Genomic DNA, 72,089 nt, shown 5'->3' on the forward strand with positions numbered 1-72,089 from the left:
CATTTTCATTGACCATTATACATTGTTTTTATTATGCTATATTTTTCACTTATCATCATTTTGTGTAGTGAAAAAAAAAAGGTAACTTTGTCTCCATCTCCATTGTGTGCTCTATTGATATTGTGTGTACGCGCTTACAAGAGCTTAAGCTTTCTCCTTCTCTATCTCTTTACAACTAACACTTGAACAAAATGGTATAAAAACAGGTGCCTTTATAGGCTTTTGAATGACATCACAACTTACGCTAGTTCAAACAGCAATAGGTGAGTTCTTAGTTAGATGAGCTATTTCTTTAACTAGACTTGACCTCAAAAGGTCGTGCAAGTAAAAATACCATATACCACAAGGTCTTTTAATGAACCCAAGGGATGGGATCGAGAGTGGGCAAGAATTTTAAGGGGATCCAACAACAATTTAGCAACTAGTACACACTTTATCACAATGTGGCTAAAACTAGGTTTGAGAGAGTAATTTTCTATTCTCTAGAGATTCTAGAAAGTGAAATGAAATAGCACAATTGGCACCTAACTTGTGTGCATCATAGCATGGCATATGGCAACTATGTTGACAACAATGAGTTGTCAAACTGGCAACCTTGTTCAACCCAAGACAAAGCAAGAACATATCTGAGAAATAGAGAATCAACAAAACACAATACGAGATAAGTAAACCCTAATAGAGGAGAAACAACTGTAGGCAATTCACCCATACTTCTTAAGTTTTAAATTTTTCCATCTAGCAAAAACAAGCAATAAGTGCACAAGCATGCCATTCTCTACAGCACAATGTCTATCAATAGACACACATGCATGGACAAGAGAGAGGACACTCTAATCCAATTTAACAATCAATGCACACATGTTGTCAAATTTGAACATTAAAGCATATGCACATCTAATATCACCAACACTAACATGTGTTCGATCATACACTCGTCTAAGGTGAAGTCGTTCAATCTTCCCCATTAGTCTTGCTGTGTGGAAATTGAAAAAAAGGGACACTCTCTTCTCTGTTGAGGTCCAGCAGGTGCCTTTCCCACCATGGACCAAAGTCAGGGGTTGTGTGCAGTTACAACAATATGTGAATCCTCTACACGTGAAACGAAGAGAAAATGCATTACTAGTCTCACATGTTTGCACTTTCTTTCACTTGAAACAATTCACATATTGTTGTAACAGCACACAACCCCTGACTTTGGACCATGGTGGGAAAGGCACCTAACTGGACCCATCAACAGAGAAAGAGTATCCCTTTTTTTCAATTTCCACACAACAAGACTAATGGGGAAGAATGAAAGACTCACCTAGACGGGTGTATGATCGAACACATGAAGTGTTGGGGGATATTAGATGTGAAATATGCTTTAATGTTCAAGATTTGACAACAAGTGTGCAATGATTGTTTAAATTGGATTATAGTGTCCTCTCTCAGTCCCATGCATGAGTGTCATTGAATAAATTGTGCGTAGAAAATGGCATGCTTGTGCCCTTATGCTTGTTTTTGCTAGATGGAAAAATTTAAAAGCTTAAGAAGTATGGGTGAATTCCTACAGTTGTTTCTCCTCTATTAGGGATTACTTATCTCGTATTGTGTTTTTGTTGATCTCTATTTCTCAGATATGTTTCTTGCTTTGTCTTGGGTAGGAATCCTAATAATGATCTAGTAAAATCATGATTAGACAATCTGAATGGATATCTTTGTGTAAAAATTGTGATGCTCAAAAAAGGGCCCTGCATATTAAGAATGACTAGACTTAATAGTAGAACCTTATACATACTTTTTCCTCTTTTCTGCCACAAGCAGCCAACCTTCAGATGTCAACCACTCGAGTTCTCAGGCAACACCCCCATGCTCTCTTGAAGGTGATCCCTCACCCAATCGTGAGCGAGGGTGGATTACGTAGCGAGTGAAGTACTTGGGGTTGACCAACAACCGCTTTTTTTCCATCAAATGCAAGCAGGGGTCGCCAAGGTCAACACCCTTGGCATTGAGGGGGTTAGCAACCAGTCCGTTCACACAGGGAAGCGTTTTGGACCCCTTGGGATACCAGGAGCAGCCCAGCCAGAAGGATGCAGCCCCTAATGGTCCCCTATCTGCCCCAGCTAGCTCTTCTCCTCCTCCCACACAGCCACCTACCGCCCCATCTCCACATCCGGCTACTGACCACACTTATGGAAGGTGGGCTAAACACTCAAGATTCCTGAAAGGGTGCTGCTTGATGGGAGTTTGACTGGGACAATGGAGGAGATTTGGCGACTGAGAGGTTCATGCAATGCAGCATGCAGCTACTTGGATAGCGTAGCTGAGCAGGGTCCTTCATGAGATTGACCATGCCCGTCTACCGGAGCGTCAAGAGGGGGAGTACCGCCTTCGTCGGGATCCAGCTTCACTTCAACAGATGTAGGAGAGGCAATTGAATAGCTTGAAGATTAGAGGCTCAGCTAAGTCAGGGAAAGACCGGAGATTTCCAAAACTTCAGAAATGACAACAGAATTTTGTTTTCCATAGCCAGGCTTCTCGGTGGACTCAGGTTGGAGATCAGGTCACTTGTGAGTTTTTGAGATCATTGGTCCTCGCCACTTGCTCTGGGATTTGCTACTTGTAGAGGCGGGATGATTCCCTGGTGTAGGAGTGAGCAGAGAACAGAGAGATTGCTACAGCTTTTTATATTGACTTTCTCAGCATGGGCTATAATTAGGAGCAGGTCACCCTCAGCACAAAGACCAAGGGGGGGGGGGGGGGGGGGGGGGGGGGGGGGATTCTGGGTCAATCTGAGGAGGGGCCACCACGCTCTTGAGACAAGTTGTTGGCTTCACATGCACTGATTAAAAGATACCAGACGGTTGCTTTTGGATTGGGGTCGGTCACCCACCCCCAATTAGTCTCCGCGAGAGGGTTTTCATCGCGAGAGAGTTTGTGCAAGACCCCAGTGCACTACTTGGGCTTCCCGGTAGGACTTGCTTTAACACCAATGTCAGGACTTATTAGCCACTCCCACCCTTCATCGCCAATCAGGTGCACTCCCGTCTTCATCGCTCTATCTTAAAGGGCATAAGCCATAAAGAACCCAAAAGTACACATCGATTTTCGCTGAGAATCTGACAGAGATAACACCTCTCGGTGCGCAAGCAAAGAAAAGTTGAAATCCGGCGCAAGAACTGAAGAAGAGAATGAAGAATACGACAAATTTTTGGTAGGAAAATTTGCCAGAAGACCTTTAAAAATCTCTTCGATGTCTGAGAATTTGGATATGCGACAGAAGGAAAAATTGATCCTTTCAACAAGCTCTACGCATTGACAAGAACAGATCTTATATCCAACAACTCTGGAAAATTTAAAAAAAATTACAAAAAATTTCAGTATGTGTGGAATTCATGTTTTTGAAAGCTCTTGTTATCTGTGTGCAAATAACTAATAGGAGCGAGGAACGTACATATGAAAGCACATGGAGCTGAACCTCAACGCTTTTGCAAAACGAGGTGAAACATTTGCTTGAACTTTTGCCTATTTTGCAAAAAAAATCGAGGATGACATGACAAGGAATTTGTATCTGAAAGCAATCGGAAGCAACGGCAACTCAGGAATGAATCCGTCGATTCAAGATAAGAATCATGAATTCTGTTTGAAATTTGAATGAATGATGATGATGAATGATTCTAGTACATCAAGATTCCCATATGAATGAGATGATTGGATACTATGATGAGCACATCAAGGGTTCCTAGGGATGAGATGGCTACACAGGGGTCTAGGTGCATCGAGACTTCTAGATGGATAAAATGAACTGAATGATTGAAACAGTGTTCAGTATGAACTAAGTGTGTGATTTGTAAACTACGTGTTCAATGAATGAAGAAACTGTAGAAATAGGAATTTTTGAAGATGACTCTAATTTATGTATGAAATTTGTGAACATATAATAGATGAAAGTAAGAATGAGATGATGATGAATTGAAAGCAATGACAACTCCAGAATGAACTCGATCACAATTCGAGATAAGAATCGTCACTTTTAAATGATGATTATGAATGATTGAATGAAATTGTGGAGAGCGCATCAAGAGTTCCCAAGGGGTGAGATGGCTACACAACGATAAGATAACTAGAACTGAATAATTGAAACACTCTGTTCAGTATGAACTCAATGTCTGATTGATGAACTGGAATTCTCGAAAATGATTACTCACACATGTTATTGTGTTTGAAGGCCTTGCAAAGCACCACTTACATGAAAATCTATAAACTCAAAAGCAACTTGTTCAAAAACAAATGCCCAAAAACTACCAACGCAAAAACAAAAACCATACAGCTCTGTCACGTCAACAGCCAACGTAAAACACAGAATTCTGTACAATATGCCCCGTCAGCAATCAACGTAAAATCCAGATATTTATATAATAGTCGCCACGTCATCAGCTTGCAAATTAGCCTGTGTGTGCACGCGCACGCGCGCGCGTTGGATCCAGCTTTATTTTAATGCCTTTATGTCACTTGGGTCCCATTGGACGGGGTCCCATAAGTTGGTAGGGCTTCTTGTTCTTTAAAAAATAGGCCACTCGGCAAGATTTTGTAAGACAATGAAACTTCTCTTGCTGCTTCAGCTTCTTCACTCAGGGTTTAGGCCTTTGAGCCGGGATCTGCAGGTTGGCTTCATTCTTGAGTGGCTTGACACGTCAGCAATTTGTGACATCCCCCCTTCTTGAAAGAAAGTAATTGTCCGCGATTACAACATATCTACAAAACAACTCAAGCTAGCTCAAAAATTTCCGAGTGACAGTCCGAGAGACAATCAGTTTCTCAATCCAAATTGGAGCTCTTGATTTCTTGGGTCGTTGGCTTCCCAAAAGAATCTCATCCAATAAGGAGTCTCATTCCAAATCGAAACTCTTGATATCCTGTGTCGTTGACTTCCCAAAAATATCTCATCGAATAAGGAATATTCAGTGGTTGATACATACCAATGCAACATAAATGCTCACATATGTGTTAGGAAAGAAGCTATGGAGGATGCAAGCAGTGGGGAGCCATGGCGTGGAGGAGATGCAACAAAACGAGAGAGAGAGAGAGAGAGAGAGAGTGTAATCGACACAGCAAGACCAAACAAAAAATAACACGCTTGTTCTAATTGATTAAAGCCTCTTTACTTCGTTAGCGAAGTAGTCAACTCAAAAAACTCAACCTGTCATGAGGCCACGTGGCAAGCGCTGTGTGCCAAAATAACAAAGTTAAAAGCAACGCTTTACAAAGAATGTGCTGCTAATTAGAGAAGCAAAGGGAGCTCGCTACCCAATCGCTCCTCTCTCCAAGGCTTCACCGCCGCCTTAGAAGACAGCATTGTCAAAATCCTCACCACTCGCACTCCTGCTTTCCTCAGCCTTGTAGCTTCTCACATCGGCCTTAAAAGCAACGTTGAAGTTAAAAGCAGCGCTTTACAAAGAATGTGCTGCTAATTAGAGAAGCAAAGGGAGTTTGCTACCCAATCGCTCCTCTCTCCAAGGCTTCACCGCCCTTCTCATCGCCGCCTTCGAAGATAGCATTGTCAAAATCCTCACCACTCGCACTCCTGCTTTCCTCAGCCTTGCAACTTCTCCCATCGGCTTGCCAGTAAGCATGGTGCCGATGTCATCGTTGGCCTCCCTGACACCGGCATCATTGAAACTAATTTGACTATTTTGTTTCTAATTTCTATTTTCTAGAATTAGGACTTTAATAAGAAATGTGCACAAGTTAACTAATAAGTTAAGGAATCACAGATCTGTAAGAAAAACCATCAGAAAACAGACAACTCTGGTGTGTCATATGATGGGTGACAAGAAGCATCGTGAAGGAGTTGGCTTGTTAGTTCGGTGGGAGAAGACCAGGTAATGGTGGTCCCTGATGAGTCACAATATGGGTGACAGGTTCATCGGTAAGGGGACACACTAAGGGTCTAAGGAGGAAATCCGAACTGAGTAAGAAAATACACGTAAGAACACAAGCACAAGAATAAAGATGGGTTCAATGAAGCTTTTTACGAAAAGTAGGAACAATCGCGGGAAGGCAGACGCTTTCCCGCGAGGAATCTATGTTTGCATTACATTCGTGCATGTGGTTGCATCCAGGGACGCCTCGGAAGTGTTGTGAAATGCATTGGTTTTAACTTATAAGGTTTTATTGAGTTTTTGGGCAGGTTCAGACCAATTTTAAAATATGCCGGCCACCCACTTAATAAGTGGGCAGCCACTTAGAAGATAAAGCAACAAAACCAGCCAACGAATTCTCTCTCCCTATTTCGGGTAGAACAGCCCGGAAAAAAAAAAAACGACCGCGATCTCTACGCGAGCAGCTATTCGTGCCGTGGCCAGGGAGCTATAAAAGCACCACATGCCCTCACTCAAAGGGGGTACCAACATCAGCAAGAGAAGACTCTGCCGCAAGAGATCGCGAGACTACGAAGCACGGAAGTCGCTTTTCCCGCGCAAGAGCGACAGGTATCTATTGTGGATTCGCCATACGAATTGTTGTCACGTGTTTGTGTGGTTTGTTTTGCAGGAATCTCTCGTCTTACGGGAAGGCCCTTCACGGGAGGTACGGCTTCACGCCTAAGTCCCTTACGGGAAAGTACGGCTTCACGCCTAAGTCCCTTACAGGAAAGCACAACTTCGCGCCTAAGTCCCTTACGGGAAGGAACGGCCTTGTGCCCAAGCCCTTTACGGGAAAGCACGACCTTCGGGTCTAAGATTACAGAACGGAGGGGTTTCCTCGGGTTCTCGTGCTTGTATACGAATTCTCCCTGAATAAAAGAATACTCTTAACGGGGGGGGACCAGCCCATCTTCTGGTCCCCAATACTGTGTCGATCTTCTCCCTTCTCTCATGTTTGCAAAGTATTATAATTTTCAGATTTTCTAAGTGCTCGTGTACGCTCCCGTTTTGTGACAGTGGTATCAGAGCATGGTCTCCTCTCTTTCTCTGTAAAGGAGGACGACTCTGGGAAGATACGGGAAGAAGCCATGACAAGCCAAGAGAGAAGTAAGCAGGCAGAAACCTAAGTCCTGCAGGAAAAGCTCGCAGAGTTGGAAATTCTTTTTCTCTCTGCAAGAAGGCGACACAAGACTTGGGGTTCTTTGAGAAGGCGACAAGAGCATGATGCTCAAGAAACTAGAGAATCTGAGAAGCGGAATGCTCAAGATACTTCAGAACCCAAAAGATATCCATGAACATCAATCGAGAACCATAGCCAAGAAATCCCGTCATTTCGGGAAGGATATGAAGAAGGTCTCTAGACCTGGGAACACTCCAGTCAAGCTTGATACTTTTGACGGAAGGGAAGATGTCCTGAAAGCTACTGCTTTTATTCGACAGTTTGAAGTTGCCTTTGCAAACGGCAATTTCTGAGAAGTGTCGAAGGTGAGGCATGTGACCAAACACCTCCAGGGGATTGCAAGTACTTGGTGGTATACCAAAGCTCTGCAAGGAACTTACAACAACAATTCAAGGCTGAATTCTCCGACAAATTTTTTTCCTCTACGCTTTGAGGAGGGCATTCAAGAAGATTGGGATTGGTTTGCCCAATAGGAACACGAGCGAGTCAAAGCAAGTAGTGGTTCACACTTGCCAAGGTAGGTCCATTCTTGATCCTCTCTGAGGAAGGAAAGATGAACAAATTTAACGAAGGACTTTTGCCCGAATTTTGTAAACCCATCTGCAAGATACTTTGCAGCAGATGGTGGAGTCAGCAATAAAAGCTGAAAGTGTACACCTTGATGTACATAAAATACAATCCCCGCAGTGAAACAACGAATTTTTGTTACCTCTCCTCGAAGGATACATTGCTATCCGGAGAAAGTTTGGAGTAACAGAATTCAATCTAACTTCTGAGTTCTTGAATAGAAAACCCTCGAACTTTAAGTGAGAGGGCAGGTTTTCAATCAAAGTTACATCTTTGAGGAAATCATAAAGTACATTATGCTTGTTTGCTTTTTTGCCCGAGGTATGGTTGTCTCTAACCAAGACAATCACTCTCGAGTGTTTATGAGAGTAAGGTTGAGTCAGAACATTGTTTATACGATGAACTGCTTTGCTTAACCATCCGGAAGGTCCATGATTGATCTGGTATCCGGTAGTTCTCCAACAAACTGCGTGCTAGTGCGGGTAGGAAATTATGAAGGAACCATTCTGAGCTTTCAAGCAAAGAACAACTTTTATCAAGCTTAAGTACCTTACAAACCAACACTTCCTACCCGGTAAGGGAAGACCAATCTTTGCAAGAAAGAGATGCTGCTGCAGATTTTAGCCGTAAAGAAGACGTTGCCGGTGATGCCCATGGCTGCCCCCAGTGTACCAGATGTCGTCAAGAACCATTGCGCGAGTTCCCTCGCGAAGAAGTGCCTACAGAGCGTGTTTTCATCGCAACAAGCTGCTGTTTTTCTCTGTTTTCAGCCCATAAACGTTGTAGACGGGGCTGATTTACGAGAAGGAACCCGAGAACACACCTCTTTTGTGTGTAGGATTGGAAGAGAGGATTTTCTATGCAGAGATCTCTTCCGAGGAATTGCTTTTTCGAGAACCGAGTTGCGTTACGAGCGTCGTGACTTTGAAGGTACGATTTTTATGTTACGATATCTAAGTATTTGATTGCAGGTGTACTTCCTCTTCGTGAGGGAGTAGGAACAGAGGAAGGCATGAGCCTCTGCAAGATAAAAGTGCTTTGAGGAACTAGAGCCAGATCAGCCTAAGGGTTTTGTACCCAAGTTCGGGAAGCAGATCCACGGATTGAAGAGAGGTAGATTCTCAAGATGTGATCCGGAAGTTGAAATTCCTAAGGAAAGGACTTCGTGTCCAAGAAAGCGAAGTTACTCTGCAGGAATAGGACTTTGGAAACAAAGTCGGAAAAGCGTTACAGGGATGCCATGCCCTGAGTAGGACGGCAGAAAGGAAGGAACCATTCCGAGATTCCAAGCAAAGAAAAGCTTTCATTAAGCTTGAATACTCTTTAAGCCCACACCCCCTACCCGGTCAGGGAGGACATGGTAGTGCTTTTCGCACAAATGAATGAACACTCTCTTTATGAGAGAAGGAACAAGCCACGACTACGGCATGTGCTCGAGGAATCCAAGGATTGAAATCCTAGTTATTTAATGAGCGGGTTTTGCTCTAAGATCGAGCCAAGGGATCGTCAAGATGAGCGTCTTCGCTCTAAGGATCTTACGAAGGGAAGGTAATTTCCCAGGTTCACCAAAACTCTAACACAGCTTAAGAATTATGTACACCTTTGGGTACATGGATAACACACGAAGATGCAGACCTATGCCAAGGAACTGGACGAGAGTTTTTTATACTCTCTTGAGCGCCTTTTAATGCGCAAGGATATTCCGACACGAGAATTAGATGTGTTCGGTAGAAGGATTCTCTACAGAGAAGAGGTTTTCTGATTGTCGTTGATTATTGAGTACGCTATGTGCTTTTATTATTACAGTAGCAACTTTTGGTTGTGGTATATGTTTCTCCATGAGAAGGTCAAGTAGCATTTACACGCTATTGGAATAAATTCGAACTATTATGTTCGTAAGAGTAAAATTTGCCAACCATTTTAAAATGGTAAGAATTACCTTAACCACATATTGGAGAACATCCTTGAGATCCAAAGCGGGTTCACCCTTAAGTGGGCCAAGTTTGAACTTATGTTCACAGAATGGTATGGCTAGAATTTTATATGCCTAAGATTTTGCGAGGAATCCTAGATGCTTACAAGGATGGCCTATGCAAGGAAGAGACGCTAGTAGGCGTCACGAGAACACTGCTAGTGGTAATAACTTACACGAGGAAAAGATTGGAAGGAAGTGTCGCCGTGCACAAGGAATCTTCGGATTGGAACCGCTCGCCTACGTTGAGCGACGGCCCGAAACAAGAACCTTCTTTAAGGTGATCGAAGACCTTGTTTGTGAAGGAAGATATCGAAATTAATACTCTTATGATTTGGGCATTCCCTATGTGGGAGGACACAACAGGTTTAATACCCTCTGGACTAACAACGTAGGATTATGCGCAAGGATAGATGCCTAGATTGATTTCTAGGAGGATTATTCTTCTCGGGATTGAGAAGGTGGAATTGAGTTAACAGATTCTCGGATAAGGAAACTTCCAATCTGTTGGAAAGACGCGAATGACGAGTTCTTACATGGCTCGTAAGTTTGATGAATGGTGAAGGATATCCTCGAGGTACTAGAGGAAGGACATGAACCGGCAAGGTAAGTATTGAATTCTTGAATTTTCTTTAAATTAATTTTTAAGCTCTCTTTTGAGAAAGGACTAACTCAACTCACCATTGAGTAAGATTTGGAATCTTTCCGGTTTCTCCCCGGCAGTTCAGTTGGACCTCTACAGTTGAGGACAACTGTTTATAAGTGAGAGGGATGAAACTAATTTGACTATTTTGTTTCTAATTTCTATTTTCTAGAATTAGGACTTTAATAAGAAATGTGCACAAGTTAACTAATAAGTTAAGGAATCACAGATCTGTAAGAAAAACCATCAGAAAACAGACAACTCTGGTGTGTCATATGATGGGTGACAAGAAGCACCGTGAAGGAGTTGGCCTGTTAGTTCGGTGGGAGAAGACCAAGTAATGGTGTTCCCTGATGAGTCACAAGATGGGTGACAGGTTCATCGGTAAGGGGACACACTAATGGTCTAAGGAGGAAATCCGAACTGAGTAAGAAAATATGCGTAAGAACGCAAGCACGAGAATAAAGATGGGTTCAATGAAGCTTTTTACGAAAAGCAGGAACAATCGCGGGAAGGCAAACGCTTTCCCGTGAGGAATCTATGTTTGCATTGCATTCGTGCATGTGGTTGCATCCAGGGACGCCTCGGAGGTGTTGTGAAATGCATTGGTTTTAACTTATAAGGTTTTATTGAGTTTTTGGGCAGGTTCAGACCAATTTTAAAATATGTCGGCCACCCACTTAATAAGTGGACAGCCACTTAGAAGATAAAGCAACAAAACCAGCCAACGCATTCTCTCTCCCTATTTCGGGTAGAACAACGCGGGAAAAAAAAAACGACCGTAATCTCTACGCGAGCAGTTATTCGTGCCGTGGCCAGGGAGCTATAAAAGCACCACATGCCCTCACTCAAAGGGGGTACCAACATCAGCAAGAGAAGACTCTGCCGCAAGAGATCGCGAGACTACGAAGCACGGAAGTCGCTTTTCCCGCGCAAGAGCGACAGGTATCTATTGTGGATTCGCCATACGAATTGTTGTCGCGTGTTTGTGTGGTTTGTTTTGCAGGAATCTCCCGTCTTACGGGAAGGCCCTTCACGGGAGGTACGGCTTCACGCCTAAGTCCCTTACAGGAAAGTACGGCTTCACGCCTAAGTCCCTTACAGGAAAGCACAGCTTCGCGCCTAAGTCCCTTACGAGAAGGAACGGCCTTGTGCCCAAGCCCTTTATGGGAAAGCACAACCTTCGGGTCTAAGATTACAGAACGGAGGGGTTTCCTCGGGTTCTCGTGCTTGTATACGAATTCTCCCTGAATAAAAGAATACTCTTAACGGGGGGGGGGGGGGGGGGGGACCAGCCCATCTTCCGGTCCCCAATACTGTGTCAATCTTCTCCCTTCTCTCATGTTTGCAAAGTATTATAATTTTCAGATTTTCTAAGTGCTCGTGTACGCTCCCGTTTTGTGACAATCACCCCCTCGGTGTCCTCCTGCCTTCTCTTCTCGTCGAGAAACAAGACGAAGATTACCTGCTTGAAAGTTCGTCAACAAACCTCACTGTGCAATAACATCCCTTAAAAACTACGTCGTCAAAAGCTACCCGATCTTCTCCACACGCAGTTTGTAGGTCACAGAGCTTGTTGGCCAGTATGTACGTTAAGTGCGGTTCACTTGTCAAGGCACAACAAGTTGTTGATGAGCTTCCAGTCCGGGATGTCGTCGGTTGGACTACACTTATTGCAAGATATGCCAGACATATGCTTGCATTTTGAAGGCATATGGCATTTTGAAAGACGTCGACACAAGAAAACAAATTCATGATGAGCTTGTTAGTCGGGGGCTGTTGCAAAAAACTGTCGTGCTTGGTAATGCTTTGGTTGACATGTATGCCAAGTGTACTGTACTTACCAAAGCACAACAAGTTCTTGACGAGCTTTATGTTCGGGCTGCAGTCTCTTGGAATGCATTGATTGCAAGATATGCCCAACAAGACAGAGCCAAGAAGTGCTTCGCTGTTTTTATCGGATGCAAAGTGAGCTACACCGACATAGAGACAGTCTGTTGGGGAGACATGGAGTACGACAGCCGTAGAGACAGATCACAGATTTCTTTGGATCGAGGGAGCCAAGAGACCAACCACCAGCACAGGGTTGTACCCGCATTCATACCAGAGGCACCCTCATTGACAGGGCGATTGAGCTCGGGAGATCGAGACGACCACGACCGAGACACAGGAGCACACTACATCGACGGAGACTCCAGCAGAGGATCAGAGGCATTCTAGGACGACACCCAAATTGTCATTGAGGGCCTATTCTACATTTTCACATTTCACATTTCACACTTCATTTCAGTTTTCATTTTTACTTTCAGTACTTTTTGTACTTGTACTTCAGACATTGTATTAGATTCACCACTTTGTATCTGATGGTCTCATAGGTCATTTTGGCCTTTTGAAGACGTTAATATATCATTTCATTTCATTTCTTCGGATGCGGTCACCTATGCTTGTGTTTTGAAGGCATGTGGCATTATGCAAAACGCTATCATGGGCAAGCAGAGTCATGATGAGATTGTTAGGCAGGGGTTGTTACTAAAAGATGTCGTGCTTGGCAAGGCTTTGCTTGACATGTATGCCAAGTGTGGTGTACTTTTGAAAGCACAACAAGTTCTTGACCAGCTTTCTGTCCGGAATGAAGTCTCTTAATTGCACTGATTATAGTATATGCCCGACAGGGGCAAGGCCAGGAAGCTAAGGGGTGTTTTCAACGAATGCAAAGGGAGGGTTTCTCCCCAAACGTAGTTTCTTGGGCTGCACTTATAGGAGGATATGCCCAGCAAGGGCGGGCCAACGTAGCAAACTTTCACACGGGCTCCATCGTTCTGTCGATGCACCTAGGAGAGCAGTACACACAGAGAGAAGGGCCGAAGTGTGGACTCTTGGCTATTTTTACAAGCTTGCAGGGAGATGCAAGGCTCTCTATAGCTTTCTAAAGCCAAGGCAAGAATGCAGCCTCTGGGATGTCGTCTCTTGCAGCAGGTTAAGTGCAGGAGATGCCCAACATCGTTGATGCAAGGAAGTCCATTGGCGATAGACATTCAATCGCGCGGTGAGTAAGCATTATCATTTTTTATTTTTGACACTGAGAATGCAGTTAATGAACACACTAAAAATTGCACGCTGCCGTGGGAATGGCACGTTCTCTCGTATTATAAAAATTGGGGAGGACTGTGCAAACTCCCCTATGCAAGGAGACTTGCATGTTTTCTTTTTTTTAAAACATAAAAATGGAACAACAAACAATTAATAACATTGACATCTTCTATGATCATGAACATTGAGGTTGACAAAACTCTTAACACTCCTTGTGGTTTTTGGCGAGGTACCCCTCTGAAGCACTACAATCGGTAACCAATTTATGCGAAAGTACACCACTAAACCACGACGATCGGTATCCCAAACACTCTCAGGTAAAAAAATCTAACACTCTTTCATGAAATCTCTCTCTCTTCTCTCTCTCTCTTTCCAATATTTTGTTCGATCTCAATTCGATGGAACATAGCTAACGAAGAACTCTAGTTACATATATAAAGGGTGAACTTGCCATGCAAAGTCCATGCAAAGTGAACTGCCTGCTATAGGTTGTGCCCACGGGCTTGACATACCTAACAATTCTCCCCTCAAGCCCGAACTAGACAAGCAACGCATGATACCTTGAGTTTTTGGTGTACTCGTCAACCGTGAATTTTAGGTTCTCTCACAACCAAGGATTTCTGGTGTATCCATAACCTGGTGCTATGATAGTGAACCCCCCCTTGAACAGATAGGGTGTAGGTTGAAAATTTAGCTACCAATAGATGGAGTTTTTGGTTCACTTCCAAACCTTGGGTTTAAGGTGTACCCAATAACCTCACGAGAAGCAAAACAAAAATTGGGACTTGAGAACAAAAACTGATAATTTGGGAGGTCTTACCACTCATGTGTGGCAGTGTCTATAACCCGTACAAAATTTGGACATGGCTGTAACTGACATTTGATAAGCTAAAAAACAAGGGGTTTTAAAAAATATGCTTCAATTGAAGACAGATAATGATGTTGACTGTAAAAAAAAAACCGTAATAAAACTATGACATTGGAGAGGTAACAACAATTTTGAAGTATTTTACTACGGTTTTTTTTTAAGAAGATCTTCGTGTTCTTCATCACTTTGTCTCATTGCTAGCTGTATTCCAACCAGTGAACGGACAGATTTGACATACATGTCTTTCTGCTGTTGTCGGGAATCATTCCCAGCTTTCCTAAGATCCTCCAACCTTTTGACAAGTTCAATGATCACATCGGCTCTAAGCTCCTCCATCTGCTCATTACCCAATAAACCTGCAGGTGACTCCCTTCGCATTTGTTGGACACTTTTCACCAAATCAACAGGCTTTTGCCTTTTTCCAAATGTCCGTTGAATTTGTGATTGTGATTGAAGGAGCATCGAGCTCGACACCGGGGCTTGGGTGCGAGGGGTGATTGGTCAATCTCGTGATTGGTCGAAGAGATCATGACTCAAAAGAGGTTGGCCACTTTAAACAAGTGTGTGAACATAAAAGAAAAACGAGCTCTCTGTGTAGAGCGCAGACAATAGATGACGGGTAAGCTGGATGCACTCGTAGCGGGCCGAGGAGGCACCAATCGAAGGCGCTCAAGAGTCGCAAAGTGCTCAGAAATCCAGGGCGACCATGCTCATGCAAAGATTGCGCGAGTTTGTGCGGGTCAGCGCGCTGCTTCCTCCCGTTGTAAGGGGCTGCTCCCGCGAGCCGAGTGAGCCAAGACCGATGCCAAGCTCTGATACCATGTGTTAGTAAAGAAGTTATGGAGGATGCAAGCGATGGGGAGCCATGGCTTGGAGGAGATGCAGCAGAACGAGAGAGAGAGAGAGAGAGAGAGAGAGAGAGAGAGAGAGAGAGAAATGAAATGAAAATGAAATGTTATATTAACGTCTTCAAAAGGCCAAAGTGACCTATGAGACCAAAAAGTTACAATGTGGTGAATCTGATACAAAGTCAGAGTAACAAAATGACAAAATGACAAAACAAATATACTATGGAATCCTTGACTGCTAGGTGTAAACGGGGCAGAGCAGCTAGCTGGGGTAGCTAAATCACAAGAGATCCAGCATCGATCGCTGGTGAATCTCATCAATCTCCTCCATGGTTAATAGTCTAACCGGGCGTTGTGCATGTCGGGCCAAAGTGATCCGAATCCTTTGATGCAGCCTCCGTCGATGCTGTGTGGTCCTCCGCAGTCGTGGACGTCTGGATCTCCCCAACTCGGTCGCCCGGTCGATCAGTGTGCCTCTAGTGTGAGGTGACTAGCTCTGTTGTGGTAGTAGCTCCTCCGGCCGTCCAATGTCTGTTCTAAAGAAGTCTGTGATGTGTCTCTGAGACTGGCTAGCCTCTCCTCTCATCAAGCCCTCTTTGTGTCGGCGTAGCTCGAGTAAAAACAAACCTAAGCATCTTTAATCCTCGTACTGCATGACTCTAGAGAGTGGTCCAAAGCCCTCTCTAAACAAGCAGTGGAAGCGGCCTCGTATCTCGTAGTAGACGGGGCAGTGGCATGTGTAGTGCAACTCTGTCTCTGGCTCCATGCCACACAAGGGGCTTGTCCTAGCCTTTGTTGATACTCCACTGCATCTCCCAGTCTCAATCCGCAGCTGGTGTGAAGATGTGAGTATCTGGCCAATAGCACATCGTATCCCATGAGACAAGTGAGTGTCCATGTATCTGGGCCTCGTCACAAAACCGTCCTCTGTAAGCTGGAGAACATGCTCTCTGTAGAAAGCCATCTTCGTGCACAACTCCTGTGCTGGTTGTATCCATGTCCTCCTGATGTCTAGCTGAGCCAGGTCCTGTCAGAGGCCTGGTGATCTCGGACTCTGTAAGAGTCAGAGAGGGTGCCTCTAATGAGTATTGGAAGGGGGGCAATCTGTCTATGCTGAACCCGTGCGCTTGAACCATGATGTCATTTCACCATACCAGCATGCTGTATCTCCCTACATGGCTAACTGTCGAGAGGAAGTGAAAGGTGGGCATATCTGTCTTTGGGGAGTTCCCACATGCAGTGTATGAAGGAGACATATCTGGTAAGCGCCTCGACTACTAGTGGGGGAGCAACTAGCTCTGCTTGGATAATGACACGTGGTACTGAAGCCTTGGCTCTAATGAGCCGTGAGATCATAGAGACCAAAGGCTTCTCCATGTCCCCCCACCCATCAGTGCGACATGTCCTCCCGTGATGATCCAATGAAGGTCCCCATATCTCAGCTCCATAGAGCAATGCAGACGCCACTAAAGTGTCAAATAGCCAGAGCTTCGTCCGAGGCTCCTGAAACTGAACTTGTGAACACATCCTCTCCAATCTGCCCAATGCTGCATGGGCTCTGGTCAATCTAGTCTCTGCTGCTCTCCTCAGTGAAAATGTTGGTCTACTAAAAACCACTCCAAGGTAAGTGTAAGCATCTGTATACTCCACTGTCTCTTGGCCGTATGTGAATGCGGGCGCTGACCTCCTGATCCACTGTGGGGTGGTATTAAATACCATGACCTTGGTTTTACCAAGGTTGACAGACACACCACTTTCGTGGACAAATCTATGAAGAGCATCCAAGTGACGTTGCATCCCCTCTGGAGAGTCATAGATGAACACAATATCATCAGCATAGAGCAATAGTGGAATCCATGTCCCTACCAATCTGCACCTCTATCACCATCTCTCTCAATGTAGTCAGCAACCTCATCCACATACATACCAAATAGAGTAGGAGAGAGCGGACAGCCCTGCTTCACACCAATAGTGGAGTGAACCGGTGCGGACAAACCCTCTGAGGTACGTACATGCCCCGCTACTGACCTGTACAATGCCATGATCCCCCAAATGAGCTCTGTGAATACTCCCATCTCCTGTAATCTGCGCATCAATCTAGCTCTAGGTACTGTGTCAAATGCTTTGCGGAAGTCCACAAAGCTACAATAGATCCGTCTCCCATGTGATCTACCCTCCTCAATGATCGCTCTGAGTGTCAAGGTATGGTCAAGAGTGGAAAAGCCTCTCTTGAAGCTTGCCTGCCCAGCTACACGTATCCCTTCCCTCTCTGCCCATCTACTCAGCTGCTCCTCAAGAATGGATGCGTACAACCGTGTCAATGTGTGTCCAATCATGGTAGTGCGATAATTCCCAGGCTCCATAGGGTCTCCTGACTTGAAGATGAGTACAATCGTAGAAAGGCTTCGAGTATCAGGTAAGCCTTCACACATGGCACAGTTAAACATAACTGCTAGAAGCTTTGCTAGTAGATCGCTGGCATGCATGAAATGCTCGGCCACTAAGCCATCATGATCATATGCTCTCCCAGTCCTCATCCTGTCAATGGCCTTCCTCACCATCTCAGCGGCGGTGAAAAAGCACATGTGTGTGGGCATGGATTGGAGGGGTCGAGGAGGGGCAGCTGTCCAAAAACTGTGTACAAAGATGATGCATACTGGCCCCAAGTATCTGTAGAGGTAATGGCCGAGGGGGGGGGGGGGGGGGGGGGGGGGGGGGGGGGGGCTGCTCATGAAAGAGAGGGAGAGAAAATGAAATGAAATGAAATGTTATATTAACGTCTTCAAAAAGCCAGAATGACCTATGAGACCAAACTGATACAAAAGTGGTGAATCTGTTACAATGTCTGGGTACCTTAGTACTAAAGTACTAAGTGTGAAAAGTGAAAAGTGTGAAAGTGTGAAGGTAAATGTGAAAACCTAAATACAAAGTATTGAATAAACTTCTTAGGAGCGTTCTGGGTGTCTAGCTAGAATGCTTCTAATCCTTTGTTGTAGTCTCCTCCGGTGAAGTGTGCTTCTGCATCTTGGTCGTGGTCGTCTCGATTTCCTAAGCTCAATCACTCTGTCAATTAGGGTGCCTTTGGTATGAATGTGGGTACTCCTTTGTGTTGGCTGCTGGCCTCTTGCTTCCCCTTCCACTCCTGCTTCTCTCGATCCGAAGAAATCTGTGATCTGCCTCTCAGGCTGTAGTGCTCTGTCTTCTCATTAGATTATCCCTGTGCCGATGTAGTTCCAGTAGGTACAAGCCTAAGCATCTTTGATCTTGGTATTGCATGATTCTATCTAGAGGTCCAAAGCCGTCTTTAAAGAGGCAATGAAAACGCCCACGTATCTCATAGTATACTGTGCAGTGGCATATATAGTGTAATTCTGTCTCCGGCTCCATTCCGCATAACTTGCAAATTCTGCTCTCAGGTGGGATTCGCCTAAATCTACCAAATTCAATTTCCAACTAGTGTGAGGATGTACGAATCTGACCAATAGCACATCTCAAACCATGAGACAAGTGGGTATCCATGTAACTTGGGCGAATCACAACTCCATCTTCAAATAGTTGTAGGAAGTTTTCTTTGTAGTCGGCCATCTTCGTGCCCAATTCTTGTGTAGGGTCTACCCATGTCCTCTTAGTATCCAACTGTATAAGATCCTGTCGGATGATTTTATTAATCTCCGTTCGTGTAATTGCCAATGATGGAGCCTCAAGAGAGTATTGGAAGGGGGGTAATCTTTCCATACTGAACCCGTGTCTCTGAAACCACGAGGACAGTTGCGCATACCAGCATGATGTATCCCCTTTCATTGCCAATTGTCGAGAGGATTCGAGTGCCAGTCTAGTATATCGGCCATTATTTGTATCCCATAAACCATGTATAAAGGACACTGATCTGGTAAGAGCTTCAATTTCTATCGGAGGGGCCGCTAGTTCTGCTCGGGTAATCGCGTGTGGTACGGAGGCCTTGGCTCTAATCATTCGGGAAATCATAGATACCAAAGGTCTCTCCATTGACTTCCAATTATCCTGATCCACAGATGGTCCCCAAATCTGGACCCCATAAAGCATAGCCAAAGCCACCACAGTATCAAAGAGCCAAAGTTTTGTTCGTGGTTCCTGAAACTGCACTTGTGAACACATCCTCTCCAACCCTCCCAGAGCCGCAGAGAGTAGTCGACACAACAAGACCAAACAAAAAATAACATGCTTGTTCTAATTGATTAAAGCCTCTTTACATATATAAAGGGTTAACTTGCCATGCAAAGTGAACTCCTTGCTATAGGCTGTGCCCACGGGCTTGACATACCTAACAATATGCATGTTACAAGACATAGAAACATTAAGTTTCTGATGAACACTTCAACCGCATAACCTAACAAGGTCCGGGCCAAAAGATATTCAAGGACTCCCTGATCACTCCTCCCACATAACCTAAAAAGGTCGGGGCCGAGAGATATTGAGGCCTCTTACAACCAAACGCCCCCCAGACCGTAGCCTGTGTTGTTTGGAGGTGCTGAGAGTAGCCACTGCTCAGACTTCTTAATACTCACCCTGCATAACCATCCAGGTCCGGGCCGGGAGTAACAACAACAATATTTTTCAAGAATTTAATACTTTCCCCGCAAATAACCACAAGGGTCCAAGCCATGAGTATCTGCAAGCATTCTTAAACATCATTTCTCAGTACTCCACCCGAGAGTAAAATCCCCAATCATTGCAACCAATATTTAAAAGCAAAGTCAAACGATTCAAATCGGCACCAAGACAAGTTCAAAACAAATACCATCCATTTCAAACAAATTTCGAAACAATACTTTCTCAAACATAGTTCAAAAGTATCTAACTATAAACAACTAGAGAGTCCATTCAAGGTTTTGTTCGGACAACTGGCTTGCCCTTTTGCATCACAATGATGGTTTGGTTCCAAGCCTATAGAGTCACATCATTCTGGTCGTGCCAAGGCATGCCCAAAAGAACGTTGCAATTGCCCAACTTTATGATGTGGAAATCGGCTTTTCCATGATAATCTTGAATAGTCACTGGAAGAGCACCAATGAGCGGTACCACTTTTTGAGTTTGCCACGTAGCTATCTCGGCTTCAATTTCTCCACCCTCTGCATCATAATCAAAGTGCATCTGCCTCAAGAATTCTGGATGAATAAAGTTCTTTGTAGCTCCGAGGTCAAAGAAAATAAAGGCTTTAAAGCCATTGACTTTGCCATATGCTCGGCACAATTCATTTGTACTCTTAAGGTGTATGCCATAGATATCGGAGACTAGTCCAATAGCGAGTCTAGCTCTCTTAGCTGGAGGTTGCGCTGAGGTTCTGTCAACCGTTGGTGCGGGCGTTGGCTCCGTTGGTTTATCAATGCGATGGGGACAACTAGAATGATTATCCCTTGTTTGAAAGCATCCAAAGCATCAGCCTTCTTGTAGTAAGGTATCTCGTTGTTGAGGCGTCAAACGAGGCCTTTGCAGTTGATTTTCACGAGACTCGAGAATTTGTTCGTTGTTGCTGAGAGTTGTGGTTAGTGGCCAGAGGTTCTTCTGTGGTAAACTCTAGCTTTTCCTTGATCAGTTTGTAGCCGACCGCAACATGGTCCATAAGCTCTTGCATGGTGGAGAATTGCTTGGAGAGACAATATTCTTGCAATGGTGATGGTAGTCCAATGGTGTATTGCTCGCATTGGGCCTCAAGGGAACGAACCTAGTCGTCCATGGTTTCGATGACAAGCACTTTCAAGTTTCCCCACTCTGCCAAAATCCGGACTTCAAAAAGAGAAGTCATTTAACTGCGTGCAAAGATTGTCTTGAAAGCTTGCCAGGTCCTTGAAGCACGCGATTGTGTCGCAATTGAACTCCACCACTGCATAGCATTATCTTTAAAAAAATCCCACTCCTCAAGAAATCTTGGATTCTTCTGTATAGATCCCGGAGCATAGATGTTGTCGAATTGCTGTAGGAACTGCAATGCTTTCTTCCGATCTTTCACCCCAAAAAAAGTGAAAAATTTGACATTCGTGCCACCATCCTTGAAATCGTTCAGTTGGTTGGGCGTGTATCCCGGGTACGAATAATAAGGGTTAGGGTCAGATGGTTGCACCATATTCTTGAAGACTCCCCCGATTGAAACAGACGGCTGGGAAGGTTACCGGTTGGAAGCTCTTGTATTTTCTGGTGCTGGAGGAGGAGATACCACTTGGGGCATCAAAGGGGGTAACATGTAATTCGAAAACTTTGAAGAATCTGAAGATTCTCCTAAGGATTCCGTTAAAGAATGTTACGAAGCTCGTCGAGGAGAAACTACAAGTATTCTACCGAATCCATGAACGCCATGTCTTGGGTTCTTTATGGCTTATGCCCTGTAAGACAACGGTGAAGACGGGAGCACACCCGATGCACGATGAAGGGTGGGAGTGCCTAATAAGTCCACGATTGGGACACGAAGATTCTTCAAATAAAATTCAAATACACTTTAGAAGCGCCGGTTTGCTATGTCTGCTCTTTGGTGGGACCGGTATGCTTTCAGAAAAACACACGCTTGAAGCTCTGATACCACTATCACAAGACGAGCACCACATAATTATGGTATTATCTGTGACATGTATGTATTATAACCAGAACTTGCAAATTTACCATTTGAGTGAGTTACCCTTTATCCTCCTATATCAAAATATCAACAATTCAAAAATCAACCATCTTTTATAAATCAACAGTAAAAGGTCCTGTCAAACCTAGATTAGTGGTAAAAAGCCAATGTGGTAAAAATGCACAATACACACTAAAGATGGTGAATAGAAAACCTTTGAAGTAGAAGCCATCTAACAATCAGCACAGTAGCAGCGGAAATGTATTACTACAGAGCCAAGCATCAACCTTTCTTGCATATTCTTCTCTACACCAGGAAAGTCTACACCAAGACCAAGTCTAAGTGAAGGGAAGAGCCCCTCACCTTATATAGTGGAGGAGGCAAGGAAGATCTCCAAAAGTAATCAATTGTGGAGGTGCCGCAACAGCCAAGCATCGAATTTTCTCAATATGCGTGTAGGAGGTTTAACAGCTACGCATCATTCCAAGCGAGGCAGCAAAGAATCTGTGCCAAGCAACCCTATCATCAAGCACAGTCATCAGAGCGAGATCGTGACGCGTTGTGAGTGCCGCGACAGAGTGATTTATTAGGTAAATCGATCAAATCTGAAGCCTCCACACTCGCCCAAGTAAGAGGCCAAAAAAGGGGATCTAAGTGAACTTGGTAAGAGCTAAGTTAGGGGATGATACCCATAAAGTTAACTATTGAGCCCATGTTCCAATAATGGTTCACACTAACCCAAGCAAACTAAGAAAGCAGTGTAGGTACGGTTAGATCCACAAGGGGTTGCACCACCTAGTTAGATTTTTTTGTGAAATTCATTCAACCATGCTAATCAAGATAGCCTAGAAGGTCAGCAACGAGGAATTAAGTATCAATTAATTGATTTCATACTCAACGAGGAGATCCTTATGCTAAGAGTATGCTGCTTGTAATCAAGCAGCAAAGGCTTAGTCAAACCACCAGAAGAGTGTTGGGTAAAGTGTTACCAACATACATAGTTAGGGTAGTAGTACCAATAGGTAAAGATAGTGTAATTAGAAATAGCTAGCCTGGTCCGATGCAACGACCTAGTGTGTGTGTCTGTGTGTGTTGAGTCCAGCTTTATTTTAAAGCCTTTATGTCACCGGGCCCCATCGGACAGGGTCCCATAAGTTGGTAGGACGACTTCTTCAAAAAAAGTAGGCCACTCGGCAAGACTTTGTAAGTCGGTTAAACTTCTCCTGCTGCTTCACCTTCTTCACTTAGGGTTTAGGCCTTTGAGCCGGGATCTACAGGTTGGCTCCGTTCTTCAATGGCTTGACACGTCAACAGTTTGTGACAGAGGTGGACAGCCTGCATGCACTAAGGGTTCCTTGGGAGGTCATCACCTTACCTACCTCGTAGGGCAGACTGGGACTCATCAACCCTGCCTTCCAGCACGGGGCCCTGCTAGGGAAATTCATTGTTCGGAGACTCCTCTCAAGTGTTGAGCCCTGAAACGAGCTATTTCTGGCTAGAATTCAAGCTTGAGCACCCCTAGTAGCCTTGGCGGCCAAAGATGCGTGGAATTTTCACAGAGCTGCATAGAACTGGATTGAGATGAGGATGGGAGGACAGATTTGTTGTGAGCATTCTGCGTGCCTAGGAGAGCTGCCCCCTTGCCTGTGTCAAGACTCAAGAGACAACCCTCTGGAATGGAGGAGAGATCTCAGCCGCACTTATATGGAGACCTTTCTTTTGGTACATTGCACTACTTGGCCAGCACATTTTGATGTCCACGGGGGAGGCAATTCTGGCGGCCGCAGAGCACTGCTGACATCAGCGCATAAAGGAGGATTTTCTACCTTCTAGTCACAACTTTTTGCTGGTCATCGGCTCGTAGGATAACTGTTTTCAGTGGCTGATCGGTCGCACACCGTGGGGCAGCCATGGGAGTCAGGCTAGTGGCCCAGAGTGGATACCCCGCAATTTACATTTCCCACAGGCTCAGGATTCTCTGTATGATGGCTTCCATTCTTCCAGACATGGTCTTCACTTGAGGGGCAGGAGCGTGGTCAGCTAGCTGAGGCCAGCACTAGACTATGAGACAAAGCAGGACAGTCAAGCCATTACACTTCAGCGGGGGCACCCTCGGCATGCAATATGCCAAACTCTTGACAGAAACTTAAGAGAGAGACCTTAGATGGGAGCTGATCAGTAGGCTGGGCCGGTCGTTCATTAAAAGGGCTCAGTGTTTCCGTGTCTTCAAGGCAAACACATGCACACATACACACAGAGGACAACATGACAGCGTGCAGGACACCTCAGATAGGGTTGAGAGATGACCCCAAGAATTCATCAGTTTGTGGCATACAGGACCTTTCTTCACAATGGAGCATGGTTTCCATTGGCACTACATGCCTCTTATTTGGCTCTTTCCCCTCCCATTCTGTGATGAAGCCTTTGTATATTCTTTGTCTTTCAGTTTGAAAGAGTCTTCCCAGTTTTCCCTCATGATAGGGGTGATGTCTCCTTCGCAGAATTTAAAACTGATAGGAGGATCTTTTTTGCGCGAAAAAAGGGTGTCAGCATTGATGTTATGTTCAGACAGAAGTAAGCCTTTCACAGTAAGCCAGTAAAACTAAACTTTGCATGAGAGAATAATTGTGAAGGACCAATCGTTTTATGAATCAAGGAAAGCTGCGAGATATAATTTCCATTTTAAGCCTTGTTAAACTTACTTACTGTGCCATTTGCCTGCTCCTGGTATATATTTCCCTTACTTTTTTGTTATGGCCTTCAATTTCTTCTATGAGCTTCTCGTTTTTGACAATATTGTCTTGCAGCTGAGCAGAAAGACCTGATGGAAGCCAGAAAAATTGAAGTGAACACACACTATTGACCTCTTTTTTCTTGAAAGGGGACCAGCCTTCACTACTTCATTGGTTAAATATAGCACTGCAGACCCCTCCATGGCCTTAAAAAATATGAAAGCGATCCTGATGGAAATTCAAAAAGAAATCAAGTATTAACTAGAGTTCATACGACTTTTTGCACTTAAAAACTAGGAGTGTCTGAAGCGCCCTCTTGAGTATATAATCTGCATACAGGACCATCACAGATCCCTAAGTTTATATACTGCAGCATTACCAGCTTTATCATTCTTTGTTCTCAACCAACGTATAATTGTAGACCTCTGACTAAAACTAGCTTATTAAGTGGTCTTGAGCGTAAACAAAATTTGAGAGGTCTAAAACTAGATTGTGAAGAGGACCTGAGCTAAAGATAAACTGCTATCTTTTAGAAAAGAATTCGAAACAACTGAATTAAAACATAGTATCATCTCACTACCTTGGTTTGTGGATGTCAGGTGTTGATGATATTGTGTCTTCTCATTTAATAACGAATGCTTTGATACCTCTGCGGTATCAAGAAGGATATTCAGCTTTGCAATCTGTCCAGCTAAGGTATTCTTGTCAAGCAAAAAAATTTGCCTTTCTGATGTGAGATTCTCTACATCCTTCTGGAAGAAACTGCAAGAAGTCATGAATTCTTCTCTGCATAACATGCAAGACACCTTGTAAAAGTTCAATTTCAGTTGTACATACAGGAACTGAATTAGAGTCCTTGCATGAATCAGAGTGAGACACTGATGGCTGGCTTCACGTCTACGAGAAGTGGATTGTTAGTGAAATTTTGCCTTGTTTGTGTTTTTTTCTCAGATTTTTATCTTTTAATTGCTTTCACCTCGGAAATGGTAAAACCAAACATCAATCATGTGAAGGCACCAATACTGTTGCAGCACTTCAATTTCTTGCATATCTCAGCCAATTAACTTAGCATGCAAGTAGCTACCATCGAGCAATAACCCTGACCATGGACATGGTACATCCTTGAGATTTGAATTTTGAGCAATGGTAAAGATATGGCAGAGCATGAAGTGAGCACAATTTTGCCAGCATAGGGTTTTCAGCCCCTATCAAGGCAGGAACAGGATTAAAAGGTAGATGGACAGCTGTGTGAGATGCAACCAACATCAATGAAGGTTTTAACTTTTTCCAATCTTTTGTTTGTGAGATTTGAGCAACAAAACAAGTAAAACAAGGTTATTTAAGTAGAAATCATACATCATAAAGAGAGGTCCTCCAATATGTCTTTCTCTTCACCTTTTCTTCTTTATCTCTGAATTGGTCTGTTTGACAGCATCCTCAACGCATCGAAAATCCTTTTCTTCTTGCACAAGGTAATGCTCTGATTTTTCTGTAAGTAGTACAAGAGGTTGTGTTTACATTCAAAAACCGGCAAACTGCACTATTTCAATTTCTTACTATATACATATTTCCAAGGTTTAAACAAGATAAAACACAAGTGGAGAATGCAATTAAATGGTATGGAAAGGCATTTTTTGGCAAAGAAAAAGACCCTTCTATTAGTTAATCAAAAGCACATACAACAATACCTTGCTCGATTTCTCACTTCCATTTTGTGGAATCTCCACAGCTTTCAATTTGCTCGTCAGCTTCCCAAGAGGAACACTGATGTCTTCTCCATTGCTCAAAATCCAAGGCGAATGCTCGAACTCGGACAGAGCAGTGATGGATGGTTTTAGTTGCTCTGGGCTAGCCAGTCAGCCAGGCTGCGTGCGTTGGTGGGGATGGCCCTTTTCTTGTTTAAAAAAAAAAGGACGCAGCCAGCCCTGCCCATCCCCGTGCTCATGCTGGCCCTCGGCTCTGCAGTTGTCATCGACCATGGACAGGTCAGCGCACCCTATCACTTCCTCCTCCCTGCTGGCCGCCAACCACGTGCTGGCTTCCCCTACTTCGTCTCCTCGTTCACCTGTCGCAACGCGCCACAGCTGCCCCCCATGCTTCCCTGCTCTCCATTGCATCTCCTTTTCGTACTGAACCACAAAGAGGGGATCTTCTTAGATTCCCCTACATATTTTAGTTAATCAAAGGCACAAAAGGCTACAAACATGTCCCTTGTCACATGCACATATTCTGTGTGCGCCACGTGGACATGCTACTACTACGTCTTTGATAGTGCTAGCAACTCGCTGTGTACACATGTGCACTCTCAGGACAATTTGTGGCTATCCAATTTTTAGGCCATTAATTCCCCAATTTCATACATTTATTTATTTATTTATTTATTTGTTGTTTGTTGTTTGTTTGTTTGTTTATTTGTTTTTTATTAATTTTTATTTTATTTTTTCATAACGTATGCTTTGAAATGAAGTACAAAGCATTTGCCTTCAAAATGTTTGAGATGTTTCACGAAGTTTCTTAGTTGAAGAAACGAGTTTCTTAGCAACGTTGCTATTCTTCAGTCAAGATTCCAGAGAGGCATATGACGAACTATTCTTGAGTCGGGATTCTAGAGAGGCATGAAGGTTCTTTCATGAGCAACGGGCAACTATACCCATCACCTCTCCGGACACATGGGGCTAGTATGCTACGAGTCTATATACGGCACCATATCAACCCCCCATACACCCACCACCATGATCTCGCTCCTTTACATCTATCTTTTTCACTCTTGCCATGGTATTATATGATGCCATAGACACATTACGTACTCGGATATATGTTGGCACCTCTATTCAGAGACATATTAATAGAGCGATGTGTGAAGGTTTCCTCTAAGATCCGGAGCAATAATACCATCGTGCCCATACCAAAGACGAGAGATCCTATGCTACCTAGCAACTATCACACCATCATGGTTGGTCATACGTCATATGCATCTATACTTGAGCATCAACTTAGCCAATGGACACAAAGGGAGGATATTAGAGCTCAAGGACAAGCAAGGTTCAGGAGGGGTTACTCTACTTTGGATCATACACTCACACTCAGAGCCCTTCTCGAGGAGGGTAGAGCGCATGGGAGTGGGATCTATTATTGCTTTGTGAATTTTCGTGATGTAACAAATGTGATGATGTGGCATAACTCAAAGGCTAGATAGAAACTCAATAAAACTTACAAAAAAGTCATGTTGATTATGCTAGCATTGAGGGTATTCAAGATCCCCTCAAGGAAGAAATGGGAGATACCCTTGACAACCTAGATACTTGTAGTGTCAAATATGAAGATGATGGCATAGATAACAACATCGAAAATAGTTTTCAAGGAGATACTAGCATAGGATTGGGTCTTCTTCTTCAAACACAAAATGATAGAGAGCATGAATCACAATGCCATGGTCAATGACTATGATATCACAAATGGGACAACTAAGAAAAGGATCTATGTCCATAGAGTTAGGCCTAGAAAAAAATCAGGTAAGGCTCATGCATTTAGCAAACAATGTGATGTTTTAAACATTCACAAAGTTGCAAAAGGAATAGGGAAGTCAAGATTTTAGAGGCCGAGAAGGAAAATTCTTGGATGGTCCATGCAGGGGTAGTCATGGAAACACGGAAGAGCATGACACATGTTGGGATGGTAAAATTACCCGTATAAGGCTTCATAGACAACGCAGACTACCACATGGCAGTCCATACAGAATTTATGTGAGCAAGATCCGGTAGTTTTTGGACACCAGCTTTTGGGCTCTCTGTTTTTGGCTCTAAAATACAAACAGGGGCGCTAAGCAACTGAAGGAGCATTAGCATGATAAAAGCTGGGAGATGCGAAGTTGTTGTGCATACCTTGCATAGGAGGTGTTGTCAGCAGAGGTGGCATAGGGTTTTGATGGCCATAGGGTAAACCATGTTGGATGCAGGTGTCAACCCTTGTTGAAGGTTGGGGGCGAGGCTCTATTGTAGTTACCGCATTCCCTTCAGATAATAGCACTCTTTGTCATCAAGGCCAGGTTTCTCGCAAGAATGGCAATAAGCTCGAAGTGGGCAGTCCCGAGGAGGATGCCCTGGAGAGCGACAAGAGATACACCACACCATCGGCGGCTTAGTGTCTTGTTGTGTGCCCGAAGCTCTTCTAGCTCCCGCTTGATTTGTTCTAAAGCCTCTTGCTGTGGAGATTTTTCAGGTCTAAGAGAGAAGGACCTCTCCTCTTGAAGTGCTCTTTGTAACTTCAATGCTTCGAACTCCTTGCGTAAAGAAAGCAAGGGGTCAAAGGGATTTCCCGTGGGTGCTGAGGCAATCTCCACCTGAAGGGGATCCTTGAATAGCCTCCTTGCTCCTTCTATCCTCGTAGCGGCCGCTATAAACTCCTCCAGAGATGCTTCAGGTCGAAGACTTTCACATAGTTTCTGCTGAGACGTCTTTGGAAGAGCTTTCTCTACCCACTTCTTGACCATAAATTCCCCTGGTGGCTGAGGAAGCTTGGCAACCGCAGACTTGGTTTTAGTCATGAGTTCTGTAAAAGTCTCTTCTGGCTGGAGCACCATGTTGACCAACTCATCCAAAACCTTTTCTTGGAAGTCACCTGGCCTAAATGCTGCATAGAACTATTGTCTTAAAGCTGCCCAAGTTGGAAAGTGATTCTCTGCAAACTGACTGTACCACTTGTCTGCTAAACCATCCAAGGTTGATGGAAACAGCACCAAATAAGCATCTTCTCTATTAAGACCACGACCTCTACAGAGAGATACAAACCTCCTTGCATGGTCGTCTGCATCTTTTGAGGAGAGTCCCTTGAAGGTAGGAAACTTGATGTTTACCTTGGTCAAAACACTGGTCAACTCCTCCATGGCCTCTTGCTCAGGAGCCTCTTGCTCAATAGCTTGCTGTAACAAAATGGGAGAGGGCTTGATTGGAGAAGGTGACGTGAAAGATGTAGAACCGGATGAAGGAATGGATGATGCCGTATGTGGAGGAATGGGTGATGAGGTTGGTGGACTTCTACTAGGTATCAAGGGTTGACACCTTCTGTGGTAGTACTTCAAAGGACTCAGTAGTGCGCTTTGACGCTCTAATGACCGCCTTGTATGTGTCATGCAGTAACGACAAGCCCAACCAAGCTTTGGGCAAGAAGACCTTTAACTGGTTGAGCACCGGTCTAGACTCTACTAGACCAGGGCGAGTGACTAGACCACTTGGCTGGACCAGGGACGAGGAAGGACTAGACCAAGACAAGAGCTAATTGGACCAAGGCGAGAGGACCAGACCAGCAGGGCAAGACACTAGGTCAGCTAGACTAAGCTGTCTAGGGTGAAACTGGACCAGACCAATAGGTTGCACTCTGCAAGGTGAAGTAGGCGAGGCTAGGTAAAAGCCAGCTAGCTTCTCGATTTGTACCTCAACAGAGAGTGAGACTTTAGTTGAGGTCCCACCGGGCGTGCCAAAAATGAGAGCACATGTAGCGTGGATAGTGTGTCGTGCTCTCTACAATGGGTGCTCCTCAATGCAATGTGCGTGACATCTCACTCAAACAGAATGAAAACACAGGAAACAATAGATAACAGCAAATCAACATAGAGACACAACAGCAGACCAGAACATATGGACTCGACTATCTCAAAGGGACCAGTACAGACTCTGTCGTGACAGCACACTCAACTCCAGCCCAAAACTCAAGGTTACAAAGGGGGTGTCGAGGCTCAAATGTGCAAGGATGGTGCAGACGTGTTGTGTGTATAGACTCTCTAATCTAGACGACGACGCTGGACCATATATGAAGAAGATAATCTGTATGACCCAACAGCTACTACTCATATGTACAATCATAAAGAGCCACCAACAACTCATAAATGTAAACCATCTAAGTCTATCTCCAAATTGAGTAGTGGTGGTGACCTGGCCACGATGTCCACTTGACCACCGTCTGTATCCCTGCCACGTGTCACTGCCCAACCTAGAGAGTCCGTCCAGTGTGAACCAGACCAAACAAACTGTACTAACTGTGTGTCCTGCGAAAGTGACATTGTAGCCTACTACAAGTACATTCACAAAGATTTGTGGCTCTTTGAAAACCATTAATGACTATAAATGCCATAAGGGAGGCAAAAAAGAGGCAAGAAGAGATTGCGTACATCCAAGAAGTGTGGTTGTAGCTTCAAGGTTCATGTAGAGAACAACCAAGACTTAGACAATGTTCAAATACTTCTTCATCCTCTCAATACGCGTCATGAACCGGGAACTAAAAATGACCTATATCATCTCCCTATCCACCCTTCAGTATTAGGATGTTGTATACATGTTTAATTTGATGTGGGAAGCTCCTGGCATGTAGATTATATGTCTATATCTAAAGAAAAAGTCCATATGCAAAAGGTATTCCTCCTTAAGTGCACTATTTTCAAGTTCTTCATGATTCCCCAAGAGATTGACTCTTCGTCGTATCTTGTACGGCATGTAGGTACATATTTTTCCTTTTTATTTTTGGTTTAGAAAGATTGATGTATGTAAATCATAAATCCCTACATAAAAGTGCAACAGATGTATCCAAGGATGACGGGGATTCAATCCAAGGTATGTACACGCTTTTTGTGATTTTACTAGTTTGTTGTCGTTGGAGAGGGGGAATGAGAGAACACACCCGACACAACAACAAAGGCCTCTCTATAGCTCAAGGTATCCACAACACCCCTATCCTCTCAAAAAACACCTTCAAAAAAACACACTTTACACTAGCAAACCACCGCCTGCTCTTTTCCCAATGCCTACATACTCCACAAGTCCACCACACAACGCACGCCTACTGCCACAGTCTGGCTCTACCCTTACACACACAACCGCTCAATTTCACTCTCACACGAAACACCGACGGTCCGAGGAGGCACACACATTCACACTGCCGACACAGCAGAGAAACACAAGAGCAAGAGAAAGAGAAAGGGGGGGAAGGGAAAACAAAAGCAAAATTGGGCAATAGTGGCTTGATTACACTTCAAAAGGCATGTACAAAGCTTGCAATGCCATCACAATGGCCACTTTCAAGAGAAATTACAAAGGGGGTTGACAAGCACACTTCTCTCTCAAAGAGCTCCACTCTGAAGGCTTCAAATGGCACCAAAAAGAGCCCCCATTTCATTTAAAAAATGGCTTTTATAGTGGGGGGTCGTCAACTTTGGTAATTGCACTTTAATTGGCCCATCTGGCATCCCAAATTGGAAACTTAGGAAGGGGGAAGCCGCTTTGCTTTCATCTGCTCTTTAGTTGATCTCTTTGGCTTGTGATTGAGAGAGGGGTGCACTAGCGACATCGCTAGTGCCCCCTAGGCCTTTTTTATTTTTATTTTTTATTCATTTATTATGTTTCCCTAACCTTACCTCTTTTTCCCCTTTTGAATTTGCCCCGTTTGCCCACCTCGGTCGGCTCTTAACTGCCCCTTGGACTTGGATCCTTTGAATTCTTTCTCCTTCTTTCTTGCCTCTCGGTTGGCTCTGACCTGCCCTCTTTGACCGCCCTTGACTGGTTTCCCCTCTCTCTCTCACTTCCTCTCTTGGGACCATCACTTTGCCTTGCCCGGTCATTAACCAACCCTCTGACTTGGAGCCTTCTACTTTGCTCGGCCACCCTCTGGGCTCTAGCTCACCTTCTTCCTCTCTCCCGCCTCATCACGTGATGCCTCCCTTGCCTTGGCCTCCCGTCTCGGACTACCCAATCTCCCTTTACACATGGCAGCCCCCTTATCGCCCTTTGAATTCTCTCTCCCTCTCACTTCACGAAACTCCCTCCTACATGCCGGGGAGGCACTAGCGATGTCGCTAGTACCCTCCTTTATTGCTCTCAAAAATGTTGGGCCTTAAGAGGCCTTGGGACTGGCCGCCTACAAGTCGCCACGTCATCACCCACACGGGGCTGCCGGACAATACAAGGGTGCCCCCATGCCGCTCAAAGCCGCCGTTGAGCACCAAAACCAACCAAGGTCGCCGCCCAGGCGCGCCAAGTTGCGCTGCGTGCAGAGCCAAGGCCAACCACAGAACGCAACACCATAGCCTACGAGGTGAGGGAGCTCCCCTCTCTCCCCCTTTGTGTGTTACGAAGGGCTCACACCCTGGGTATTATACACCACCTCCCGGCCTCAGCATCTTGCATGTGGGCTCTATTGAGTGCCACGTGGCAATCCGCCATGCACTTGACCTCCCACACAATGGGTTTCATATAAAAAAAAAACCCCAAAGCATATAAAAAAAACCCTTTTTTGGGCTTCTTTCCTCCGGCTCCCATATCCTGCCCGATGGTCAAAATCCCAAGCTGCCAAGCCGTGTCACATCTCCACCACGTCAGCTACGAGCCGTGTAAACCTTGCCCCCTTTTGACTCCTTTGAGCTCGTTATCCCAAGCCGCAAAAACCCGAGAAGAATATCCATATCCTTCTCTCTAGCATTTGCCGCCAATTTCGACTCGCCGTATCTTGCTAACCGAGCATCTAATTGACAAACGATCGATTGTGTTATCTTCACATGATGTCCTCCACCTTCTAGAACTATAGTCGAGGCTTAAAAGATGCCGGATGGCACGACTCCCAATGCAGTCAAGTGGGCACCAACCTGACCCCTGCTAAACTTCAACTAGTCAAAACTTGTTATCCAGAGCTCTGATTCACAATCCGAAAAGACTGGCATGCTCCATAACTCAACTACTACACATGTATCCATTGACATCAGCCTAGGCTACCTGTCCCCAGCTGCCCTGTTTGTGAGGAATCTGCTAAACCTTCTGACTTTAAACTGCAATATTTTACACACCGAGGCTCCATTTGATGAGCCGTCTGGACCGACTTCTAGATCACCTCGAACACTACATTCCAAGACACTGATAGAGCACTTCAGATACCTTTACTTGCTATCCCATATGGACCCTTCTTGGAGCCTTTTTGGCCTAAAAACCCGCTTTAGACATACATTCTCACTACCACTAGTCTGCCCAAGAACTTCATACCTGCTCTAGCCTTCTGCACTGCACCTGCCTGCCTCCTTCGCTTGGCATAGACCACTTTCTGGCACATACCAACTTTGGTTGCACCATCGTCCTTTTGTGAAAAATAACATCATGTAATATTCTATGTTATATTGTCAATCTTATAATCCAAAGGCTGCTAATGATAAAGATAAGCCATTTATAATTATCATTCAAGATGATTGGACGTTACAAATAACAATACATTTTTCCCATAATAATGCATTGGCCATTGATAGCACTTTGAAAACAAACATTTATGGTCTACCATTAAATGCTGTCATCTTACCAAATCGACTTGAAAGTGGCCTACCCATATGATTTATGATGTGCACATGTGATCCAGGGTCTTGGAGGTTATTCCTTTAGAAAGGACACTAAGTTTGATTCTCCCTCGAATGGATAGTCTCTCCAAGCGCAATTATAATTGATAATCCCAACAAGAACTAGACGCATCCTTAGCGGCAATAAATGAGGATCATCATTCTCGGGCCATTGGTGAAGATGGAACTCAGCGACAAATCTTTTGTTGAGTGTTGTTGTGTTGGTTCCATGTAAAAAAAGCAAGCTTCCTCATAAGGTAGTGCTCAAAGGACAACTAGGGAGGTTACCATGAAGCGGATAGAGAATTCCGAAGGGCGACTCACAATTGAGCCCTACACAGAACAGCAAGGAGAAGCCTATTGCCATACACGCAGGGCTTGACTTGCAGAATGAAGCAACCAAGGAATTGTTGAAGAAGGTTGACCTGAGGGATTTTGCCAATCTACCCTGGGCTGACTGAGAAAAAGTGAAGGCTGCTCCTTTGCTTGAGCAGTTGAGGAAGACTAAGGGGCATGTTGCTCCTGGAGTTAACATGACACTCCTTTATGTTGGTGACGCATTCCAACCTTCCTACATTCCAGAAGTGGATTTGCTACGCATCACAGATAACGTAAGGCATAATGAATTTGGTCCCCCCTGTTGGTGTGAAGGGGTAGTACATTGTGAGGCATCAGAATGTGCTCCAGCGCACACATTTTTAGTGGTATTTGGCACGGGTAGGTGTTTTGGCCAAAAGTGACTACATGATCAAAGAGGCATTTCAGTCTCTATACTCAGCCAAAAAAGGGCATGTCGGTGGAATGGGCATCATGGCTCTTTAGCAAGCTTCCCGTCAGAGCAGATTCTCAAGATAAGAGGAGGCAGTCCCCAAAGAGTTGGTCTAACGGTAAGGCTTTGGCCTCTCAACCTACGGGTTGTGGGTTCAAAGCCCCTGTTGGGTCACACTCTAGAGGGACACCTTGTGCTCACCTGGTGTTCACGTTGCTAGGGCTCTTGCCCTTGGACACTCGAGTGCGTCCTCCTCCTGGGGTGGGTCACCCGAGGAGGAGGTTCCTAGCTGGTTGCTAGTTCTCTCCGTCTTTCCCAGTATGTTGTGCATCAATTAGGTGGCCATGGTGATGCCTGCGCGTGGCTCTTGCCCGATGGTACGCGGCCCTTGCCCGACCATGTAACATGGCTAATATTTGGAAGGGATAAGCACCTCCCCTTGTGGGCCCTATGGTGTGTCGAAAAAAAAAAGATAAGACGAGGCATGTTAGTTTGTTTGCCTGCACTCCATATGTTGCAAGGCTGTTTGCTTACCAAGAAGCAAAGGATATATCGTATGACAAACCCAAAGGGAGTACAAAGATCAAGCAATCTCTGAGTGTAAAGGAGACATGAAGAGGAAGTTGCAATGGGAAGAAGAGGATCTCCCTGGCGACAAATTTGAAGGATCGGGGTCTGCTAAGGTCAGTAAAACTGAGAAAGTAACCAGTACAAGCTCGAAGCTAGTTCTGAAGGAGGAAACACCACCTGCAGGTATGAAGGTGGGAAGCAGCTAACCCTAATCCGGAAGAAGCGTGTTGCAGATGTAAGAGAACTTGGATGAAATCTCATCTCGGGATTATGAGATCTGCTTTGACCGTCTTTGAGCCTCCTACCTTGGATAGTGATGTGAGATTCTCTGTGGACTTTCCTGGCTTTGAAGTTTTCCACCGGTAATGAAAAATGGCATTACTAGAAAATTGTGTGTATGCATGTACACGTGCATGTGTTATACCCACATGCAAGAATTCTTTTACATACATTCTTCAGTGCAGAAGCTTATGCATAAAAAAGGATCATCCATGCTAGCAGAAGTACTGGCAAGAAACCATGTTTGAAACTTTGATTTTATGTCACAGTCAATTAGTTCTTTGAGCCAGCCTTGGTGATTATGACTTGCTTTGAGAAACCTAGGCACCTTCAATGAGGACTTTCATTTATGGCACTGACTTACCATAAGGCTGCTCGTGGAGATATCTATTGAATGATCATTATTTGCAAATCATTGTGACAATTTCGTGTAAAAGATGATGCAACTTTTCACGCAGTACAACATAAGCATCTGAAACTTTGATAATCTCTAGAATGCAAAAGAACCGACATCAAGGTTTTTTAAACACAAAATCAATTCAACAGAGATACGAGTGACAACCAATCAAGAAAACTCACGTCTCCAAAAACACGAGCTGACCTGCAAGTAATGCCAAAGACTGGAACCTGGCCTCTTGCAGAATGATTGCAGCTTGATAACCTTCCTCATCCTCTGTTAAGATCTTGATTTCTTCGGAGGTTTTCAAAATTTGGGATTCAATCTCCACAGTCTTGCGAATGTGAGTTTGAAGATCCTCGTCAATCTGTATCAAAGAAAAGCAAGGCATTATGAGTGAGTAGTCCATCAGAACCACAACACCACACAATATTCCAACCAGTGTTTTGGCATGGCACTTGATTTTCATGATAATATCAAGATTCTGCAAAAGGCCACTTGATTCATGTAAACCCAAGGGAATGCTGAAGTGTTTCATAACAAGTGAATAAGCAGGCTGTGTATAGTCTATGGCTCAACCTTGTCTCAACAGATAAGCTGCATGCAGGGTTTGGACAACTTGCATGTGCTGTAAAAACAATGTAAAAATGTCACTGACTATATGCAAACCCTATGTACGAGAACTGTGTGTGTATGCATATGTGTTTGAGTGAGTGCATATGTGTGCCCGTGCGCGCAAATGGTTCTGGGCTTTTGGCATTCTCCCGCTTTCCTTACAACAGTTTGCGGTCTTCTTTATGTGGGTTAGATTTTGGGTTATTGGACCCTCTGGCGTCAACGTAATGGCTGCATGTTCCTTCGCTTTGATGCAGATCCCTTTCATTTTTTCAAGCTTCCCCTTCGGCAGTCTTTATGTTTTGCGTGGGAAATTGGTGATATCACCTCGGAGATGCATCAGCTCTCCTATGAATGCTTTTAGCCCTCTTCCACATATGAACACTTTTATATTCGTGATTATGTATATGCTCTATTTTGTGGGTTTTCCTCGCCTTGAGGTTTCCCACTTGTAAATTAATCCCAAAGATTTTTTAAAAAAAAGAACAGTGTGTGTTTGTGTGTGAGAGTCGAGACAGAGAAAGCAAGCAAGCTCCTGTCAACCCATTGGCCTACATCATGAGCAATAGGTATTTTACCCGAGAGGAAGAGAATCACCGCATTAAGGGCATTTAGGCCCTCGTCCCAGGCTCGACATGCATCTTCAAAATCCTCATGTAAACATTCTTTGATAAGAGTCAAGACATCCATAGCCGAGCTCTCCATGGCTTTCCGGCGCTTGTAGATGCATTGTTCAATCGAATCCTTCGGCCAACGAGATCACACATCCCAACCTATGGCTAAATTACACAGTAGATACCGCACATATCACACCTATACACAGACGCACACTCGCTCCCAAACACACACACACACGCGCGCGCGCGCGCGCTCTGCAACAGGTACCCCCACACACACTAACACTTGCACATAGCTATATAGGGAAAGGGCCTAAACAAGCTCTGGTCTGCTGAAAACCCACAATTACATGCATTGAATAGTTCCTTTATACACGTGCAGAGACCCCAGCCACAACGCGAGATGCCGAGGAGGCAAGCGCGTGCAGGTGTTCGCGTGCAAGGGTAAATGATCGTGACAGCATGGTTACTCGGATTATTGATGATGGTTCGTCATGACCTTAAGCTAATTCTTGTGAATAACGACCCACGAGGCCGCTGGATGATTGTGCAATGCTTGCTGAATGGTTAGATCTATGAATTTGGAGCCATCTATGCATACATAACATAGATATGGGTTACCTTATGGTGGGATATCTCTTCTTATCCATGGATCGTCAATGCATTCCTTTGTGGTGATTTTAAAAATACTCCACCAACAATTCACACATGTTGTTTGCGAAGAAGCAAGCATGTTCTTGCTTTTGCACAAATGCTTGATTTATGGCGTTATCTACATCCAGATGTCTCGAGATTTACTTTTAAGCATGATGCTCGTTCCTCTTATCACACACGTCTGGATCGTTGGTATGTGCTCAGTTTACAACAATATGATGATTTTGTATGTTATATGAGGATGGACTACACCTTGCAATTATCAGCGAATCATCATCCTGTTTAGTTGACTTTGTACTTTGAGCAATCCCTTTACAATAGACCTCTTTCTCAAAAGAGTCTACTGCATATCAACAATGCTTATCTTACCCATGAGGTGTTTTGTGATATGATTTCTGGACTTATCTCCCCCTTGCTTGCACACATGTATCTTGATCTTGATGTTGCTTGGTATCGGTTTGTTATGCAGGTGCAATGTGCTATTCAGAATTATTGCAAACATTACATGCATCAGACTCGAGGGATGTTGATGTTGCGAAACAAGTCTGTCAACGGTTGCAAGCATCAGCTGACTAGCGGCCTTTGTTTGACTCTGAAATGACGGAGTTGTGTGAAGCTCGTGTATGTATCCAACGACAAACAAAAACTAGACATATGGCAAACGAGTGCTCGTCGAGGCGCTTTGTGGATAAAGGTTGTGTTTCAAAACAATTTTTTAAGCATCTACATTATACTAGGGTTTCCAAGGCCATTAAGCATGTCTTGCTTCCTTTAGAGTCTTGGACATCATCCAAACAAGAACTTGCTTATGCCATGGTCTCACATTATTGGTAGGTTTTTGTTGCTCCTCCTGAGCTCTCTACAACAATTCATCAAGCACGATGTGAGGTGCAGCGGAAGTGTTGAAGGATTAAGCTCAGATCTAATACTCTGCACAAACACAAGGACACTTTACCTCACTTGAAAGAACTGAATTTCTCCATCCTCATATGTCGAGAGAGTATGGCTCGAATCCTTAGTTGTAGTCTCCGTCGATGCTGTGGAGCCCCTCTCCTCAATCGTGGTTGTCTGGATCTCCGTAACTCCAGTGCTCGGTCGATGAGAGTGCCGGTAGTGGTCGAATGAGTGTGGGCTGGTGATGGTTGCTCCTCTGACTGTCCCATATCTAGTGAGAAGAAATTTGTAATCTATCTTTGGGACTGTCTCTCTAGCTCTCCCCAATAAAGTGTCTATATTATTGTAGCTCAAGTAGATATAGCCCAAGACATCTCTGATCCTCATAACTCATAACCCTAGAGAAAGGACCGAAACCCTCTCTGAATAAGTAGTGGAAACGGCCCTGTATCTCATAGTACATTGTGCAATGACATAGGTAATGTAGCTCTGTCTCTGGCTCTAGCTGTCATAATATCATGTTGTCTGTTGATATCCCTTTGAATCTACCAGTCCCGATCTCCAGCTGATGTGAGGATTTGCATATCTGACCAATGGCACACCGCAAACCATGAGACATATGTGTGTCCATGTAGCTGGATCGAATCACAAACTCATCTCCTATGAGGTGGAGAAGATGCTCTCTGTAGAAAGCCATCTTCGTGGCCAACTCCTGTGGCGGCTCTATCCATGTCCTCCTGGTATCCAACCGGATCAGGTCTTGACGAATGAGTCTAGTAATCTCCACCCGTGTAAGAGACATCGAGGGTGTCTGAAGAGAGTACTGGAAAGGGGCCAGCCTGTCCATGGTGAAGCCATGTGTCTGAAACCATGATGTCGTCTGTGCATACCAGCATGAGGTGTCCCCCTGAAGAGCTAACTACCTGGAAGACTCAAGGGCCAGTCTAGCATATTTGTCTCTAGTAGTATCCCACATGTGTCTGAAACCATGATGTCATCTGTGCATACCAGCATGAGGTGTCCCCCTGAAGAGCTAACTGCCTAGAAACTCAAGGGCCAGTCTAGCATATTTGTCTCTAGTAGTATCCCACAAGCTGTGTACAAAGGAGATTGATCTGGTAAATGCCCCGAATCTCCATAGGAGGGGCAGCTAGCTCTTCTCGAATGATAGCGTGGGGTACGAAGGCCTTGGCTCTGATCAATTGAGAGATCATAGATACCAAGGGCCTCTCCATACGTCTCCAACCATCCTGGCCTACAAAAGGTCCACATATATGCACCCCATACAACATAGCTGAGGCTACTAAAGTATCAAAGAGCCATAACTTTGTCCGAGGCTCCTGGAACTGAACCTGCGAACACATCCTCTCCAAGCTTCCCAAGGCCGCATAAGCTCTAGTCAGTCTAGTCTCTGCTGCTCTCCCCAAAGAAAACCTCGGCCCAATGAAGACAACCCCAAGGTAAGTGTATGCATCTATATACCTTACAATCTCTTGACCATATGTGAAAGTCGATGATCTCCCGATCCACTGTGGTGTGGTGTTAAACACCATAACCTTGGTTTTACCAAGCTTTACAGACAATCCACTATCCTCTGCAAAACTGTGCAATGCATCCAGCTGTCACTGCATATCCTCTGGTGAGTCAGAGATCAACACAATATCATCAGCATATAACAACAATGGGATCCACGTCCCTGCTAGTTGGGAACCTCTATCACCCTCTTTGTCAATGTAATCAGACACCTCATCAACATACATACCAAATAGAGTAGGAAACAATGGGCAACCCTGTTTCACCCCAATGGTGGAGTGAACTAAATCAAATATCCCCTCCAAGGTGCCATCACTGATCTGTATAGAGCCATAATCCCCCAAATCAACACGATGGGCACCCCCATATCTTGCAATCTGCGCATCAATCAAGCTCTCGATACCATGTCAAATGCTTTGCGGAAATCTACAAAGCTACAATAAATCCGTCTCCCGCGTGACCTGCTCTCCTCAATGATGACTCTGAGTGCCAGAATATGATCAATAGTGGAGAAACCCCTCCTGAAACCAACCTGGCCCTTTGCCTGTACACCCTCACCCTCTGCCCAATTACTTAACTACTACTCAAGAATGGATGCATACAACCGTGCCAATGTGTGCCCAACCATAATAGTGTGGTAATTCCTAGGCTCTATAGGACCACCTGCCTTGAAGATAGGCATAATAGCACAATGCGCTTCATGTGAGTCTTCTACGTCCTTTTGAAGGATAAGTGCCAAAGGATATGATTGCTGACGAGCAACCTAGAGTTGAGGAAACAAAGGAAATCCTTCAAGCCAAATAGATACTAGCACACAAGAAAAGAAAGATTAAAGGAAAGCTAATCCTGAAATATTTGGTCGAGTTGCAAAATTATCCGGCCTTGGATGCCAATGGATAGTAGAGGACTTAGCAGATACTCCTCAATTATTAGAGTGTTAACTTGAGGCTTTTAAATTGGCTCCTACATTGCCACCAAGAGTTCGGGATCATTCAGTGATTGAGTCTGGTGGAGGACCTCTTGCATAGAGAAAAACTACTCCACTCCCTTGTCACTAATCAACACAAATGATTGATAGTGGTTTTTACTAACTGATTGTGATCCTTTCAAGGGTGCTAAGCCAACGGCACTTTACCATCACTATGTATTTTGATGAAAATTGCAACAAAAATGATTTACTCTCTCATTTTGACTAATGTCTTACTATTTGATTGAGTATGATTGGATGGAATGGTTGCAACGTTCCTAATTCATCAGAGACATCCGTGAAGTTCGAGTTAGAACTGGAAGTGATGATTAGTATGGATAAATCTAGTGCATCAAAAGTTCCCAAAAAAAAAAAAAAAAAACGAGAAAAAGATCCTTCTATTAGTTACTCAAACTGCCCATGGGGCTACAACCACCTCTGCAAGAGAGGGCTACAACAAACATAAGAGGGGACTCTCCCAATGAAAAACAACATATGTACAATGAGGCTAAATCAAGAGATGGGAGGAGGAAAAAGCCACACAGGTTGGCGGTAGTGCCATCTCAGCACACCCTGGACCATGGTGAAGAAAGGCCCATGGCGCCAGAGTCGAAGGAAAGCCTCTCTACACTCCCGCATGCGGTCGGAGCTGCCCTGGAGTCTCTCTCGAACTGTCCTCTAAGAGTATGGATCAGCTCTAGCCAAAAATCTCGAACAGTCTCTGTTGGTGGTACAGGACGAGCCTCAAAGATACGGAAGCAACGGGCCCGCCGGATGAACCAAAGTGTCAGGCCGCAAACGAGCTCCCAACCCTCCTCTCTCTCACTACACCACTCCTGTGGAGTAAGCTCTGTAGCAAGCTGGGGTGTAGGTCGACTCCCCTGCATCACTATCATCTTGTTGGTGGAGGATAACTCAAATTGAAGTGTCGAGCCCGTGAGAGTGGACCAAGCAGCTGCCCCCCAAGTGTATTGCCGTGCCGCCGAAAGAGCTGGCATCAATCGAAGGACACAAAGCCAAACTTGATGTGCCAAAGGACAATCCCAAAGACAATGGTGTTGACTCTCCACAGGGTGGTCACAAGCTGCGCATGTTGCCGAGAGACCACTATGCACAAGCCAACTCCCAACTGCTGTAGCTCGATGTGCAACTAGCCACTGGAACAAAGTGACTCGCCGCGGCTGTTTGGACCTCCTCCTGCCAATGAGGTGTTGCAACAGGACTAGCCTCTCTTCGTATTGCTAGTATGTGACGTCCCAGTCGAATAGTGTACTGAAAGAAAGGGACACCTGGTGTGAGCCACTCAACTGGTATTGCCTCTATGATGTCCTGACACATGCTTTGCACCCCTCTCATGCCCTGAAGCTGGATGCTTTGAAGCTCCTCTGATAAGCCTGAAAACTGTAGCCAATCACTTAAAGTGCGTGCTGGACCCTCTGCCATGGGACCCCAAGAAACATGAGGTCTACTACAAGCCAAGTGGCCTCTCTGAGTGCTAACCATGGGGTTCCAAACAAGGGGTTGTCTCACACGCTCCTCCGTGCAAGTAGGCTGATGCTGCTCGAGGCCTCTCCGCAGTTGCTCCCAGGAACGGAGCAAACACAACGAAACGGTCCTCCAATCTCTTGCTCACACCAACTCTACGCATCTCTGTGAAAATCCATACGGTCGAAGGTCGCCAAAGGCGTCCAACCTAAGGTACTGTAGCACTCAGCCGCTGAAGCAAAAACTCCTTCCAAGGAGTCTCCCTTGGAAGTAATCCTCTGACAACAAACTTCCCAAGAAGGGCTCTGCTCTGTTGTGTTGGGTCTATAAACCCAAACCCTCCCTGAGAACAAGGAAGAGTGATGACCTGCCAAGCCACTTTGGCACGGGCTATCTGAGTGTCACGCCTTGACCAAAGGAAGTTCCTGATCAGCCTCTCTACCTGGCTGATGCAGGAACTCGAAAAGATCCAACAAGAAGTGATGTACCACATAGTAGCCAACAACACCTGGTTGGCCACTACTACTCTGCCCGCCAGAGAAAGTAGTGTGGAACTCCAATGTAACAACTTCCTCTTGATGGACAAGAGGAGGGGAGCAATCTGCTACTCAAGAGACAAGTCCAAGCCAACCTAACAGCCCAAGTACCGAACTGCAGTACCTAGGGAAATCCATCTGAACCCTCACCTGGCAACCAATTAGGCGTAGGAGCACTACCAACCAAAAAAGCCACTCTCTTTCTCCAGTTGGTCAGTGCGCCTGATGCACAACAAAAGGTCTCAAGAGCCTGCTCACACCTGTGAAGGTTGGCCTCCTCGCCCTCCAAGTACAAGGCTGAGTCATCTACAAACTCAACATCCAATAGCTCATCTCCCGGAATAGGGAGCGCTAAGCCACGTAGACCAACCTGCTGTGAAACCAAAACCCTGCTCATCGCCTCAACATAGAACAGAAAGAGGAAGGGGGCTAGAGGGCAACCCTGTCTACCGAACGTGTGAGCATGAAGCGATCTCCTCTACCACTTGACAAAAGTACGTGACTGTGTGCCCGTCTGTAGAGAGTTGACACACCTCTGATCCATGCATCTGAGAAGCCCATCCTGGGTAGAGTGCCCTCCAAAAAGTCCCAGTTAACTCTATCGTAAGCCTTCTCAAAATCGAGAAGAAGTATCACCAGATCCTCACCACGGAGGCGTGCGAGGGTAGATGTCTTCCAGAAAGTAAAGATGTTGTCAAGGATACTACTCTCCTTGACAAAACCTGTTTGTGTCCCATGTATGATGCTCTCTAGAAGTGGTTAAATCCTCAAACTCAGAGCCTTGGCGAGAATTTTGTAGGCTGAGTTGAGGATGGTGATGGGCCGCCACTGTCGAATCTCATCCAAGGAGCCACCCTCCTTGGGAATGAGGTAAATCAAGCCCTCACTCATGCTGTCAGGCATCTCTCCTATGTGAAGGATGTATTGAAAAGCGTTGCAGAGATCTGAGCCGAGCAAGTCCAATACTCTAAGAAAAAGTTGGGAGTCAAACCATCCTCACCTAGACAACTACCACGGGGAAGTGCTTTGAGGGCCACGTGGAGCTCCTCTAACTGGAGAGGCAACTCGAGCCTCTGGCGCATCTCCTCAGTCACAAGACAAGGCAACTGTGTCCACACTTGCTCTCTGCATGCATCCTAACGCTCTGACTGAGGCTCTGCAGATAGCAAGTCATGATAAAAGTCGATGGCAACTGCATGCATGTCCTCTGGCTCTGAAGCAACTGACCTGTCAAGCCTCCTCAACTGGCTGAATATGGCATGCGCATGTCTAGGCCCCATTGTCTTAAAGAAAGCCCCTGTCACTCTGTCACCCACCTGGGTCCATTGAGATGCATGTCAATGAAAAGAAAACTCATGGCGCCGCTCCTCTGTGCTGGCAAGCTCCTGGCGAGTCTGCTGCACCTGTTCCTCCAACCAAGAACTGTCTGGATGCTGCTCCTGCATCCTCTGCAAGGAAATGCCCCGTCGGAGACACTGCTCCTCTCTCGTTGCAACCAAGGACGGCCCGTAGACTCCTTGAGAAAAAGCCGACTAAGCTAAGCAAGTCTAGAGGCCACTCTGTCAGCAGGAGAGTCCTGCAAGTCCAAAGAGCCACCACTCGCTCCCTAAGCGTAGAGTCCAGCAAGACCCACCCAAGTCACAAAAATGGTCACTAGTGTAGAAGCGATCTATCCGAGATAGATTCACTCCTCCCACTCTGCGGTCCGAACAAGAAAAGGCCAGGCTGTCTGGAGACCTCACAAAGCTAGAATGTTGCCACACATCTGAAAGCCGCAAAGTCATACATAACCTCTCCCAAGCTGCCAACTCAACTCCGTGCATAGTGGTATGGCTACCTCCAATCTTGTCAGAAGGGTCCTCCAAACATGTTGAAGTCACCTCCAATGCACCATTGCTCGCCTGCGGCAGAGACTCTACAATATGGGACCAAAACTCTGCACGTGCACTCGCCACATTGGGCGTGTAGATGTTCAGGAAGCCCATGAGGCAACCCTGAACCTGCATAGTAATCCACTGAGCCCTGCCTGGCACAACAATCCTTTTGTCCACAATGGCCTACTGCAAAGAATCCGCAATAGTCATACATATCCCACCCTGCATGCCTCCAGGTCCAAATGCAGTTGACCAAAACGTCTCATAGCGACCACACAAAATTTGACCACACCGTCTAGTGTAGCCAACCTTGCTATCTTTGAGGCCGGTTTGGATGGGGAGTAATCCGAATCCGAACGACCTCTAGACAGGCGCGAAAGAAGTGATTGTCCCGCCCAAGCCCAAGCCGAGCGTGCAGCCCGAAGGGCTACATCCTCTGTCCAAGAATCCTCATGTACATAAACATAACAAGGAGGGCTCTGAGTGTCAGCAAACAAGTGCATCACAATGTGCCTACAACCCACTGCATCCGGAGGCGTCACGCTGAACTTGGCCAGAGGCCAAAGTGTTTGCACCAGATCCGTCACCCCTAAGTCCCCTGCGTGGTGTGAGAACTCAGTAAACTGAGTCTGGTGCCAGTCAAGAACTGTGTACTGGGTCCACTTTGTGAGATCCCTACCGCACAACGAGAAGGAAAAACCCACCGCTATGTCCTAAGCCTCAATGCCTCTAGCTGCAAGAAAGAGGACATAGCCTCGAAAGCAAGCCTCCTCCAGGTCAGGAGAACAGTCACCCAAAAACAGAATGAAACTGTAGTCGAAGAAGTCCCAGTGTCTACGAATGTCAAAGCTAGTCAAACCTCTAGGGATTGCTACAAAAGGAGAAGTTTGAACCAAAAAAGGCGGCCTCTAGTGGGGATGTCCCTCTCGAGCCACACGGCTCATAGCGAAAGCACTACCAAGAGATCGCCTCGCAACAGACGTTTGTCCAGTCCCCTACATCTAAGGAGGAGTGGTGGAGAGGTCGGGAGATGAGGCTGTGGGCCCCATCGGGGAGAGAGGAAGGACGGGAGGCGAAGGTGGAGGTGGGGGAAGAGGGAGGGAGGCAAGGGAGATGGAGCGGCAGCATATGAGGGAGGAGAGGGTGGAGGAGGAGGAGGAATTGAAGTGGACGAAGCCTCCTCAAGAGGGTCCTGTTGAAGGGAGTCAAAACGGTTCCATGTCGAAACCCAATGCTGTTGAGCTGCAGCAAGTTGGCCACCAGGGGGAGCCCGGCCCGCCCTTGTCGGCAACGGCCAAATACCTGCTGCCAACCATAAGCTATGTGATCGTTGGTCTCAATCGAGGTACCAACTTGTGCGTCCTGTGTGTGGCTGTTTGGCTTGCTCAGCCTTGAGAGGTTGCGCATCTGCTGTGGGTCGAGGCCTCTTGTGAGGACAAGCCTTTGCCAAAAGTCCCATCTATCTGCAAATGAAGCACTGATTCGGGAGGCCCGAATACTCCACGCTATGACGAAACCAACCCCCATTCACCCAAGGAAGAAGGATGACCTTTCGGAGAGTGTATGTCCCGAACCAGAACACATATTGAAGGGATGCCGGCCGCTTTGGCAGCTACAAAGACTGTCGTGCGAGGTGTCTCTAAGACAGTCCCAATCTCTGAGCCTATCTTGAATAAGAGGGGCAGGTACTCCATCCTCAAACCAGGGAAGCAAACGGAGATGGGAAGATTTGCCTCCTCTACCAGAACATTTATAGCTGGATCAAAACCATGCCTCCACTGTCAAAAGTGAGCTTGAACTGCTCGGATGGCCAAGGGACTCATCGCGATGACCTTGGACGCCATCTCGGAAGTCTCGAACTCTATTTAATAGTAGCCGCGTCCGAGGAATTGAACATCCAAGATCTTGCCCACCTCTGCGAGAAGGCAGGCATGGAGAAGATCACGCAACTCTCCTTTGTTGGGTCTCGTGCCGCGAATCTTGCAAATGACGGAAGTCGCCTGAAGGCGTTCCACCTTTGCGGCTAGGCTCGCTTGCTCTGTCGGTGTGAGAGCAAGTCGAATGCTGGGCTCAACAGTGTCATGCAAGGAGACTTCATCGGCGTCCCTCTATGGCGGAGCTTAAGCCTCCATTTGTGTCTGGTGCTAAGTCTTTAGGCACACCGGGATATTACTCCTTTATGCCATTGATCTAACGGTATCATGCGACTGTACTGCACATTTATGGCATTGCTCTTATGCTCGGGAATTCCTATGTGAAACTACTCAGCAGCTGCATTATTGCTTTCCTGCTCACCACTTTCGCCTACTTTTTTCGAGTTTTGCCAGATTGATCCAGCACTTCCAGCGTATGATTATCTTTCTACTTGATTGCAGTTCTGGGCGCTTTGGGCTATTTATCATTCACATAACCATATTCAGCACTCAACTGCTTCACACTCTTCATGATTGTGTCCATTTGGGTGAATTTCACTTCAGCAGGTTGACACTTTCTATGCGTTCCTAGCTCTCCTGCCCAATCGTTTTAGGCCACTATGCTAATGTATTTGATACAATCAAAACCAGTTCCACCACAAAAATATGTGTATGTGTATGCGCATGTGTACATGTGCGCATGCATGTGTGTATATTAGGCAACAAATTGGGTAAAGCAGGAGAATTGAATTGAGCTGTTTCATAATTGTTTCTAGTTACATGCCATCGCGCCCCGGATTATGGCACAATTGTTATTCTTACCTTCATTGAGGATTTTCCTGTTTACCATGTGTTACTTCTACACAAAAATGTGTGGGTGCGTGTGTGTGTGTGTGTGTGTGTGTGTGTGTGTGTGTGTGTGTGTGAGAGAGAGAGAGAGAGAGAGAGAGAGTACCGAATCAAGCTCCTGCTTAAGATACGTGATCGCCAGTAATATGCCCTCCATCGCTGCTGGCTTACGAAGTTTCAATTTTAAATGCCCTCCCGGCTGCTGCTTCCCGCTCTTTTCAAATTTGCCTCCCTCTTCTACAAATAGTTTTGAGATGAGATGAGCTGAGACTAATTCTCGCTCTCTCTCTCTCTCTCTCTCTCTCTCTCTCTCTCTCTGGGCAGTTACAGACTGGCTGCCCAAACTTGGGCGGCAGGTACGTGAGCTGACCTAGCCGCGAGATGCCAAAAGATTATTCGCTCCGTGACATGCGCGCTGGACAATTCTGTGGACTACCAAGCTCCCCCGCCCATCCACGGGCAGGGGTTGAACCTCAGGCCCCACCGAAAAAGACAAAGTGTGTAACCAATAGAACAAGCTGCTTTACATGCAAGTGGAGGTCGCTTCTATTAATATATCACGACTTGGGCATATTAGTGTGTAAAGCCTCCCCACCCGTACCCTGAGTGGATGGGTAGAGGCTTCGGCAGTCTGTAACCGCCTTCTCTCTCTCTCGCCGCTCGCGTGAGGCCGTAGGCACGCCGATAGAGGGTGGCCGTGCTCGACCCATCGACAGCTTGCGCACATGCAAACCCGTCGGAGCGTTTCATCTTCTTGTAACAGTTTCACACGTTGTAGACGGCATAAACCGATAAGCCCTCTTCTCGCTATTCGCCGTTGTGAACATTAGGATTGGCAGTGTGACTTTGCGCTATCGTCAGTGAAGGACTCTGTGGTTGTGTATAAGGCCGTGGTGGGCCTCTGGTGGACTCACTACACTTTTGTATCGGAATTTCTTACTGTTAGCTTGCATGTGCAGAGCCTCTCTCTCTCTCTCTCTCTCTCTCTCTCTCTCTCTCTCTCTCTCTCTCTCTCTCTAGGTCTTCAGTTGGATAGATCTTTGAGGTCTCTTGGGATAGCTTCCTACGATGTTAAAATTTGTGTGGTTGTGTGAGTTTGTTAATAAGAAGAGGAAAATGGTATAACCGTTCTATTACCCAAGTGTGGTGGGTTGGTTATGCCATTTCCCTCTTGAATGACAGGTCTTGAGGCAACTCTCGTTGGATAGATCTTTGATATCTCTTGGGATCGCTTCCTATGACGTAAAAAATGCTCTTCTTCTTCTTCTTCTTCTCTCTCTCTCTCTCTCTCTCTCCCTCCCCCAAAAAAAAACAAAGGAAAGAGAACTCGTAATAAAAGGAGAGGGAAAAAATCTTGAAAGTTTAACTTCAAAAATGAACTAATTTATTGGATACTTAAAAAGAGTATCATAATGGCTTCTTTTCATAAAATACAATCTCATTGATAACCAATTCAAACTCATGACGATGATTTTGAACTAAGAAAAATTTAAAATTTGAATTATGGGAAAAAGCTCATTATGCTAATATCACACAAAAGACAGTAAGCAACCACCTTGGATATGGCCAACTCAAATTGATGATTATTTTAAGTTGAGAGAAATCGATACACATCAAAAACTCATCATTATTTTGCAATTAGCAAAACAAATCCCCTTTGACATGGCCAAAAAGATTACTTCTACTATCTTGTGTTCACACCGAGGTGGAAATAAACATGATGGACCTTTCCTTGTTCACATGGAGGTAGTAGAAAGGAATTAATGAAGGTAATGTTTGCATGATGGGTACGTGAGCTCTTATAATGTTGCAAATCAAGATGACTTCCATCATTATTTGCCAAAAGACAAACAAATTGCTAGTTAAATACTAATGAACATCTCTTTGAACACTTTAGTGAAATATAACACAATCTTTCGTAGAAAAACCAATCTGACAACTTTCATCACACTATAAACATGATGAAACAAAAACCATTCCACAAAACCAAATGTCGTAGTACATTGCCTCCATCAAAAGTTAATGATGATGACACATCCTAAAGGCTATCTCCAAAGATTTCTTGTGGTTTTCTGAGAGATACCCCTCCACAGGGGGCTATGCAAAAATTAAACAATTTATACTTTTATATACTTTCAATGTACATCAAAGTCACGGAAGCATTTGCATAGGGGAGAAGTTATGAGGGTCCGACCTAACATGGAGTTTAAGCCATGAGCCGGACTGCATCTAGAGGTACCTAGCGACTAGTGCTACCCCTAAATGTGTGGTATGAATGAAAGTGTCAACCAAACAAGCTTAAATGATGGCAAAGCTAGAAGAGCCAAGATTCTGCAAGAACATGGTTTTTCTTTACAGTATCGTAAGGTTTGATACAACGTGGTAGTTGATGCTTTGAGCCACATACTAGATATCAGTGCTCTTTCTTTCACAAAACAATTTTTTGGGTTTTCTTTGCGGTAGACTTACGCACTAGTACGACAAAAATTTACTTATATGTTTACAAAAAGACTTACATGAGTACGTGATAAGTTGCCAAACATGTCAAGTGACAAAAGTTGAGCATCTCAAGGTAGGTTCCCTTCCACAACCATCAGAGATCTCAAATGGAAAAGGAGAAAGCATCTCTATGGATTTTATTGTCAATCTACCTATGATAGTTCGTGGCCATGACTCTATTTAAGTAGTAGTGGATTGTTTGACCAGATGTGTTGACTAATTGTCACAAAGACCACGATCAAAGCTCTTGAATTAGCACTACTATTCGTGGAACATGTATATAAGTTGTATGGCCTTTCATCTAATATCATTAGTGATCAAGATCGAAAATTGGATGGCCATTTTTGGAGAGAAGTGATCCATAAACTCGGCTCTAGTCTTCACTTGAGTACCGTTGATGATCCCCAGATGGACGGGAAGATTGAACATATCAATCATGTATTCGAAGATATGGTAGATGAAGGCTGCGAACGTTGGTTTGAGAGGGATTAGGTAATGTTAAAAGAGCATTGAGCCCATCATCTCTAAGGCGGCTAAGGTGGCTTTCACTCAAGTTGTCAATCAAATAATGGAGGAGTATAGTGATTTAGTCACAAGAATACAGTGCGTTGCCCTAATGGCACTAGAGACCGCCTCAAAGGATATACTAGTGCAATTATTCCAAGATGATGATTCCTCTATGTAGGGTCACTCTAAAGAACATTGATTAAGCCATTGCCATTAACTTATGAAATGAGGATTGCCTCCATAAAATTAATATCTCCCCATGTAAACACTCTTTCGAGAATTGTAATATTTTCAAATAATATCAATGACTCAATTTTTGTCACAATTGTACAATTAGATGTTTAAAATTGTGAATTATTTGTAATTGTACATTGCGAGTTATATATTTAAGTGATGACGTGTGTATGTGTTATTTTCAATCACGCATGTCTAGAATGGCTTCCACAAAATCTCCAACCGCAAGGTCATAGTTTGGATGCCCAAGAGGGACCGAAAAAAAAATTAATGCAAACAAGGCCACATAGGAACAAACGGGGGTTATAGGATGGTCGACGATGCAACTCTGCACCCCGGGGGGCTAGGTGGGATAAAAATTCCCTTGTGTGTGTCACAACACACAAAAGTCCATTTAGACCAGATTAGAATGGCCTCCTACATATTGTCCATCCCTCCTACCCTCTGCCTGGTCCTCTCGTGGCCCCATTTCAATGAAAAATTGCTCAACAATTTCCCCCCAAGCACCTGGATTGCGGCTTTGTGTTCATGGATTTTTATGGAAGCCATTCCGAACATGTGTTGCCGTAATTGAGATTGTACAAATATAATGTACAAATTTACAAATATATAATATAAAAGGACAATTTTGTTTCTATTGTATCTGATTTTACATCATGGAGTATTTGTCTTTCTACGAATTACATCAGTTAGTATGGAATGAACTACGTCATGGAGTATTTACCTTTCTACAAATTATATCAGATGGTATGGAATTAATGGCAAGCCTTATGCTAAGAATTTTACATTCTTTTTATAATTTTTCATCCCTTCACCTAAGCTTAGGGCACAAGGGGATAGGATTGACCCAAGGTGCTTGCCCACAAAGGCATACACAGGATGGCCTCGTAATCCACTAGTATACATTTGTTGGCACTAAGAGTGACGGAATCTTTTTCTAAGGGCGGCACTCAATGCCTTCTACTTGCTCTCAAAAAGTATGTTTTGAGAACTCTATGTGAACAAATTGAAGAATGGGTGGTCCCACCTTGCTTAGGTAGTGCCTAAATGAGTTATCTCTATCAATGGGCATGTTGCGAGAGACTCCAGTTTGCATGTCAAATTTATAAACGTGGTATGCACTCTTCAAAACATTCTAAAGAATATTACCACTAGTTGTAAGAAAAGCTTAGACAATTGTTTAGGTCTAAGAATGTTTTACCTTAGTATCCTCATCCATTTATCTGAAGGATTTCCTTGTAAGGTCAATGCTAGAACGATCGTCTCCACCCATTGGAATTAGCGGTTTGTATGGGTGGAAAGTGCTTTCGAACACATCTCATAAAAGGAAGGACACGATTTTATTTCCACAAGACAGCTTGTGGTCTATACTAATTTTTTTTTCATTTTCATTTAGGAGATAGGAGATAGCCGAAAGACTTTGTTCTTCAAAGTTGATTTCAAGTTGTGTCATCACTTCTTTTCCACTTGGATCTGTCTTTGCAATGTCTTCAAGGAAAGACATTGACAGCTCTCCACCACCACTGCATGCATAGTGAGTAATTGGAAGTCGGAGACTTCTTCCAATACTTCGTGTCTTTCTATAATTTGATCTTCCTCCTCGATAGAGTCGAACTCTTGTAAGAGAACAAGTTCCATGGATGCTTCCATCTTCTCATTAACCTCTTCAACATTTTCATTTTCCTCCTCTACAATGTTTATGACATCTTTTTGCTACCCTTTTCTTTTGATTTTCCCCTATTTATGCCCTCAAGCACGAGCAAAACCAGACCCATGTCCCAAGATATGAATTGTGCGCCTATACACTGCATGCCCAAGTTTATGAGGTCATTCTCGTCCTTTGTCTTGTAGTCTTGTTTGTTGAGCCCTTTCATGAAACTCAAAAGGCAAAAGAAAAAGTCCTCGTTGTCCTTTAAGAGGTGTTTGAGGAAATCCGCTAGAACTACACTATGTCGGATCCCTCAAACATAATTGCATATTTGGCCATGTGCTTCTCCATGTAATCGAGAAAGATTTGGAAGGCCTTTGCATACAAGTTGGATGTGGCCTGCATGTTGATATAAACCTCAAACACAGTCACTAAGTAATGTGCTCGACGTTCAAGGAAAAACTTTTTGAGTCGTGCGAGGGTTGTGTTACACAACGTTGCCATGGGTTTGTGCATAAGGAAGATACCAAGAGAGCTTAGAGCTAAAGGTTTGTGAAAGTGAGAAATGATCAATTTGAAAAAAAAAACAAAACATAACTAGAATGTATAAATTAAAAAAAATTATGGAGACAAAACAACACAAGACACCGTATGAAATAGTTATCCTCCACAATCAATCAAGTTGGAGACTTTTACTTGAGAATTTAATAGAAAATGAAATGCTCTAGAAAAACTTGAAAATGAACAATTATGTGTAGATATGAGATACAAAACATTGTATTTATTAAGAAGAATAAAATTTGCATCAGTTACAAGCTTTTACAATAATACATCGCGGGAACACAATATCCTCACAAAGAAAGCCTTTTTCTTTTCTAAACCAAATAGCATTGTCATTGACAACAAAGAGATAGAGATTGGGCAATGTATATTAGATTGAGATAATTGCACAAATGACTGAAGTGCCAGTCGTATTCACAAAGATGATGTGCACTACATCATCGTGGAGATCTATTTAAAGGTTTATGGTTTCTCGAGCAGCAACATTAGAGTTAAGTGTCTCCCATATTCCCATCAATGGCTTCCACCTTTTTGTAGTAAAAGACCATTGACAAGATTTGCTTTGCAATATGGTATCTAAACACCAATTTCTCCCAAATTACATTGAGCTTAATGGTATCTCCTTAGTGGTTGATCACCTTGGTTTCCCATGCAACTGCAAGGAAGTCCTCCATTGCACTGTCCACTTTGCAAATCCAAAATTTGAGTGTCCTATGGGAACTTTGCAATCAAAAGATATACACAAATATATGGAGAGGAATAAACCATGTGTTACCATAAATTTATGTAACCCATAGGTGCACTTCAGATTGCATGCACATCCACCACCTTTCTACTTTTGGTTATTGCTATCAATGTGTTGGCTGGCGTAGGCCACTATAACTCTTCACGCTTGGAGATTGAATGCGAGATACATTACCCTACCCATTTTGCCTAGGTGAGACATAAGTATTGCTATACAAAAAAATGTCTCCTAAGATAAGCTTATTGAATAGACAATCATCAGATGTAATACTTTAAGCTATGGCTATAGATAAATGAAAATGATTTTTCTACACACAAAATGAATTTATGAATTTATTGGTACCAATTAATTATTTAAAATAGATAGATAAATTTTTCAATGCGATGTGCCATTTGGAAACTTTTTTCATGTTTGGATAGTATGGTAAGCAGAACAATAGGTGGACACAATGCACAATAGTTAAGATCAAGCACATGAATAAGATGGTGTCCTCGGCTCACTCAAAAATGCTATAATTTAATACTTTTGTGGTGGTCGCCCAAGAAAGTGGTCGGTCAAACACAATCGAAAGAGACATGAAATTGATAGAGTTATTGATGCCCCAGATTGGCCAAAAAATGGGTTTTAACGCTCTTTTTTAAGTAAAAGGTTTAAAACCTTTACACATAAGCGATCAAGCCAGTCCGAATGCAACTACATTTAATAAATTTACATAAAAACTCATCACATAGCGCGAGAAAATTGCAATAGCCACCCAACATTTTGCTATTTGCAAAATCTCTCTCTCTCTCTCTCTCACACACACACATACACACACACATTGCTAGGAATAGCGTGTTACTATCCCTATGGTTTTATTAATTGGGGACTAATTGACCTAGGGAACCTTGGTTGAATAAATGTATTAAATTCAATAGGTTACTTTTTTTAGGAGGTACTTTAAATGGCACCTAACTCTTAGTAGCTAACTAAGGTTAAGGAAGGGTAGGCTACCTTGCTCTGTCATTTTTGCCCTCTTCTACGTAATACCACAATGGCCCCCCTGACGGTCTGAGCTATTGTGCTATCTAAATGCCCTCTTTCTCCTCCCTTCTGTGTGTGTGTGTGTGTGTGTGTGTGTGTGTGTGTGTGTGTGTGTGTGTGTGTGTGTGTGTGTGTACAAGATGGCGATGCTATTGAAGCTAGAGCCCATCTCACTATTGTGATAGAATGTGGCCACTGAATAGGGCGGCACTGTTGTATCGTCTTCCTCTTGAAGCTGGGCCCGCCACACTACTGTAAAGGAATACGACCACTGGCTCCGAACCCTATAAAGGTGAGCTTTCATGCTCACTTTGCATTGGTATCGTGTGTCTCTAAAGAGCGTGTGAGTACTTGTGTGCATTGGGATCGTGAGGGTTGTACCCGCAAGGGTGTAGAGTTAAGTAGTCGACTATATGGCAAAAGGCAAGGAAATCAGGAGCTTCTACTGATCTAGCCAACTCCTTGGTTCAAACCATGTCGTTTGATAAGTGTGTCCATACCCTCGCCCAACTTGTCAACAACTCTAAGAAAAGGGTTGCAGATCTCTCCAAATTCATAGAGAACATTCCTTTTCTGACACTTGCTCACAAAGGAGAGTTAGCCAAATTCTCTTCTGAAGGTGCTGAACTGACCAATTACTTATGCAAATTATGTGGTCTTACCTCTGTGTTTGTTTCAGCTCCGTCCATTCCGGTACAAACAGTATCCAACAATCTATTTTGCAGGGACCCCTTGGTCCTAGATGCTATCAAAGCCTTTTAGAAAGAAATGTGTTCTCTTAGTGAAACCTCGCTAATGGAAATGGTACCTAAAGTTTCTCGGGTTTTTCCCTTCTTACCTTCCAAACAAGTTGAAATCGAATCACTTGGTGTGGACCATCACCTTTGGGCCCTGCCCAACAAAGGCTTTTTAGCTCCTATCTCTATTGAGACCTTGGTTTTTCTAGCCAATCATCCGGCATCTTCAATTGAAGAAGCACGACTCAAAGTATTAAGAGGTGTCCAATCTCTTGATAAAGGTGACCTTATTAAATCTCCTTTTACTATGTGGTTTCTTGATATAAAGAAATGTGGCTCAAATATTGGCTTGTAGGTGCGTACCAAGGGCTTGATGGAGTTCTCCAAACGTAACTTTGAGTACTACACCGAGTCTATTTGGAACACTTACAGGCCTTATGACAAATGCGCTTGTCGGTTTCTTGTGAATCAAGCATTATTTAGTTTGATCATGCTATATGGTATGCCCTCAACAACTTGGATCTCATGTTTCCTGACACTCCTTCAATTTACTACCTCTCCCTTTTATGCTCTTGGCTTGGAGATTAGGCCAAGGAACTTGTGTTAGCTCAGATGGCCTTTATTTAGTTTCGTTCTCTATGCTCTCTCTTCTCAAAGAATTGGCTATAGAAAAACTTGGGCTTCTTTTGACTACTTATGGTAGCTATCTTGGTATTAAAACTCTGCTATGCTTGTCAAAACCTAATACGGATGCTGAGGATTCCCCTGCTCTTAAAAGACCCAACTCTCTTATATCCCCCACTTCTTCGTACACATCTTTTTTTACTCCAGCCTCTTCTTCTGTTGATTCTTATGGAGGGAGAGGGAAAGCGAGAAGCATGATTAGAGGGAGAGGCAGAGGGTATCCTGCCAAACACTTGTTGGATTTGTAAATATAAGTACTGTGTAATGAGATTGGCATAATGCATCTTATATCTCATGAGGAAAGTGGGCACGGAATTTTTGTTCATTGCGTCTTTGCCAACAAAATTTTAGAATTCTTTTCACCTCGTTTTATATTTAACAAATGCTTTCTCTCTACATTTGTTAATTTGGATCTACTAAGCCAAGTTAGGATAGGGTGGAGATTTATAGAATCTATACTACAGCTAGTATACTCTGATGGGTTTCTTAGGAAAGGAAAACCCTTGTCATGTGATTGTCACTTATGGAATGAGTTTACAATGGAATTCATAATTCTTGGAAGGCATGTTTGTACCACAGATCTCTCTATTATTGAGAATAGCTCTGTAAGATGCCTCCTTTCCAAAGTCCTCAATCACATACCTCCTCAACCACTTAATCCTCACATTTCTTTAAAAGCACTTACTGGATGTATGGCCAACTTGGACAGTGAACTCCAATTGGAGTTATCAATTCAACATGAATTGAACAAAACATCGGTGGTTGTCTTTGCCAGTTTGGTTTCACAACACCCACATGAGTGGATACATACTGAGTTTACATGGCTCACCGCCGCTGAACTTTCCTTAGCCTTTTGCAAGCTTAAGTCGAAATGGTTTATTGTGGGTTTAGATAAAGCATCTAACACAACATCTGTCATCTACAAAAAGTTTGCCTTTGAAGCAACTGAAAATCGGCTCAAAGGTAGTGAGTTCTATTACATTGAAGAAGACCTGGATATTATTATCCAGAGAACATGTAAAAGTATCACTGAGATAGGATTTCAGGAGGAAACTACCAAGCTTCCCATCGTGTTTCCAACTTTAAAAAGTCATAAAGGTAGATTTCCACGAATCTCAGATGCTTCCAATTGCCTTTTTTCCAATACTATGAAACATGTCACTGAAGGATCTAATTTGATATGTGACAGCTCAAAAGCATATGTTATTAAAAGAAAAGATGTAAGGCGCTTCTCAAGAGTAGACATCCAACCCTTTTGAATAGTTGTTGGTAACTCATTTGATGTCCTCTTAAACCTTCCATCTGCCATTTATTCAGTATATACGATAGATATTACCCAATGCTACAAAAATATCCCTTTAGTAGGTGAATATGGTCTCATAAATGTATTGAATTGTCTCGTAGACTTGGCAAAGGGTTCTTTGGCATCTCCTTTGTTAAGTCAGCCAAGTGGTTTAAGAAAGTGAGCAAGGCTTCACCTCTTCACAAGAATAGTATTCAATTTCAAATGATCATTTAGTGGGTTTTGAACCACTGCTATGTTGTACTTGGTAATAACTGCTTCCGTCAAACAAGTGGCATTCTTATGGGATTCTCTTGTTCCCCCACTATGTGTAACCTTTATTTACTATATTTTGAATATAAATGGATTATTAGGAAAACTTTCCAAGCAGAGGGGCTCTCTATGCTTATAAAGTGTAATCACACTTTTAGATTTATGGATGACATATAAGTATTAATAATCCCAACTTTGCCTAGGTGTTGGATATCTATCCTGCTTGCCTAGCAATTAAACCCACCTTTTTAGAATAAGAAACTGTCAATGGTATTGCCTTCACTAAACGTACTAACTCTCTGTCCATTGAACTGATTATTGACACATACTGTGTTGGTAAGTTTTCTACTAGATTTTTTTGGAAACGGGGATCACCTTAAGCTTACTGCTGCTCAATTTGTATTAAAAAAGAGCAACAGACCATTCTGAATGGCTCCACATACCTATTTAAGTATTCTTTATTTAATTATCTACTCTTCCTCTAATGTGTTTTCAGCCCTAGAAGAAACAAGGGTCCTTATTAGGAAGTTTCAAGCTAAAGGCTTCCATAAAAGAGTTTTGATTTCCATCATAATGGCGGCTCTGAGTAAAAAAGAATGGTCTTGGGTCAAGTTTGATGTTGCATTACTTATTCTTTTACTGAGGAAATAGGCCCATATCTAATGAGCCTACTAAACTCATTAGTTATGGTGCCTAGGTAAGGGTGGGCACACACACACACACACACACACAATATATGGAACACAGGATGCATGTTGACAACACTCTGTGAGATTATGCACACACAACCACACACAAACACATTCTTACATAATACCATTTGAGAAAAAGACGCAAGTTTTTTTAACAAGCTTCTACTAAACATGGCACAGGCGACAACATCATTAGCAGAAGAGTGATAGAAGGATGGATGTCTGCAAAGCAGGATGCAATGATGGATTTCAAAGCCAAAGAACCCCCCTTTTCTCTTTCTTATTTGTATTTTCTGGCATGGAAAAGCCCTTTATTTTGTAATTTGTTTGGAATTCTCCAGAAGCATGTACACAACCTTGTTTTCACTAGCATCGAGTATGAAAGTTCTACAAAACAAGAAGTATGTTAGCACGTAAGCGGTGGATACACTGGCACAAGAAAAAGTATACTTGCGTGGTTCGTACACGGACACATTTTATTTATTTCCGATCAGTTACACGAATTGTTCCCAAACCATATCAGTAATTGGTTTTATTCACAAAAAAATGATGGGTACACGGACCCAAGGGTACTACTGACGCAGTGGCAATACACTGTTTAAAGGGTTCGTTTTATGGCAATCGGCTTGCTTAAAAAAAACTTTTGGCTATATCAAGTAATAAACTTGGTAGTGTTTCAATTTTTCTACAAAGATGATAAGATTTTAATTTTAGCAAATAGAATAAAGCCAAAGATATGGTGGCACTCTGCAAAGTCTTTAAAAAAAGCAAATCAATACAACTGGAGGCACCGAATGCCAACGCTAGCATGTTATATTGCATAGGGCCTTAAAGGCACCGCAAAGCTAATACTGCTTATAAAAAGCAGGTAGCACAAGGGGCTTCAATCGCAAGGCTCGCCATCACACACAATATCGCATCCGCTCTCTCTCTCTCTCTCTCTCTCTCTCTCTCTCTCTCAGTAACGATAGCAAGCCGTACTGTATTGCTCACTTTCTTAAAAACTATAGAGAGTATTAGCACATACAACAAGGCTCACAGCTGAGTCCCTTGCGCATAAGCAAAATGCCCTCTCAGGCTATACCTCACAGGAGTCGTAAGCCCTGAATCAGGCACACAAGCATAAGGGAACCAAGCAGCCTGCTGCACAACAATCGAACTATCGGCAAACCAGTGGATATGTACACAAAGCAAAGAGGGCCTTTGACTACATATTAAATGAGTGGAGTATGGCTAAACACAAACAGTATGTAAGTCTTCTATCAGCAATGCATTCTCAAAACACATATAGTGTCTTGTATGCCTAGCACACAATCTTTGAAGGTAATCTCCGATGGGTAGAGATTGTTTATCACAGAACCAAACACAAAGAATGGGGTACACAGGTAGGATGCTCCAGAAGCTTATACACACACACAAGAAGTTAGGAAAGATAAGCTAAATAGCCACCATTACAAGGATAGCACATACAAGGTGTTTTCGCATCAAAAAGAAGGTGAGAAATCATTTTTTTCATAAACAACACCAAAGATATTGATTTCGACGCCACACACACATGCATGTACACAAAAAACAGGGCATAGATGCACATAAGCAATCTACAAATAGTATAGCATTCAGAAGAAAAAACAAGTATGACCGTAAAAGCTAATAACCAAGAAAAACTGTGTGTTTCAATTTAAGATTACAAAAAGAGGAAGCTCCACATACACGGGCATGCATGTAGGTGGTTAAAGCAATAAGTTATGAATAACCGACATAAGGATAACACGGGGTTGATTATTGTCATACTTATACATACGGAATGCTGGGTTCGGCATCCATGTATAAAGGTAGGTATATAAGCACATAAACACATTTGAAAAGCTTCATATTGGCATATAAACAAGTTGTCTAGCATGCATAATTTAAAAGCTGTATCATAAGACTAATATCTTTGCAAAAAATTGTGTGTCATTTGAAGGAAGCAGCAGCCAAGTGGTTTATTTCCTTGAACACTAAGTGGGAAAGAGGAGCAATACAGATGTCTACTACAAGCAATAAGCAGGTGAATTGGTACAGAAAGATTCGAGTACAATTGTTTTATATCTACTTAAACAATGATGTTAAAGAGAAAATTTTCCTCCTTATCTGCTTTCCTTCATGTTTTCTATATAGCATAAAAATGTATCAAGATTTGAAAGAGGGTATATGACAACCTCCTGTGAGGACATATGTCATTATGTACGACTGGTTTTTTTTTTTAAAAGAAAGGTTTTACAAAAAAAATGCTGTCGAAATTTTCACAAATTAAATATACTTATGAAAAAATAGATTGGAAAGATGATTGTACATACCATAGAGATAGGTATGCCTTTAAGGTAACATCAAGTATAGTATGTAAGAATGTTAAACTCATATGTGTAACCATTGTTGACAAACAGGGGTACAGGCAGACAGCTAGGATGAGCATCACTCGAGATATATTTAAGCTACAACTGATTCGGGACAAGCTCATGGTAGCACATAAAGGGAAAAAGAGAACCAAGCCAATAGCAATTAGAGACCCTATCTCCAAGCCGTGTAAACCCATAAAAACTTTCACAGACCGTAATCGACCCTACTTACATAGACGAGCAAAAGAAAACATAACATATGATTAGGAGTATGGTTGGGGTCTAGGATGTGACATCAATAACAAGCATTGGGGATTTCTTGACATACCTGTCACCCATGCAAATTAATTCTAATTAATTGTACTTGTGGTTGGTTTTCAGGTAAAGATCCATGCTTTCATTTGATAGGAGTTCCGGTTTAAAGCTCCCAATTTGTCATGTATCGAAGTATCTTGTAATGAATTTATATCAAAAAATTCTACTTTGCTTTGTTCTTTACACAATATGGTAATTGCAAACAGTATTTAAGTTCTCTCAGTATATGATTCTAAATGATGGGATTTTACAATCAAACACACGCACACACACGCACACACACACACACCCATTGCTAGGAATAGCGTGTTACTATCCTTGTGGTACTATTAACTGGGGACTAATTGACCTTGGGAACCTTGGGTGAATAAATGTATTAAATTCAATAGGTGACTTTTTTTAGGAGGTACCTTAAATGGCACCTAACCCTTAGTAGCTAACTAAGGTTATGAGGAAGGGCACGCTACTTAGCTCTGTCATTTTTTCCATCTTCTACGTAATACCAAAGTGCCCCCCCTGGCGGTCTGAGCTACTGCGCTATCTCTAAATGCCCTCTTTCTCCCCCCTTCTCTCTCACCCCACCCCCCCCCCCCCCCCCCCCCCCCCCCCCCCCCCCCCCCCCCCCCCCCCCCCCCCCCCCCCCCACCCTTTCCCCCCCTCTCTGTACAAGATGGCAATGTTGTTGAAGCTAGGGCCCGCCTCACTACTGTGATAGAATGTGGCCATTGAATAGGGCGACACTGCTGTATCGTCTTCCTTTTGAAGCTGGGCCCGCCACACTGCTGTAAAGGAATATGGCCACTGGCTCTCAACCCTATAAAGGTGAGCTTCCATGCTCACTTAGCATTGGTATTGTGTGTCTCTAAAGAGCATGTGAGTACTCGTGTGCCTTTGGATCATGAGGGTTTTACCCGCAAGGGTGTAGAGTTAAGTAGTCAGCTATATGGCAAAAGGCAAGGATAAGCAGGCTATTGTGGAGTTGGCTGCTCTGACTCCATCTCACGTGACTTATGGCATTGTTATGAACTATTGTCCGTATTGTGTCGTGTGATTCACTTGATGTTATGGTACTATTCCTCATGCATATACTGTAATGTTACATAAATGGCAACTTCTACTGAGCCTTTTGTCTATGGCACGGTTGGTTTATTCACCTTTAGGAAATGCTTTCAATTTATTGATGAATCATAAAGAAGTGCACCCGTTTGTATCTGCGACCTTGGTTTGTGATTCCCTTTCAAGTATAGGGTTTTTCTGTCGATGCATTTATACGGTCCTATCATAGGCTTGGTTTGTGTAAACATTGAAAGAAGGTATCCTCTTGCAATAGTGGATGAATGGTGCCTTAAAAAGCTAAAATAATGATTGAAGGTCTTCTTAACACTTGGTGAAGGACCCTATATGGTAGGGTTGACCTACTTGTGGGGTGAGAAACAACCTATCAATAGGCATGTTCTTTAAAAAAAACAATCAATACTGGATGATTGTTGCCTTGAATCCCCTTTTTTTTAGCTTAAAAAAATGATTGAAGTCCTTCTTAGCACCTGGTGAAGGAACCTACATGGTAGGGTTGACCTACTGGTGGGTAAAATACCGCAGCCTGGTAATTTGTTTGTTTTAATAAACTGCCGCAACCGTAGTCTAGCGTTGATGAGTTTTTGTGTTTGGTACCAAGCAAAAACCCAAAGACAAGGAAGAGTTCAAAAAGGAGATCTATGCTAGAGAGAGCTCTGGCTTCAGACATGAGGGAGAGAGAGCAAGATAGGCTCTCTTGGGTACACCATACACTCCGACATAGAGTGAGAGAGCATATTGCTCTCGAACATCTACACTCCTATCCAATGGCGAGAGTCTCGACATCGACCTTCTCGTTTGGCATCGATGACATTCGGCCCACCTTTGGTGGCTTCCTACTTGGTGAGAGCCCGAGAGAGCGATTTTGATTCTCCTCCGATGTAGCCTTGACATATGAAATTTCTCCTGCAACATCCCATTTTGACATTGGATTTCTTGGCATCTATCTCTTCTCTGATGACACACATCGACACATAGCGGCTCTAGTAGACTATCTCAAAGCAGTCCTCTCCCGGTGAGCAGATCAGCTTCCAGAAGGACCACCTTGTTAGGTTGTATTCTTTTATGGACACAAAGCTTGGAGGCATCGTTTACTCATGCGCTTATAGGTGGTGTTTACATAATTATGTATTTGATTTTTTGCAAACGGCTTTTCAGGTTGAGATAGTGCATTTTTTCAGAGTATTGCTCACAGGTTTATCCTCGCAGATGGAGCGTAGGTGCTAGTGCTCATATATGATTGTGTGGATTTCCAAAGAGGTTTCGGGCACTGTTTTTGTGCGGATTGACTTGTATGCATATCTGGATACACAAGTTGAGCTATTTGACAACTTGTTTTTGACAGGTTTATGCGTTTTGCATTCTTTACAGGTTATCTTGCACCTCTTCATCGTTTTTGTTGGAATTAGGGTTGCAGAAAAACACACACAGCTTGGAGAAGATGAAGGAAGCTCAAGGCACACGATAGAGAGTGTTTTACTTAGTGTGCAATGGAAAGATAAGTTAGCCCTAGAGTGATGGGCATATATGCAATGCACAGGAGGAAAAAACCTCTTAGTGAAGGAAAAAATGCCTCGGCGATCCTAAGTGTATTCACACACCTCACTACCACATATATATGGTAACAAATCCCCCCTGTTGAAGTGATGCAATGAACAAGAGCTGGCACATAGAGTAAAGGGGAGTGTCATGCCCTAAGGACATGATTAGTCCTCAAAGAGGAGTAAGCTCAAAGCTTTGCGAATAGCTTCAAACTTCTCATGAGACGATGCCTTTGTGAAAAGATCTGCAAGGTTGTCTTGTGTTGGCACATAAGCCAAGCTGACCTCTCTTGCTGAGAGCCTCTGCCTGACATAGCGGTAATGCATCTCAATGTGCTTTGTGAAAGCGTGAAAAATTGGGTTCTTCGCAACTGCCAATGCGCTCTGATTGTCAGTGTAGATAGTGTCGGCAGTGTCCTGTCCAACACCCAAATCAACCATAAGGTGTCTCAGCCATACAGACTTAACCATAGCTGTGAAGACTACCCTATACTCAGCCTCACAACTAGAAGTGGCCACTGTAGGTTGCTTCTTGCTCAACCATGATATTCATGAACTACCAAGAATGGAACCAAAACCACTTGTGGACACTCGCATGTCAAAACAACTAGATCCTCCCTTGGGATAAAATAAAACAAGATGTAAAGTGCCACTCAAGTAGCAAAAAATCCTCTTGACAGCCTGTCAATGCTTCGACCCTGGGCTATGCATAAATCTGTTGTGCATACATAAATTAGGCATCCAACATAAGTTTGGTAAAGAGTGACATCTACAAGATCACCAGCATCATGAGACTCAATTTCAAACGTGTTTCCATGGGGGAGTGGCAATAGGTTTGCAATCCTCAAGTCCAAGCTTACATAGCAATGTCTCTATGTAACTTTTCTGACACAAGGCAATACCACCATGACACTGCTTAAACTGTATACCCAAGTAGTGATGCAACATCCCCAAATCTTTCATTTTGAAAGTAGCATTCAAATCAGCCTTAAATTCAGTAGCATGTCTCTCATTTGGTCCAGTGATTAGCAGATCATTCACATAAAGAACCACGATGAGAAGTGCATCACCCTCACGCTTTACATACAATGTGCTTTCTGTTAGGCTGTTACAAAAGCCTTGTTTGACCAAATAAGTGTCAGCCTTCTCATACCAAGCATGAGGAGATTGTTTCAACCCATACAAAGCTTTGTTACATTTTCACACTTTATCCTCTTGTCCTTTCTTGACAAAACCACGAGGCTACGTTACATAAACTTTCTCAAATATATCACCATTCAAGAAAGCAGTAACAATGTCTGATTGATGTACATCCCAACCAAAATGATTTGTCAATGCACATAGAAAATGCACAATAGTCATACGACAAGTGGGAGAAAAAGTCTCTTCATAATCTATGTCTTTTTGCTGTGTATAACCTTTTGCAACAAGTCGAGTCTTACGCCAATCAATCTCACCATCCGGCTTGCATTTCAACTTGTAAACCCACTTTGTACCAATGGCCTTTTTGCCAGGAGGCAAATCACATAAAGTCCATGTGTCATTTTCTATAAGTGCATCATATTCTGATTGCATGGCATCCATCCAATTTTTTGAAGTATGTGCTTCATCAAAAGATAGAGGTTCCTCAACATCATGTAAGCTAGACACAACCAAAGCATAACAATCTGATGCATAAGATGCATGGAGAGAGCCTGAATGAGTACGACTAGATAAAGGTGCATCCAATTTACTATCACGCAATGTATGCACTAGTCATTTTGGCATACCTCTACCCTGCTCGTTTTCAGCCCTTTCCTCATCAAGTACATCATGTACATCTACATCAGTAATAGGCTGATCTATAACATTTTTAGAAACCCCTATAGGTTTTACATTTGCCTCACTGGAATTTACATTCGAACTTACACCACTGAAAAGAGGCAACAAAGTGTCATAAATGTCTTATGAGCTTACATTATTGTCTCTAGTACATGTAGCAAGGGCTAAACACAATCTTCCACAAACACAACATCCCGTGAGACCAAGATACGCTTTGTTTTTGGATGATACAATGAGTAACCTTTGCTTTCAACACTATTACCAACAAAAATACATTTGACAGCCTTATCATCCAATTTTTTGGGGTTGTGTTTGTGGCACCAAAGCATATGCCAAACAACCAAAAACACGCATGTGCTCAGTAGAAGGCTTTCTATCATGCCATGCTTCATATGGAGTAACATACTATAAAGATTTCATAGGAAACATGTTAAGTACATAAGTGGCACACATGATGGCCTCAAGCCAAAACGAATGTGGCAAAGTTAACTTTTGACTATACATCGTGCCATTTTCGTAAGTGACCTGTTTTTTCCTCTCAGCAACACCATTTTGCTGAGGCATATAATACATTGTACATTGGTGTTTTATCCCACGACTAGCCGGAAATGCATTAAATTCATGAGACATATACTCCCCCCCTCGATCGGAACGGAGGGTGTCCATAGTACCTTTTGAGACATTTTCAGCCATAGCCAGAAATTGTTTGAAGCACATAAATACTGTGGACTTCGCTTTAAGCGGATATACCCATGCATGCATGGAATAATCATCAACAAAAGTAACGAAGTAAAGGTAATTCCCCAAGGACGGAGTTTGCATGGGCCCACAAACATCACTATGCACAAGTTGCAACTTGCTGTGGCCCTAACTGACCCATCCTTTGGAAAATTAGAACGCTACATCTTACCCAAAATCAGCCTTCACAAACATGTTTGACAGGTGCTTCAAGAGGCGGCAAAGAAGCTGTCAGGACAATGGTAGGACCAAGCACGGCCAAGGGCCAGGACGGACATGCAGTCAAGGGGGTCCCTATTTTTAGAAGGCCAAGGGCCTATATAGGGCATGGCTGGGTGGTGATGAGCATGTTCCAGTCCCCTTGCCCTTTCACTGGTATCAGAGCTTAGGGGGAGAGGGGAGGGATGGAGGAGAAGTGATGGAGGAGAAGCAACGGAGACGGTTTTGGCTTTGCATGCCTTCACAGATTGTCTCTCTCTCTCTCTCTCTCTCTCTCTCTCTCTCTCTCTCTCTCTCTCTCTCTCTCTCTCTCTCTCTCTCTCTCTCTCTCTCTCTCTCTCTCTCTCTCTCTCGATCGACTTCAACATGAGGCATGGCCTCTCAAGGGCACTCTCTCTCGCTCTCCGATCGTGGACAAGCCGACAACGCATGTCCATGGGAAGGAGTGCTCCACAGGCGGGGAAGGCGGGAAGAGAAGCGTTAACTTGGCCGTGGGAAGGAGTTCTCCACAGGCGAGGAGGCGGGCAGGGAAAACCCGGCGTGTGCAAGGCCGCTTGCAGCGAATAAGGAGGCGAGGTTGACCCTCACGGAATTGGGTCATCTCTCCCTTGTTGGGGTCGCAGGGCCATGCTGATGACATGTCGTCACTGCATCACGGCCTGGCGAGCAACTGAACCACCTCCCTCTCACGGTTTGCAGGTGGCGACCAGTGTGCGGCGCCATAGCCAGTTCTTGGGGCGTCGATTTCACATGCAAACGCCCTAAGGCCTTTGGCCTTGGGCAATTAAAATTAACTAAGGGAGGTTGCCCATGGGCCAACCCCCCCTTGTAGCATTGGCATCTCGACAGGTCCATGGCATCTCGACAGGTCCTCATCCTCTCGGGATTTCAGCAAAGCAGTAAACTTGTCGTACTCCAGATTGAGGACTCAGCCGTACGACGGGACTTCAAAGGTTTCAAGGGGGCTTACACCTCGATTTATCCGACTATTGAGAGCCAGCCAAGGGCCTCGGTATGAATTACGACTGGCCAAAGTAAGGCCAACATCAGCACTTGATTGGCAAAGCACGTCTTTGAATACACCATATTCGAATACAAGAACGGAAACAAGGTAACTTCTTTATATTTGTTTTTCTCAGTTGATTACCCTCATAGTTTATGCAGGGTGGCATAGTTGCCTAGCAATAATGGTCCGTCCAGTTGTGATTGGTATTGCAAGGAGCACAAATCGGTACACGGGTATCATTCAATAGCATGTGATTGCCAACACTTTGATCCCCGAGCTCAGATAGAGGATCAAACCTACGATTGGGTCGTTTCAATCCCAAAGCACAACCTCTAGGGTAACTAACCTTGTGTAAGGCAACACCTGTGCTCAAGTTAGGCAAGGCTTGTGCTTTGTCCACTCAAGATGCTTACATTGGCCAAAGACTTTCTTGGCAATAGCACAGCTTACAAGCGCATGGCTCTAACTCTATCTGCATTCAGTGCAAGGTCACTTCTATGCCTATTTGAAGTGCTTGAGTTTGAGGTCAAAATAAGTCCAAACTTCACAAAACTTGGGGGATATACTTGTATGGGCACAGGGAACAAGACTATGCAAAAACAGACAAAAAATTGAGTTCCTATTGCTCACTGCTTGGTCTATCACGATAGACTAGTGAAGGTGGTGTTTGTCTAGCAACAAGCAAAAAACCCTTACACCACAAGCTTAACACATCAATACAAGGGTACTCACAAAAATTGAGTGAATTTGAACACCAATTTTGACCCCAAAACTTCAAAACTGGTGTTTGGAGTCTGGATTCAAAGACAAGGGCAAGAAGTCTTTGACCAGATGTCCAAACAGTGCCAAAATTGGTCAATGCACTACACAAGGGGAGACCAAACTAACTGTGGAGAAAACTTTGGAAAAAAAGCTGAAAATGAAGAAAGAGCTCAGTCTATCGCGATAGACCAAGGAACTTTTTGCTGGGGAACTTTTCTTTCAAATTTTCCCTAGGGAGAGCTTTATCAGGGCCTAAATAGCAGACACACCAAAATTCAAGGCATTTAGATCACTAAAGGTCAATCTGAGGGTTAGATAGAGAATCAAGCTCTGACTGAAATACTAAAAGGAGACCAAAACCCAACCCAAGTGTCCAAACTTCACAAAACTTGATGGATAGGCTATAGAGGGTAACTGGAACCCAAGGGTAAAGTCACAATTTTGAACTGACTTGTGCTGAGCAAACTGTCAGTCTATCACGATAGACTAAGGAAGTAGTGAGTCAGACATTTTTTTGCATTTTGTGACTATACTGCTAGAACATACTCTCTATATAGATCCCAACCATCATTTCATCATTGAAATTGGACCACCAGAAGACTGACTAAGTGGTTGCTGTATATACTTGAAATATTTTTTGGTAATTCAGGGAAAACACTTGTGGACAGACTAACCATCCTTGTGTAGATCCCAGAAGGAGGTCATCACAAAGCTATACAGGAAGAAGGAGTCCAGGTAAGCTTTAAGTTTGCAAAAAAACTTTCATTCTTATGTATTTGAGGTCAGGAGCCTTTGTTAAGTCGAGAGTTAAAAGTGTCAAAAGTCAAGTTAGCACCACGTCCACAAAAGAGAGTGTAACTCAGACGAGACTAGACCCATTGGCACCAATCATTGAAGAGGGAAGTGATACTGACACTTCGTCAGAAAAGTCCTTCTTCATGATGGGGAGTCAACAGCCAGTAGGTTTCAACGGTGAAGGATCAATGCCAGGGGGGAGCACCTCCCTACATCCTTTAAACGAAACCAAGTTCACTATAATCTTCTTGGAAGGAACTAACTTGAGGGGAGCCCTAGTCCATTCTGACTATCGGGGACTCAAGTGTATCTGTATTGAAGAAAGACCGTCTCAGAGACTAGAGATAATTCGAGTCTACGATGATGGAGACAGATTCAGAGACGAAAAGGGAAACCACTATCTGATAGTAAGTAACCTTGAGGATTACAACAGATATGGGGATAACGTGGCCAAAGGGAAAATGGTTTCAGAAACCCAAGAACCGCCTCCTAACATTCATCGGCCTGGAGCGCTTTTTATGTATGATAAGTAAACAACCAGAGTCCCAACCTATAATGAGAATGTAGGGATTTACAAGCATGAAAGCGAAGGAATAGTCTCTTACTTTCAATGCAAGGAACCCTACCCGAATGAATTAAGCAAAGACAAGGTTCTTTACTTATTTTCTTATGAAACTGCTATGGGGAAGGATGTTGTTTTTGTTGACAGATACGGGCGAGAGTACAAAGTATTCTCCCAGAAGAGGTTGAAAAGGCAACAGTTTCGGGATCATCGACCTATGGCCCTGACGAGGTACCAAGAGCCACCTACTCCCCTAGCAAGTCGACTAATCCCTTTTCAGAAGAGTATGATGCTACCTCACATTCTACCCGACCACCGACGACCAACTACCAGGACCAACCAGATACTCAGCCATCACTGCAGGCATGGCTTCGATAGAGTGCTACATTAGAACAAGACCGAAACAGAGAGGGTTATCAAACCGCACGAGGGTTAAGGGATTTACAAGAACCACCACTCTATGCACAGTATCAAGGAGAGAGTAAGCCAAAGACTCAGGGGCCAATTGAGCTTGGAAGAACACCCCGAGAACGAGTTCGGAGAGATGAACCATCTCTCCCGAGAGCTGTTAGAAATTATGGATTAGAAGCACCGTTGGGAGAAGAACCTGGCCACTACAGAAGACCAGAGGAGGTATATCGACTAGGACGGGGAGATCCCATGATGAGATTTGGAGACCATCGTAGAATTAGACCTTCTCAAGTGCAAAAATGGGTAAACAAGAAATATACGGGAATCAAGGATCCAAGAGATCATGTAGAAGCCTTTGTGCGTGTAATTAGAGGTGAAGAGGTGCTAGACTTTCCTACCCAATTTGCAGGATTCGGTTTAACCTTAGAGGATGATGCGGCTACATGGTTTGACTTGGTGGAGCGAAGAGACTTTGAGTCTATGGAGGAAGTGTTTGACGAGTTTATCGAGGAATTCTCACAAAGGGGGATAGCTCATAATACCGTCTCACAAATCCATAAATTCAAAAACAGAAAGATGGAGAGTCCGTGCGAAAGGCCGCCCTCCGATTAAAAAGATATGTTAAGTTCTGTCTGGTGGAAGAACTGCCAACTCAGTCCAAACTTATGCTTATATTTATACAAGGACTAAGGAATGCAGATCTTCAAAAGGACTTACATATGAAAAGGAGCACTACGTTGAATGATTTGACCAAGGAAGCGCTATACCTTGTGGACAATTGTGCGGTCTACAAAGAGGGTGAGTTCAAGGATCTTGACGATGATTCTTCCTCACAACAAAGCGGGAGAAAGTCTGCTAAGACAACACTGAAGGGGGAAGTAGCGGTAAGCCAAGAGCAGCTTGTAGAGGAAGTGCTTAAAAAGATTAACTTGTATTCCAAACCACAAGCTAAACAACCAAAATGGTGTGCGATTGAACAAAATTGGACAAACCATGGAACGGAGGAGTGTTATTATAACAAGGGATATGTGAGAGAACGACCATATGCTCCACAAGCTCAGGCGACATCTCCTCAAGTCCAACCGATGCCTAGATATCAGACTGGCAACCTACCAGGACCTGTAGGTGCAGAAAGACCACAACCAGTGTTGGGACAACAACCACCCCTACCAGGATTACAACCAATCGGCATAAGATACACACCCACAGTAACTGAGTCGGACGAGAAGGCTTTGGTACCTATGCATGCGTACTACGACGAGCCCAATGGATATGCGGCAAACTCTGTCTATTATCCACAGGACGAACCCTCTACACCAGAACCATGGAGCATGATAGGAAATACAGGACCACCAACTGCTGCACAGGCAGCGGGAGAAGGACGATATAGCATGGATGAAAGAACACTGTTGTTCATAGCCAACGGAGGCATGAGCGGGCAAAGAATTGCGCACCAACAAAGAGGAGCTCCAGGAGCACCTCAACAGCCTAAAGGACCATGCTACAAGTGTGGAGGAGACCATTGGCTGAGGGATTGCCCTCATGACGAAATCATTAGGGTCAAAGCCTATTGCACGGAGTGTGGAATTACTCACTTGATCCCTGATTACCCTAAAAACCCGAGCAAAGGAGAAAAAACTACCTTGAATATGCTGGGAGCGCTACCGTCCAGTGGAGGGTTAGAAAATGAAACTCCGATGTTAAGGTCTTGACGAGAGCCCAAGCAAGGAAAAATGACAATCAGCCCAAGAGTAACGATGAAAATAAAAAAGAAATCAAGACTGACAAGTCTAGTGTCAGTCGTGATAATCCTTGGAAAGAACGAAGAGCGAAAATGAAAGCTAGACGTGAGCGAAAACAAAAAGATGTAGAAGCTGAGCTAACGATAG

General features: G+C 43.9%; 1 protein-coding gene across 2 annotated transcripts; it reads right to left on the reverse strand.

Moving 5' to 3' along the window:
- Positions 1-24,321: 24,321 nt before the first annotated feature.
- On the reverse strand, positions 24,322-48,136 carry LOC147423491 (CAP-gly domain linker). Of its 2 annotated transcripts, none has more exons than XM_086501720.1 (5): positions 47,803-48,136; positions 35,942-36,126; positions 25,782-25,875; positions 24,967-25,172; positions 24,322-24,475 (listed from the first exon to the last, which is right to left on the reverse strand). In XM_086501720.1, the coding sequence occupies exons 2-5, from the start codon at positions 36,030-36,032 to the stop codon at positions 24,357-24,359; spliced, it is 510 nt and encodes a 169-aa protein (XP_086357846.1). In that variant the 5' UTR covers positions 36,033-36,126; positions 47,803-48,136; the 3' UTR covers positions 24,322-24,356. The 2 variants fall into 2 exon arrangements, with proteins under 2 accessions (XP_086357846.1, XP_086357845.1); XM_086501719.1 differs by having other exon boundaries at positions 35,964-36,126; positions 47,803-48,121.
- Positions 48,137-72,089: the final 23,953 nt, after the last annotated feature.

Source organism: Adiantum capillus-veneris, chromosome 26 (assembly GCF_014529385.1).
Source record: "Adiantum capillus-veneris isolate H3 chromosome 26, ASM1452938v2, whole genome shotgun sequence".
Taxonomy (NCBI): domain Eukaryota; kingdom Viridiplantae; phylum Streptophyta; class Polypodiopsida; order Polypodiales; family Pteridaceae; genus Adiantum; species Adiantum capillus-veneris.

Bases quoted from the DNA above. Each gene is read 5' to 3' on its own strand.
- LOC147423491 (XM_086501719.1), bottom strand. From the start codon at position 47,853: ATGGAGGGCATATTACTGGCGATCACGTATCTTAAGCAGGAGCTTGAT. The intron at 25,876-35,963 runs GTCAGCTCGTGT...TACTACTTACAG, and splicing joins GTCTTTGGCATTACTTGCAG to AAAAATCAGAGCATTACCTT. The intron at 25,173-25,781 runs GTGAAGAGAAAG...CATGTTATGCAG, and splicing joins TCAGAGATAAAGAAGAAAAG to AGAAGAATTCATGACTTCTT.